The sequence below is a fragment of the Pantherophis guttatus genome, chromosome 1, assembly GCF_059756535.1.
Source record: "Pantherophis guttatus breed Tessera chromosome 1, ASM5975653v1, whole genome shotgun sequence".
Classification (NCBI taxonomy): domain Eukaryota; kingdom Metazoa; phylum Chordata; class Lepidosauria; order Squamata; family Colubridae; genus Pantherophis; species Pantherophis guttatus.
This window is the reverse complement of record NC_142063.1, coordinates 254725827-254792282: the sequence shown is the minus strand read 5'-3', so window position 1 is coordinate 254792282 and position 66456 is coordinate 254725827. Positions and strand designations below refer to the sequence as shown.

At 39.5% G+C, this 66456-nt stretch overlaps 1 protein-coding gene across 1 annotated transcript; it reads right to left on the bottom strand.

Moving 5' to 3' along the window:
• Window positions 1-30814: 30814 nt before the first annotated feature.
• Window positions 30815-49438, bottom strand: C1H6orf58 (chromosome 1 C6orf58 homolog). Its single transcript, XM_034418763.3, has 6 exons — window positions 49078-49438; window positions 40394-40480; window positions 38808-38992; window positions 36054-36184; window positions 34976-35211; window positions 30815-30964 (listed from the first exon to the last, which is right to left on the bottom strand). The coding sequence occupies exons 1-6, from the start codon at window positions 49436-49438 to the stop codon at window positions 30858-30860; spliced, it is 1107 nt and encodes a 368-aa protein (XP_034274654.2). The 3' UTR covers window positions 30815-30857.
• Window positions 49439-66456: the final 17018 nt, after the last annotated feature.

Sequence of the window (66456 nt, the reverse complement as noted above, 5' to 3'; positions counted from 1 at the left end):
CCAAATGACTCCAAGATCATGTTTTAAAAATAGAAATAATGCTAGGCTACAGCAGTATTTTGTTTGACATTAAAAACAAATATAAGCTGATATGATAGGAAGCATCCTGGGGAGACCGGGGAACAATCACACCAATTTGCCTTCTGGGAAATGGATATTTAGGACATCCAAATGGCAGCCATTTTCTGAGCGTCCCTGAATCCATGAGGGCCCTTGCTCAGAGAAATCACATTTTATTCTTTTTTTTACCATTCGTATTTTTCTCATGTTGTAAATGAACCATTATGTATTCTGCAATTTTCTGTAGAATTTTCCATAAAAACCTAAAAAAAAAATGAAACAATAACAGGTCATGTGTTCCTTTGCCTCTGAGAAAATACAAAGAGGAAAACATATCTGCATCTGATGTGACTGACAGCTGGCAAATAGGCCCTCAGCAGAAAATATATAATTGTCCCAATTACTCTTTATCCCGGTTGATCTTTACACTAGAGCCTCTTCTGTATGAGGCACTGTGGAGATGGCATTTTTCAGCAGTGCAATTCCTGCTGGCTGGGCAAAAGGGGGCAGGAGAAAGACTAAATCTGCTGGGTTTAATATGGGAAGGTGAAACACACATTGAAGTGTCACATTTCTGTGAGAAGTGGAAGGTGATAGAAAGATCATGGGTTGGTTCCATGATATTTATAAACATAGTATTGGTTTATGATTGTGCGCATTAATAAGATTTTAAAAAAATAATTTTGCACTTTGTTCATCCAATCAAAAGGAAGGAAGGAAGGAAGGAAGGAAGGAAGGAAGGAAGGAAGGAAGGAAGGAAGGAAGGAGGAAGGAAGAGTGAAAGGAAAGGAGGGAGGGAGGAAGGAAGGAAGGGAGAAGGGAAGGAGGGAGGGAGGAAGAGTGAAAGAAAAGGAGGGAGGGAGGGAGGGAGGGAGGGAGGGAGGAAGGAAGGAAGGAAGGAAGGAAGGAAGGAAGGAAGGAAGGGATCTTGCTATTTACAAATTTTATTTGCTAGCAATGATTACCATTCAGTATTTTTGGTTTTTTCAATTTTTATTTCCTCTCAGACACAATTTCATTCAGAGAGGGTGCTGTTTTTTCAACCTATCCTCTATTCTGTCCCTGTTTCTATCCATGTAATTCGTAATCATTCAGCAATGAAGTTGAAATCCAGCTGACTTTTTCTCAGTAATGGATGAACACCACAATCACCCAAAGAGCTGAAAAAATAAAATAAACAGCAGAAACAATGGTACCTTGGGGAAATAGCAGTGGGGAGATTGGGGTGTGTCTCATGTGAATGATGGGAAAGGAGGATGTTAGGGATAAAATACTGCTGGCGATCCATCAGAAAGAACACAATTTCCTATTGCTGTTCGTTTGGTGTTAACATATTTGCAAAGTTCTGACATTTAGATTAACAAGTTAGATTTTAAGCACTTAATATCACTTAACAATAAATTTTCTGGTCTCAATTTGGTCATTAGTTGAGAACGACTCTGATGCTTATCTTTTTTATTTTTTATCTTTTCAAAATTATTATTATTTTAGATCTTATATGGATCTAAATTAGATCTTTTTTTCTTTATATCTCACCCTCCTTATGCTGGACTTGAATAATACAAGAACTTCCTCTCTCGTATATGAATATGAATATGTATATGTATCATGTCTGTGTCTGTGTATCTATAGCTATCATCTATCATCTATCTTTATGAATAATATATTTGTGTTTGTGTCTGTGTCTGTGTCTCTATCTATCTATCTATCTATCTATCTATCTACAATATGTGTGTGTGTGTGTCTATCATCTATCTATCATCTAGCTAGCTGCTACTACCATCTATCTATCTCTATCATATCTATCTATCTATCTATCTATCTATCTATCTATCTATCTATCTATCTATCTATCTATCTATTATCTATTATCTATCTCTATCATCTATTTATCCAGAGGTGGGCATCACATACCATAACAACCGGTTTGTCTGGAACCAAAAATGTGAATGTGCGAAAATGTGAGTGCCTTCTGCTCATGCGCAGCATCTAAAAACGGCGATTATATAGGACATGATAGCACCCGGGTGGGTGGGCCCAGTCGCTGGTTGGAACTACCAGTTTCCCCGAACCGGTCCGAATTGGCTGCAGCCCACCACTGTATCTATCTATCATCTGTCTGTCTATCTATCTATCTATCTATCTATCTATCTATCTATCTATCTATCATCTATCATCTCCCTTCCTTCTCCTTAATAGGTAGGCTTTTTATCGTCATCTATTTCTTGATGAATCTACTTTTCATCTCAAATGTGGTGAATATCTGCTAAAATCACCAAAATCTGATTGAGTAATTTTTTTGTCATTCAAGAAAACTGCATTATGAGCATTTTGTCTATTTAATGGGACACCTCTGCATTGTAATTATGTACTCAGTTCAGTTTAGTTCTCAGCATATGATCATAAATGCATCCATTTGAATTCAAATCTTTGGCAGAAGGAAATGAGAGAGGAAGATCAGCCTATTTTATGTTTAGCCTTGACTAACCACTGGCTTTGGCCTCCAATCATTTGTTTGTATGTTTGTCTATTATGGTTTCTATGCCACTCAATCCCCAAAGATCTCTAAGTTAATTATCTTCTGTTGATTTACTTTTCTCATCAAATAGTTCATCTCAGAATTGTGTCAAGTTTTTTCCGATGCATAATATCAATTTGCATTTCAAATGAAACTTGGCTGCACTTTGACCCAACTCATCTGCCCATAGGTAGTCCTGAATTCTGGCCTGGTCCAATCATGTCTTCAGATAGGGCACCACTTCTTCTTTAGCCTTTTTCTAGATCTACAAGTAGTTATTTTTCTAGAACTACTCATTTTGATGCTTAACAGTTAGGATGTGCTATAGCTGTACTAATGAACACAAAATGTGTCTGAGAAAAGACTGTGCTTTCATTTTTAATTTTAAAACCTTCTTGTTGACTTTGTGATGAATTGGGAGTGGTAATAAAAACCCCACAGTATTGTGAAAGAAGCAAAGTCAGCATATCAGAGCAATGACTTCCATTATCTTCCTCCATTCTATTGTTTATTGATAAGCAGGTATGATGTTGAGTTGACATTGGAAAATTTCAGGGAATATGTACATATGATGCATTAACCATTACACCAAACTGGCTCTCTCACACACACTTTTATTACTATTCATACACACACAAACACACACAAAGAGTAGACTACTATATATACCTTGGCCAATGGAACTCAATGGAAGGTAATACAATAAAGGAAATTGAACAGCATGTTAAATGTGGTTGACAGGCATTCAGCAAGCTAAGTGTAATTTTCAAGAACATTACCCCCATGCCTGAACAGAAAAGTTTTTGATCAGTGTGCTACCTGCTCTAACTATGCCAGCGAAACATGGACAACCTGATCTCACAATCAATACAAAAGCCATGAGTGGTGCAAAGAGCCATGGAAAGATAGATGGTCAGCATTACCAGACAAGATAGAAAGACAAAAAAATATAAAAACCCTGCACATGGATTAGAGAATAAACAAAACATATACAATATTCATTAAGAGAATAAAAGAATGGAAATGGAAATGGGCTGGTCACATAGTAAGAAGAACTGATGGCAGCTGGACTAAGGCAGTCATAGAATGAATCCTATTTGATACATGCACACACACACACACACTATGGCTTCATATATATAGAATATTTTAGGTGTGTGTGTGTGTATAGATGATAGATAGATGATAGAGATAGATCCGTGATGGCGAACCTATGGCACCCATGCCACAGGTGACACGAGAAGTCATATCTGTGGGCATGCGAGCGTTTCCCTAGCTCAGCTCCAATGCGCATGTGCACACTGGCCAGCTGATTTTTGGGCCTTCCAGTCCCACTGGAAGTCAGGAAATGAGCCATTTCCGGCCTCCGGAGGGCCTGCGGGGGGGTGGGGAAGGCCGTTTTCGCCCTCCCCAGGCTCCAAGAAAGCCTCTGGAGCCTGGGGAGGGCAAAAAAATGGGCCTACCGGGCCTACCAGGCCATCACATGCCAAAAGCAGGGGGAGTGTAGGGGGGTCATGCACGCATGCATGGGGGGTGGGGCGCTTTTGCCAAGCAATGGCAAAAAGGCTAGCCATCAGTGAGATAGAAGATAGATAGATAGATAGATAGATAGATAGATAGATAGATAGATAGATAGATAGATGACAGATTATATATATAATCATTCTATATATACATCATACTGTCTCAACCTTAGGAAACAGACAGTGGCAAATCACTCCTGAAATCTTGCCAAGAAAACAGTAGAGACCTTTCCATACATACATACACATAGATATCTAAGATATCTTATTCATTGCTATTAAATCTCTACTTACTAAAATATAAAATAATTTTTTCCATTGTCCTCCAATAAAACACAATAACATAGAAATTTATATCTTCCCAGGTAAACTGCAATGCACTGATGAGTCCCAAGTATTGGAAATGATTGCTCGCTAAAGTTATGGTTCAAATGAAATGCAAGCTGTTGCATATATTGGAAAAAACAAAAGCAGATCAGAAAATATTCTCTGCAGCACAGGTTACAAAAAGTGCACTGATTTAGTGTGCAGAAACTAAACATCCACTAGGATAAAGCAGGAATGTGTATTTAGTGGAGAGAAATGAATCTATAATTGATAGAAATAGACATTTTCATTAAAGGCAATGAAGCTCTGCTTCCATTAAAATAAAGTGAATCAGACATTTGATTATCTTCACTACTTAATAAATGCCATTTCTCTTTATAAATACAATGAAGATGGTTATGAGAATGCAAAATATAGCTGTTATTTATCAGCTGTTCCCCCCCCCAAAAAAGCACCCCACCATTTAATACAATATGTAAAACAAATTCCTGATTATCAGAGAAAACATCCCCAAGGAATTAGTTATTTGGCAGACTATTTTCTCATCATTTGTAGGAAAAATCGATGTGCAAATTTCGGAGGGAAAAAAAAACTAATGCAGAAACTAAACAATTATCAGAGAAACTATTAACTTTCTGTGTACTGAATGCTTGTGAATGATGAGTACTAATTTTATAGTCAGCCATCAATTCATTATCATCCATAAGGAAAAAGTAAGAAAGATTATGCAATCCCGAAAACTGAGTTTGTATTGATGAGGCCAATTAGCTCTTTTCACATTAATAGAAATTAAATAACTTCTGAATTTATGGAGTTACAACCCTAAGGAAGCCATCTTAGATATGAATATGCAGCTATGATAATAACATGGAATGCTTCTTCAATCATGTTCTAACTAGCTATTTTGAGAGTCTCTCTTCATTAGCTTGTTGGAAAGTTTGCTCCACCCACATTCTTTTATTTTATTTTTCTTCCTGGCAAGCAGGATGCTATTGAGAACCTAGGAGGAAAATTTCTTTTAAAATCCATGTCCAAATATTTGGTAATAGGAATAATGTTGTAGTGAAATAATTTTAAACTTGGAACAAGCAACCCCACCTTCATACAGTATGAACTGAAATGCTCTCTTTGATTAGCAAGGTGGGAAAATAGATGAATTGAAGCAAAGCCCCCACCTATTGATTTCTGAGCACCCCATTCTGAGCAAGGACAACGCTCCAGCCTCTCATGAATCAGAAAGAATCTGGAGGCACCTTTTCCAACTAACACATTTTATTACAAGGCATGATGTCGGAGAAGAGCAGACAGAGCTGGCAGATGGAGTTAAGTGTGTCATCAACTTAGAGTCATTATGTTCCCACAAACAGTCCAAAATTAACTCCTGAATTCCTCCTCCTGAATTCCATTGATCCTTATCTGTCACCAATTTAGTGCTGAACTTTAGTTGACTAGATTCTTGTGTATAGGCTTGAATAAATTTTCTAAGCTGCAATCTAATGGATGGTGATGATTCTTTGCAACTGACACAGTAGTGGGTTGCCCCCGGTTCGGACCGGTTCGCAAGAACCGGTAGTAAAACCGGCAGGAGGCCCCACCCACTGCCCTGGATATCATCATCGGTGATCTGCACATGCACAGAAGCTTCCGCGCATGCGCAGTAGTAAGGCGCACGCATGAGCGAAGCAAGAGATCACAGGCGATCCCGTTGCAAACCAGTAGTAAAGGTAAGTAGAACCCACCCCTGATCTGACATATGCATTTTTATGAGCTACTTACTTCATCCAATGTAGGATAAGGCTGGGGGTGGAGAGGAGGGGAAGACAAGTTAGATATATTGATGTAAAGTATCTGTGAATCAGATTACAAGTACTTTATCAGTTAACAACCATCATCTATTAAAAATCCATTGTTTTTGTTGAGATCTTCAGAGATGCCCTGGAACCCTTTGATGAACATGAGCTCAGCAATCTCACTCACTTGTGTGGTTAAAGTTTCTCTTAAGTTGTCTGCTCTATCATCATCACTCTGAAGCAACACATACTTACATAGCAATGGCATCTCTCTGCACAGTGATCCATCACAGTTATCCCACAATAATATAAAAAAACTATGAGCACCTTGGTGGTATTCAGCTGGTTCTATCCGGTTTGGGCAAACTGGTAGCTGTGACTGTGGGAGGCTCCGCCCACCTGCTGGATGTCATCACATCCCATTTTTGAGGCTCTGCACATGCGCGGAAGGCTCTGTGCATGTATGGAGGTGGCGCGTGCAAGCAAAGCCAGCACATGCACGTGTTTCACATTTGTGAACCGGTAGCAAAGGTAAGTGAATACCACTCCTGGAGCACCTCCTTGAAGGACAGCCAGCATGGTGGCTAGCCAGACAATGAGTTCACTGCTGCTGTCACTGGGGTTGGGGAAGGTGTGTGATTGCTGGAGTGGGGAATGTTTTGATCTTGCTGCTACTCCCTGTGGCAAAGATTCCTCCTGCTTCAGGCAGTAGTTCTTCAGGGCTCGTCTTGGCCATGAACTAAATAGTCTTACAGGAGACACAGGATTTAACCTCGAGACGGTTGCACCAGTGGTGGGTTTCAAAATATTTTACTAGCAGTTCTGTGGGTGTGGCTTGGTGGGCGGTGCATGACTTGGTGGGCATAGCTTGGTGGGCATGGCAGGGGAAGATACTGTAAAATCTCCATTCCGTCCCCAATCCAGGGGAAGGTTACTGCAAAATCCCCATTTCTTCCTGATCAGCTGGGACTTGGGAGGCAGAGAATAGATGGGGGCCAGTCAGAATTTTTACTACCGGTTCTCCGAACTACTCAAAATTTCCGCTACCAGTTCTCCAGAACTGGTCAGAACTTGCTGAAACCCACCTCTGGGTTGCACATGTTATTTCAGTTTTGATGCTCATAGTTAGCATGTCTCTTCTCCTTCCCCCGCATCATTTCTTGTTTTACATGTATTTGTACATTTCTGATATGTTGTATTAAACAAAGAGACAAAAGAAAAGATTGCTGACTTAGTTTGGGGAGGAAAAAAGGATCTCTAAGCACATATAGTTTTAGAGTTTAAACTCATTAAAATCAGAATACTATTATGACTACCAAAAGAAAATTGGAGTTGTTTCTCTTATCCTGAGTGCTTTCTACAGCATATGAAAGAAAATGGTATTGAAAAGGATGATACGTATTATAAACAAAATTATAAAACACACAGACTTTACATGCCTGCCTGGTTCCCTGATAATCTTTTTTTTAAAAAAGAAATAGAAGAAAGGTGACAGCAATGACAGCCCCAGATGTTCCAGTCCAGATTATTATTATTATTATTATTATTATTATTATTATTATTATTATTATTATTTATTGAATTTATATACCGCCCTTCTCCCCGAAGAGACTCAGATGCTGATGTTGGTCTGGTTTTCTCTCTTTTTCCAATATTTGCTACTTCCAAGGCTAAATTTAGGAAGGATAAAGATATCCTTGCAAAACCCTGCATTTCAGCCCTGACTATTCCTGAACATGAGCTTTATATAAGTAAATCACGGCTAGCAGTTTGCTATAGAAAACAGGAAGTTCAGTACAGTAGAGTTGACACAGAGAAGTAGTGGTATTCAAAGATTTCAGACAAATTTTTACTGCTAACTGGATGCAAACATCCGAACCATCTAGTTTGCAACATCACTCTCTCTTTTTTTTTTTTAAAGAAAGAAATGTATTTATTATTAACTGGCATGATACAGAATGAAGAATGAAATAAGAATGAAATCTGATTAGTTCACCTCTTAAATCACATCTATGTCTCCTATGTCTCCTGTCTGTTTTTGATGGAACCCTATTTCTTGACACAGAGAGAATTATCTGAGTTGCAGTTCACTCACCTGTAAAATGAGATGATGATGATCTGTAACCAGCCTTCCTCTGGAGTTTGAGAAGATTCATTAGTCAATGTCAGTCGTATGAAATTCAGAGGAGATAACATGCTATAAAAATGTAAAGGATTTCAAATGATACCGAATATATTTGGTAGACTGAATGCTTCCAGTTATCATGAAAACAAGGAGACATGTACCTAGGTGCTGAGGTACAGGTAACTGAGCAATATTGCTCCCTAGAAGATTTAATAATAATTATTGTAATACCCCATCCCCCCCAATATAATGGCTAATGATACATTTAATCACATATGTCAAGCAAAGAGCACAATTTTAAGAAATCTCATCCATGTTAACCTGAGATTTTTGGAACTGTCTTCCTCACTCTTGAGGAAATCAGCTGGTTGGAAAAATGCTATGAGATTATGGATTAATGCCTCTCAAAGGAAGTCATGATAGCATATTGCTATACAGTAGATTGTAATTAAAAAAATGTTCCTTGGTTTTTATGGTGGCTATGAAGTATTAAGTGAAATATACAGAATTAGTAACTTTGCCAGATGTAAGACTGGCTGATCTCAGAATTAGCTTGTGTACACATCTGTAACTCAACTAGGGATTGGCTTGTAAGAAAGACTTGAGTTCTGTTGGCCAGTAAACTCATTATCCATCCAAAATGCATTAAATAGATCCCATTGTAAACTGAAAAATCTTGGTACCAGCTTTGATATCCTAGATTCAGGTTGCATATTGTTGACTTTTCAATCCATTATCTTATTCCAGAATTCTTAGAATAATAATATTTTATATTTTACACATTTCTTTATTTACTATATATTATTTTATACTTTAAATATCCCCCAGAATAATGTTTCACCTGTTAGCAGAGTCATCAAAAAGTGTAAGCAACTTCCAATTTGATGTTGCAGCAAGATCACACATGAGGAGCGGGACTCCGCAAACTCGCTCCGAATCCTCCTCGTTGGAGGGCCCCCAAAGGGGCTAAAGTAACCCTGTAGGGGTGACAAAGAAAGGAGAGTGGTGGCTCTCCAGCTGGACCCAGGGATTCCCTCTCATCCAACGATGAAAAGGAGAGGCAGCCATTATGGCTGCCATGAAGCTGGGGCAGCTGAAGAAACAAAGAATGTGCTGGAGCTGTGTAGATGAACAGTGATTGGAACTGGGTGAGGTGATTCTCTTTTTACCTAGAACCTAACCCCAAAGTAAATAAATCCTGGAAAAGAGACTCTTTGAAATGCTTGTTTAAGCGGCAAATAATTACAGAGAAAAAAATTATAGGCCTGAAAGAAAAGGAATTAAAGAGAGAGTGCAAAACCTTTAAAATATAGAAAGACTGGCATTTCAAACTTTATTGGCAATATTTTGGTAAGGCATTTTAAAATGCTGGAATTATTTCTCTGAATATTGACTATTTGCAAAAACTGAAACAAATATCTACTAGATTTTGTGTAATGTTGAAATTTAAGATGAAGGCTCCATCTACTGGTTTTTAATGGAATATATACTAAACTCTTACAACCTTGGAAAGTACTGATAAGACAAAAGAAAAAAAGGTGGAAATAAATAATAGCTGGAGGACTGCTGTACTATCTACTGTTCTATATCTGTCTACTTCATGGTTATTGGAGGTTTAACTGTGAGATTATGGAAGACATCTAAAGAAAGCTACTTTTAAATGCCAGGATCTATGACTGAATTTATAGAGTGGATTTAAGGAGACATTTGGAAATCTTCCTGGATTACCTAAATGGAACTAATTGACTAACTGTGGGACACAAAGAAATGTAACTATTTCATTCCCCTGAGGAGCAACGCTAGGATTGAACAAATGGTTTCTATGCTGGCTTTCTGAGGTCATAGACAATTGAGACTTTGGGATGGTGACAGACTACTGACAAGCTATTGAGCAATATTTGGACCTATCAAAATAAGACAAGATGTTGCATCAGGAGAGATAAGTGGCTTTCAAAAAGAAATGGTGTTGATGCTTCAAAGTACTTATGATAGGTTGATAAATAACATATAAATAACAGGGAGATAAAAATGCATGACATTGTGGGGAAATCAGAAAATGTTCAACAAGGGACAATGAATAAAGATCATAAAACACAGGAAATAGAGGAGATAATAGAAAGACCATAGGAAAAGACAGAATAGACAAATCAATGAATAAAACAAGAAGAGAAGAAGGAAAAGACAATAAAGACTTATGAATCAAATAAGGGACAATATATATTAAGAGATCAAAAAATGGGATTGGATAAAAAGATAGGGGCTTGGGCAGAACCTCCAGAGGTACAGCAGCAAGAGATAGTAGAGATGGAAGAAATATTTGGGCTAAATAGGAAAGATTTATTACCCAAAGACCCAAGGAAGGAGTTTGGGAGGCAAGTCAAAAAACGAATAAGAATTGAAATACTAAAGTGGGCAAGAGATGATAGTTAGAAAGGGAATGCTGTTTAATATAAGATTGGCTTTATTGAGAGGTAGAATAGAGGCAGAAACAAGATCAAGGGGGAATATTATTATACATATTTTTATATAATGTGCTAAAAGTAATAGCTAGATGTAAAGATTAGATGTTGAAAGATGGTATCACTATGTACATTTAAATAATATTGTAAATAAATAATAATCTATTATTAGAATGGTGCACAAAAACACTGAACAACTAAACCATGAAGGAACATACACTAATATAAATATGTATAATAATACCACAATTATATAAGTATGATTAATGTAACAAACATTATTAATATTACTATTATTATTTGTATTTAAATGAATGATGTCCAGATCCCTTACTGTTCATATAATGATATTGATGTATATCCAAAAATAATTTTAAAAAAGTGTAAGGCCTGAATACACTATACAGATTATGTATATGATGTCATAAACTGCTATTTAGGTGAGACGGGTGGTGTACAAATTTAATAAATAAATAAAAATGTAAAAATATAGATTAATACACCATTTTCATTCAGTCCTGTAATCTTAGTACTACCTATATCGCGTGCATGAGAACTATCAACCTATAGCTGAGCTGAACTAAGCTTCTCTAAACCGTTTATGTTGTTTGCAACACTACATGTTTGTGCAATCTATTGCCCTCCATCCTATCAATTTCCTTTACCGCTTTTTACTTCATAGTTTATTTCTCCAGTAGTCACCTTTAGACTGATAGTCACTTAAGGATGATGTATGGTGTATAAATGATCATTGCTTGACATTTCCTCACAACTGAGGATCTGTAGTAAACTATGCCAGCAGATATCACCAGAAACAGATGTTGAGATGATATGAAAAGATGAAAGCGCTCTCTGTATTCTTTAATATAGAATATTATCTGGCACGTGCAGGATCACCAACTGATGCTGCATTCATAAAATCAGAAGGTCAGATGTGTGGTATGTGATTCGGCCCCTCATGTAATCTACTGCAAGAATCAGGGTAACAGTTCTACAAAGTTTATGATGGTTAAAGAAAAACATTCCTTCAGTGCTGCAACTTCCCAAGCAGTTTACAAAGCATTTGAGCTGAAACAAAATCACACAATAAAGAATAAAAATGTAAAATGTAGAACTGTCAGCTATCCATGAACATACACACCCTATTCAATTGGATTTTTTAAAAAATAAAATAAATAAATACTGTAAATACAATCCCACCCGGCTGGATTATCAAAAGATTTGTGATGTGAGTTATGTGAATTCCAAAGGCAAAATCTCTACAACAGAAAAGACTTGTGTTTTACCTGCCATATATCTACTCTGAGGAATCTGAAATATTATTCCAAATCATTTTAGACTGCTGATAATGAAGGATAAGACCACACACAGAGAGAGAGAAAATTTCAAGTATAGCCAAACTGATGGCATCTGCCCAATTTGGAAAGGGATGGGTGGCGGGGGAAGGGAGAGAATCGGTGCTTCAGATTAATAGGAAATAGAAGTGAGTCTCCTTACTGATCCACCTAGTCATTGTGTGCCGAGGTGGGTTTCAGCAGGTTCTAACCAGTTCTGGAGAACCGGTAGCAGAAATTTTGAGTAGTTCGGAGAACCGGTAGGGGAAATTTTGAGTAGTTCGGAGAACCGGTAAATATCACCTCTGACTGGCCCCGCTCCCATCTATTCTCTGCCTCCCGAGTCCCAGCTGATCGTGAGGAAATGGGGATTTTGCAGTATCCTTCCCCTGGAGTGGGGAGGTAATGGAGATTTTACAGTATCCTTCCCCTGCCACGCCACCAAGCCATGCCCGCCAAGCCATGCCACGCCCACCAAGCCACGCCCACAGAACCAGTAGTAAAAACTTTTGAAACCCACCACTGATTGTGTGACACAGAATGCTAGACTAGATAGTCCTCTGACCCAGGAGGACCTTCTTAATCATGACTGACCTTTCATTGTACTGCACCTGAGGACAGCCTGCTATCATGGAGACCCAGAACAAATGTTGGCCACTGCCTGTTCTAGTGTTTGGACCTACCATGAGGAACTTTTCCCAGGCCAGGGATGGTAGAGGCTCGAAATGCTGGGATGTCCAAGAGCAGAATCCCATGCACCACTCAGCCTGCTCTTCTCAAAAGTGGTGTAAAGTACTATCCTATTGCGACTGGCATAATTAAAATTCAACCATTTATCTATTTTTATTTATTTATTTATTATTTAAATTTATATACCACCCTTCTCCCAAAGGACTCGGGGCGGTGTACAGCCAAAAATAAAAACATACAAATATAAAATTTAAAACAATTTAAAAGTATATTAAACAAATTTGGCCAATATAGATTAAAAAAACCCTTTTTAAAAAAAATGAACTAAAAACAATTAAAAGAGCTATGCCAGCCCAGCTTGCTGGAATAGAAAAGTTTTGAGGGCACAGCAGAAGGTGCGTAGATCCGGGATCCTTCGTATCTCCGGGGGCAGTTTGTTCCAAAGGGCAGGTGCCCCCACAGAGAAGGCTCTCCCCCTGGGGGCCGCCAGTCGACATTGTTTGACCGACGGCACCCTGAGGAGCCCCTCTCTGTGGGAATGTACTGGCCGGTGGGAGGCTACCAGTGGCAGAAGGCGGTCTTATAGATACTCAGGTCCTAAGCCATGGAGCGCTCTAAAGATGGTAACCAATACCTTGAAGCGCACCCAGAAGACCACCGGGAGCCAGTGCAGCTCGCGCAGGAGAGGTGTTACATGGGAGCGCAGGAGAGGTGTTACATGAACCATCCTTCATCTGGAGAGAAGGACTCTATTTGTAAGTCCTTCAGAGAAAAAGATTGTGAGAGTGACTTGGTTGGGTGGAAATTCTGAAAGTGGCACAGCACTGTGCTTTCTTTCCTGAAGTTGCCTTATAAATGTTTCATTCCCTGTTCCCTTTTTGTTATTACATTCTCCATAATATTTATAAGCAATTTCATCCAGCAATGGCCAGAAACAAACTGGAATCTAGTTAACAATTTAGTACTGCTATTATGAAGACCCAATATTTTCAAGTGTTGGTAGGAGGGGTAAGAGTAAAAGAAAATAAATACCTCTCTTAGATTGGATCTTTTTATGACAAGTCTTTGCCTGCAGTGAATTTTTACCCAGAGTTATGGACCCTTGAAATGAAAAGTTTAAAATGGAATATCTTAGTTGTGCTAATTTTCAAATGCACTGCATAAAGCAGGAAAGGGGGACATCTTGTGGTTCATTTTACACTGACATGAAGATACTATTCTTGTGGGCACTGAAAGAAAAATGGACTTGCTTTCTTTTTCCTATTTGTTTATCTGCACATCTGGCAGCTCCTTGAGTTCATGACAGACAATTTAGTAAATAATTCCCAATGGCACATTTTATCAGGTTGTGCTATTCCCACAATTGGATTGTAGAACAAACAGATGAATATACTCATGTATAATGCATATGAAGATTGACAGGAAGTGTGTTTTTGTTCTAATGTATCTCTAAGAAAGTCTGTTTTTCACCTGTGCTGCAGATCGATAAAAGCATACATGGATAAAAATGTTCTTGTGGAATGAAAGCATGTATATAAGCATGTATATTAGGAATTTCCTTATCAAATATGTGACAGTGTCCAGTTCTTTTACAGATTTTACATAACATGATGAATAAGGGATAAATCCTGATTTGATTGTATAAGCAGAGTACCTAGAATTCTAAACTTATTTGTGAAATCATACAAAGCATTGGGGGAGAAAATACAAAAAGTGCCCCGATATAGAAGAAATATATTAAACTATACAAATAAGCAATGTACTGATAGAGAAAAAAAATGGTGTGATCCAATAATTTATTATAGATTAGAAATAATTTCTTGTGGAATACATACACAAAAACACACTATACATTGACCTATACTCACAGAGACAAACTATACACACACCTATACACACAGAGACAAACTCAAATATGAAGGCCTTCTACCTAATTACCATCCCTGTTCACTTCATGTAGTTCATAAACTTCATGAATATAGTTTTCATCAGTGGTGAAATCCAAATTTTTTTACTACCGGTTCTGTGGGCTTGGTGGGCGTGGCTTGGTGGACGTGGAAGGGGAAGGATACTGCAAAATCTCCATTCCCACCCCACTCCAGAGGAAGGATACTACAAAATCTCCATTCCCACCCCACTCCAGAGGAAGGATACTGCAAAATCCCCATTCCCACCCCACTATGGGGGCAGCCAGAAATGGTATTTGCCGGTTCTCTGAACTACTCAAAATTCCCGCTACCGGTTCTCCAGAACCTATCAGAACCTGCTGGATTTCACCTCTGGTTTTCATAGACATGGAGATATTCTGCTTTCAGAAGTTTGGTTGTATAATGGATTCTCTGAATCCTATCTGAAGATACGGATTACATTTTATGCTGAATGTGGTTGTAATAATTTCAAATGGTTACTGCATAATATGACTACATGTCATGAGACTTCTTCATTCCTAGTCATGAGAACAAAAAATATGCTATACTTAATGTCATATACATTTTAAAAAATAGATCCAATCTACCTTACTATCTGTTCACAACAACATGAAGTCACAGCTGGCAGTTCGGTAGCTGCTGTTGGCTATCATACACATAAAGTTCTTCCCAAGAAACCAGGATTTGTAATGTTTCAGCATTTTTATATGTGTGGATCCAAGCTGTGTGTCTTTTTACAATTGACAGATGGAAATTTTATCTCCTGCCTTTATTATTTTTGTAAGTAACTCAAAGTGGGGAGCATCTTCCAGTTTCTAGTCTGGAGACTTAACCATTAGATCAAACTGGCTCTTTAATACCTCCTTTATACCAGTTGTGTGCACTGAAGCCTTAACCCCCAATGCACAAATAACCTTTTGTTCTAATATGGCCATGGTGTGATTTGTGATGTTATAGTTGCTTTCGCTGAGTTTATCACCATAGACTCTTGCTGAGATTTTTGGGCATGAGCAATAGATGCTTGACACCAAAAAAAAAAAATTATGTATATTTTATTGTGCCTTCTGGGTTCTTCCAGAAAAAAATGCTAATTAACATACTATTATTGTTTATGACTACACATGAAGCTTCCTTTTATTTTCATTGGCCCTTTCGCTGATTTTTAGTTTCTTATAATTCCATTTCCACACTGACCAATAGGCTTGAAAATGAAAATGCATTCCCTATGCGGGAATTCGTGTAGCATGGGATGTCAGTTGAAAGCTTCGTGTCACAAAAACTACAGAGTCTATTAGTGCTCATGACGGTAGTTACATAATGCCTGTGCAAAATATGACTCTGGTGTGCAATATCGCCGGGCTTGTTGACAGCTTAAGCAAGAGGGCTACTGTAACATAAAATGAGTAACAATAAAAAACAAAATTATGTTTGCCAGCATGGAACAAATCAGCCTTGGCTTGTAGTCATGAAAATAATAGTTCCTTCATTATAGAGTGTCACAGCCTCTCACTCTGTTACATTTTAAAGCAATGCCAGCATGATCTTCAAATGCATCTTCAATTGCATTTGAAGATCATGCTGGCATTCAATTCATAATAAAGTGATGTTAGGAGCAAAATCTCCATGGTGAAAGTAGAAATCTTTCTAAATAATGTTTATATTGTGTATAATGTGTATATATATTTTCTTCCTAGCACGTGCAAGGTTCCCCCTCCCTTTTTTTTTTGACCAATTATTGATCCATTGGTCATGACTGGAATTGACCAATCAGGTTACTGCCCAAACCTGACATCGTAGGCTGAGATCGAATGAATGGCTCAAAGTCACTCAGACAGCTTTTACGTCTAAGACAAAACTAGAATTCAGTCTCCCAGTTTCTAAACTGACGCCTTAGCCACTAGACCAAAGTGGCCCTTATAATGTTTACATTTATCATAAGAAATGTTAGTAAATAATAGTGAAAATGTTTAATGGTTAATTGCCTTTTGGTCAGATGCTGCCTTGGTGCATTAACCTTATGGACCACATTGGAGTATCTGTAAACTCTACCTCTCAAAGGTATGACTGACTACCATGTTTCCTCGAAAATAAGACCCTGTCTTATAATTTTTTTGAACCCCAAAATAAGCAATTGGCCTTATTTTTGGGGAGGTCTTATTATTTTGGGGCGCATGGAGCAAGATGGTGTTCCTTTTGCCGTCTTACCTGATTTCCAGCTCTGTGTTTAAATATTTTCGGGGAGGGCTTATTTTCGAAGAGAGGCTTATTTTAGCACATGCGCTCAAAAGCCCGATTGGGCTTATTATCAGGGGATGTCTTATTTTGGGGGAAACAGGTGATTTAGAGATAGAGTATTCCTACAGTCACATTGTACCTTGTCACAGTGAAGATATGGTGGCAAAAAACATTTTGCATTTATGCAAACAGAATGATACTCTACCACAGGGGTGTCAAACTTGATTTCATTGAGGGCTGCATGAGGATTGTGTTTGACCTCGAAGGGCCGGGGTGGACATGGCCAGGGTGGGGATGGTCAGCTCAATATCACTCATGTCGGGGGTGCCTGTGATGGCCCGAGCGCTCTGCCAGAGAAAATGGAGCTTGGGAGGGCCTTCCACAGCTTTCATGAACTCCGTTTTCACTGGCAGACACACCACGGGCCGGTCCTTTGCTGTTTCTAGGGCAGCCCCATGGGCCAGATCTAAGCACCCTGCTGGCCGAATCCTTGCTCTACAAGTTCTATCCCTACCTCTGATGATCTGCTGACTTAGTAGAACTTCTGCTGGATTTTGTAGCTTCCCATTTGGTGACCCATCAGCTAGGATTGCCATCTTGGACCCTTCTCCAGGCCCTATTTACCAACAGCTTTCTCCATTTATATTTAGAGCATCCAATAGAATTGGAAGATGCAATTATTTCCATTTTAAGCAGAATCTCTGACCTGTTCTAAAATGTTCTCATCTGTTCTGGTGGATCAAACAGTATGTTGCACTAATCACAGTTATGGCTAGAAGAGCAACACTGATATTAAGGCATTTCTATATTTGTAAATTCATATTTTCAACTTAACAAGTTCGCATATACATACATTCAGTGTCTTAAATACCCCTGGTTTACCATGATAAAAACCCAAATAAGCTTTTCTGAGCTAGATGAGTTAATAATCTGATATGATATAAGGCAGCTTGCTGTATACTGTAGTTTATCAGCCTTACTCAACCTGGTACCTTGTAGACGTGTTGGAAGCTGATTAATGTATGCAGAATAAATTGCTAATTAGTGCTACAATCACTTTAGAATTTATCCAGAATTTCACAGGGCATCACGGGAGTACTCTAACATGTCTTTGAAAGACAGCAGTTAAAGGTTTATGATCTATATCTTGTTGCATGGGTAATGACAATGAACATAATCAAAGTAGTGCTATGTCCAGTACTGATTATAACCCCTATTACCTTGGCCATACTCTTCATTGGAATAGTTTGTAACTATATAGCAGCAAAACTTTATGTCTGAAAAAAATTGGTGACTCCATGAAAATGTTTGTTCGTTTCTGTGTTTTTATTATATTTATTTTCTGCCCATCTCTATTGAAATGACTCGTACATCATTAAAACATTAAAACCTAACAGAGACATATTTCTAAAACAATAATGCTGGAAATGTTCCTTCTCTCTCTTTTGTTCTCTTGTTCCCTCCCTCCCTCCCTCCCTCCCTCCCTCTCTCTCTCTCTCTCTCTCTCTCTCTCTCTCTCTCTCTCTCTCTCTCTCTCACACACACACACACACACACACACACACACTAGAAGCCAGGCCCATTTTAGATGTGTTGCCTGCTCTTGATTTTCGTTTGATTTGGGGGAGAGGAATCGATATTTCCACATCCAAATGTCTAGTATTGCTGCTTAAAAATTAGTGTCACATTTTATGAAGAAAAGGAGATTGTATACAAGTTATTTACCATTGTCAGGCAGTCATTTGTGCATAAAATGAACTGTGACGTTCCAGCACCTAATGGGGTTTTAGTTTTAGTTTAGCAGCAGTGCAAGTAATATTCATACAAAGAGCAATTAATTTACTTCAGCTTCGAGAAACATTATTTCATCACTGAACTACTGGCAATAAGAAACATTACTGACGGCTATGAGGTGGGGTTTGGGATCACAAGTTGGATGTCATTAGCTGCATTAATTCAATGAGATTAAGGAGCTATATAATATTCTCAGATTTTCCCTTTTTTACATTGGGAATATTAATATATTATATTACATATTGCCCCACTGATTGATATGCTAGGAGGACATTTGATTTCAATTCAATTGCACTGAAAATCTTTTTTTAAAAAAAAAAAACATGACTTGTTATAAAATATTGAAGCACTTTAGATGTTATTTTATTGGCAGTATGTCTGTGGGAATATTTTTGTGAACAAAACTACAAAAGAGTGATCTGATTGATTCTGTTAACAACAGCACATGTACACATTTTTCAGAGCTGGGAAATTTCCCAGTTGATACTATTATTAAAACAAGGCTTTATTTGCAAGTTGTTTGAGAACAATGGAAAATAAGGAAATGTTACTGTAGTAAGGAAAACTGTTTTGCAAAGGAAAAAAAAATCTGGAGTAGAACTTGGAACCTCCTTTTGTAGAGCAGAAAAAACTGAATTTGGTAGCTCAGCCGGCCTTCCCAGGCCTTCCTGCTTGCCTTTCTGCATTACCTTCAACATTAGCAAGCCATGCCGTTTCTTGTCCAGATGTTGTATTTTAGAGATTCCAAGTGATTCCAAGGCTAATCACTTATAATCATTTACTCTTGGTATTCTGCATGGTTTCATTTGTTTTCTGCATTTTAGGAAATTACTTAACTGGAAGCAAGTGATATAGTTTAAATATTTGAACAAATTATTGACCAGAGCATTGACCAAATTAAGCTCACACTTGGCTTGACTAAAGGTGCAGAACCTCCAAAACAACAAATATTCAATCACAGTATCTTTCAAGGAGGCATATTATCATTTATAGCTCATAACCTGTGTTAATCGCAGGAATTAGCAGCACTTTGCCCATTTTATATGGTCTGGGGAGAGAGTGGGCCTTCCTAGCATTAGAATATAATGCTTTCTTGGAAAAATATGTTTTTTCTTGGAGTATGTTTTCTTGGAAAAAATAGACCAGGAAAAGGAGCAAATCTGAAAGAGATTCATAAGACAGACAGACAGACAGATATGCATGCATGCATACATACATACATATCTATATATGTTTTCTGAGGTTTTTGCGGGTATTTGTATGTAGGTCTTTGGTTATTCAGGTTTTCTCCCGCGTAAAATTGGAAGTCCCTCCTAGAAGCACAAGGCCGAAGACACCAGCCTGAAGATAACGAATGAGACTTCATCGAAACGTCGCCAAGGTACTTCCAATTTTACGCAGGAGAAAACCCGAATAACCAAAGACCTACATACCTATACACACACACACACACACACACATGAAGAAAAAAATCAAGAGTGAAACCAAGAAAATAAACAAATAAATAACTCTAAAGGACAACTTTGGCAAATAAAGCACTGTCTTTTATAATAAGGAATGTGTGGTCACTATAGATATGAGACACTCAAGGAATCCCAGGACTGGAAAAAGGCGAAGGGAAGCCATTTTTATACTGTACCCCCAAAAAACTACATGGACATGTCACCAAAGCCCCAGGAATCAAGCTCAGCTTGGAGACTTGTCTTTATAATCAGCTTTTTAGAGGATGTTATTCATATTTTCATTCCTTTAATTAGGTTTTATGAATATTTGAATTGCATCTTCAATTAATTTAGGGTTACCCTTGTTTGCTGCTTTGACTCCCGTGGGTTTTCCTGAAAACTCTTTTTCACCAAAATCTCCTGGTTAAACATAAATGAATGTGCTTCTAAACAAAGTAGAACAGGGATCCTCAACCTCTGTGCCACGGAGCAGTACCAATCTTTGCCATGTTAGGAACAGGATTGCACAGCTGTAAGTGAGCAGCAGATGAGCGAGCGAAGCTTCATCTGTATTTGCAGCTGCTTGCCAGTATTAGCATTATTGCCTCAGCTCCACTTCAAACCATCAGGCATTAGATTCTCATAGGAGTGCGAACCCTACTCTAAACTGCACAGGCGAGAGATCTACATTGTGTGCTCCTATCCCTCCCCCGCACCTCAGTCCATGGAAAAATTGTCTTCCACAAAACTGATCCCTGGTGTCAAAAAGGTTGGTGACCTTTAGAGTAGAAGATTGGTTTTAATGAAGGTGCCAAAAGGGGAACTCAAAGAGATAGGAGTGACATATGAAGATTCAGATACAATATGAATGGCTCACAGTTCTGATCTTTGCCTCTTAGCTAGACACAGGCAAGTTCACTTATGCTTTTGTGACATAAGCGATGCAATCGAGCATACAACATCTCTGAAATTAAATGGAGACAAGTTGCACAAATATGAGTTTGCCCCATCTACACAAAGCATCTACTATAAAAGGATGGGATAGATCAGTGGTAGCGAACCTTTTACTCACTGAGTGCAGAAGAGGTCCATGCTTTGTGCGCATGCGTGCCATCCATGCTAATGTGCGGCTCCTCCCCGTGCACTGCGTGCACAACTGCATCATCTGTGCATGCGCACAGCTTTTGCACGTGCACCCCACCATGTGCTGTGCATGCAGTTGCACCATCTGTGCATCTGCATGGTTTTCACGTACGCAATGCACATGCGCTAATGCCATCTGCGCATTCGCATGCTGCGCACCAGTAGTCTCGTGAGCATGCCCAAACACGTGCACATGTGCAGGAGAGCTCCGAAAACCAGCTGGATCTCCTGAATTGCATGCATGCGCATCTGAGGCCTGAACACCAGCTGGGGCGTGCATGCATGCACAGCTGCAGGTGAGTTGGATGACAGCTCGCATGCCCGGAAAAATGGTTCTGCGTGCCACTTCCGGTACACGTGCCATAGGTTCGCTATCATGGGGATAAATTATATGAGGAAGGCCTGCTTCTCTTGGCATTTGTATAGGTCAACTCTTCGTTACTATAAAAGATCTTTGCATAGCAGCAACAACACAGAAAGAGCTGGTTAGATCACTACATGCAACTGTATGGCCTATATTCTATGGCTTCTGTTCTGTTCTGCCCCAGCTATGGACCCCAAAGAATGCAGCACACACAAAGTCCCTTCAAACCTTAGTTTACTAAATAAACCAGTCTTTTACTACAATGACTGTTAATTAATTGCGTTAACAGCCTCCAAGAATTCAAAGAATAATAACTGAAAACTTACTATGGTTGGCAGAATGCCCAGAAGCAATTTGCAGAAAGCTGATAAAATAAGCAAGACAAGACACGAAGGTATGTGAAGTTGTTCCCTGCAAATTGCTTCAGTTGACGTTCCACCTTAAATAGGCTAAGGGAGTGACCAATTAGCCCCAAGCCTTACTCTTGAGGAGACCTCTTCCTAAGGAGCCACTCCTGCCTTTTGGCAGCTCTGTCTGCCCGTGCATCAAGAAGAGGCTCCTTCTCTTCATCCTCTTCATTTAAGGGAGCTTCTGGAGGTTCTGAAGGCCCTGGCTGAATCCCCGTCTCTGGCACCACATCTTCTCCAGCCTCCTCATTGTCCGACTTGAGTGCCAGCTGCACAGGCTGCTGGCACAGCACCACACCAACCTCCTTGCTGTCTGAATCAGCTACTAGCTGCACTGGCCACGTACAGGCCACAACATGTTCTTCCAACCAGCCAATTCACCTGCCTCTCTTCCTTTTGACTTCAGTTCAGCACTTTGAAACTTTTCTCAGCCAGTCTTAAATTACAGTATATATTGTTTGGTCCCTTTGAATGGACTAGTTTTTCATTTGATTCACTGGCTGAACTATCTCAGTTCAGTAATGCAGGATTCCAGGTTGAAATGGCCCTCCCCACAGCGATGTCTGTGGGGAGGGTAAAAGAAATCAAGATGGTAGCCAATCTTACATCAAATGAGACTCAACATGTAGGAAATCTGAAAATGTTCTGCGGAATCCACAATTATTTCCTGGATAAAAGTCCCTTCTTTTTGATTTAGCATACAGGGATGTTGAACTGCTGCTAATATAAACCTCCTGATCTTAAGCATGCCAGATACATTTCCATGGCTTTTTAGAAAATATTTGCTGAGTTGCTTATTTATATATCAGTAAGTGGTCAAGTTTTTATTTCCTTCGTGACAGGGATAAAAATGTGAGGGAGAAGTAATTCACTGTTCAAAACCTGGATTCAGCTGTGAATTAATACAACCTATTTCACTCTAGAATGTCTGGCTGCTACTGCAAAGATATATTGCAGGATTATTATTTTTTTACACTTACAGAACTATCAACTGCCCAGTGTGTGTCTTTGTGTGGCATTTTATTACTGAACTGCATTTTGATCAAACATTGTCAAATACATGGGATCAACAGTAGTACATTAGGTATCCACCAATTATTGCTTTCTGGGAATGGTGCTCTCCAATTTTGAATCAAATTTTGCTTCGGAGAATACTCTTAAATTCAAAAACTGGCTTGCCAGTAGAGGGAGGACACAAAAATAAGCTGACATCCTAATGACTATCTACACTAAGAATCCTGAAATTGACAAGCCATGTGATCTTATGCTTTACAACTATGTTGCATAGTGATGGAGTTGCCAGTCCAAATTACCTCTGTTATGCCCGGAATACTCATAAGTAGGATTCAGTGAATATAATTTTGCCCCATAGACAAAGTGCCATAAATAAATTTCAGAAATCTGTGGAATTTATCTCACTGATTTTAATGAGATTTCTGCTCTCTACCATTCAGGTTTCTAAAGTATGTGCGGGGAGTGTGTGTTTATGCGTGTGTGTGTGTGTGTGTGTGTGTGTGTGTGTGTGTGTGTGTGTAGGGCAAATATTCACTTTAGTGCAGTGGTGAAATCTAAAAATTGTTGCTACCGGTTCTGTGAGTGTGGCTTGGTGGGCGTGGCTTGGTGGTCATGTGACCAGGTGGGCATGGCCAGCTTGACATCACGTATATCACTCACTGTTAGAGCCAGGAGCTGCACATTCTGAAGTACATTCTGTCCTTCTGAAGCCCCCAATGCTTTGAGTTTCCCTCCACCATCTGGCTTGACTGCCCAAGCGAATCTTGGAGCTTCTCTTGTCCCACTCTCCATCCCAGAGGGCTGCGCATCCCCCCCCCACCAATCCTCCATACAAACCACCCACCACATTTCTGCAAAGGCAGAGCCCCCCTTGCAGGACGATCCAAAGAGAGGGGGGGAATGCTGCAGAAAAGGCTGCCTTCTACCTGTGCTCCCATGTCGGCTGTGCGGGGCTTGGGGCTCCGAAGCAGTCTACTGGATTTCCACCCAGCCACCTGCCTGCTCTCTTTGACTGCCGGTGCCACTCCAGAAACTTGGCCCGTGGAGTCCGGTGCTCCAGGGGAAGGAGGCTCAGTCACACCACCACTTCCCGGTGACAAAGAAGCAGAGCAAAAGGGGCGGAAGCCCCCCATGCAGGGAAAGGGTCAGGCCCGGCCGCACCACCACAGAGCCCGCAGCACTTTCCCTTCAGCCTGGGCGGCAGCACTTACCAGGCCAAGCCAATGCGGGTAGCCCTTCATCTTGGCGCTCCCTTGTGTGCTGCCGCCATTCTCATCACCGTCCCTCCCCACCTGGCTGCAGACATCCACCTTCCTGAAGCAACCTCCCGAAGCAACCCATCACAATTCACTTTCATTTCACAGCGGGAGAAGGAAGAAAGTGAATGGCGGCGATGCGGCAGTGCTCCGGGGTGGCAGGTGGGACCCGAGGCAGAAGGGAAGGCAAGCGGACAGCAGTCAGCCAAAGGCCCCACAGAAGCCAAGCACTCCAGGCCCAAAAGGTGAGCAAGCCTCGCCATGTCCCTCCGAGGAGCCAAGCGCAGAGGGTCTCCCTCTCCCTCTTGCCACCAGTGTCAGTCTTACCTTCTAGATCCTCCGCTAATGTATTCAGCATCCACCACGGAGCCAGCGCATTGGTAAGGCTGACGGCGGGTGGCCCTTGGTGGAGATGCAGCCCCTGCTACGGGGCTGAGAGGGACAGTGGTGCCGCAGTGGCGGGGCTGCTGCACATGTCCCGGGGCAGCACAGCAGCGGCGTCTCCACCAAGGGCTGCCCACCCACCCACTGGCTGGGCCGGGCTGGATGCCAACCTCAAAAGGCAATCGGGTGTGGGGAAGGGAGTAGGTCCTTACAGCTCTGCCATGCTTGCCTGCCTTCCACGTGGCCTTTCCTTGTATGCCTCGCAAGCTGGCCACTGGGGCACCGGGAAGGCAGCGTGAAAGGTAGGCAAGCATGGCAGGACTACGGGCTCATTCGGGGGCGTGGCCAGCCAGCGATTGCTACCAGTTTGGTGAACCAGTCCCATTATCTGCTACCAGTTCACCCAAATCGGTCTGAATGGTAGCCTTTCACCCCTGCTTTAGTGGATGCATTAAAGTTCAAGTGATTTCTAAGGAGGACAGCATTCTTTTTCTAGATAATATCTTCTACTTAAACTGCTATTCCCTTTGAAAATCAAGGATTTGAAGTGAGACTTATCCTTGTTTTTAATGCATGTAATAAGAATGCTGAATACAGTATTCACTAAAACTATATTACAATGATAACAAAAGTCAAATCTACATAATGATTTGTAATTAAAAGGATTCTTTAGTCTGGCTTTGAAAATTGATCACACAGTGCAGGAAAAATAGAGGCAGGAGAGATTTTAGAAAATTTGTAGAGAATTTCAACAAGTGAAATAAAGCATTTTATTTCCTTATTTTCCTTGAAGTGAAGGAGAAATGTTGAGTATGGAAGAAAGCTTTATAATGAGAATCGCTGAATAAACAACATGCTAGTTCGCTTTTTAATAAATAAAACCAGAAGGTCTATTCTCAGTTCTGTTTACTTCCTTGATAGGAAGGGAGGGAAAAAGCCACCTGTGTCCTTCATTGATTTGTTTTGGTATTTTATCTTCATTTAGGGGTTGTTGTTTTTTCATGGAAATTGTGAAATATAATCTAACACACAAAGGGTCAAAAACTTTTTTTCAAAACTTTTCTTGAGTACATTGAGTTTAATATTTTAACAGCTGGCAGCTGCAGTAATTACTTGTAGATTATATATGGAAATCTGTTGAAATATAATTACTCTGATCTATGAACCAGGTAATTAAGGCATAAACTCCCACTTTTTCTTAGACCTCATTAACTTATTTCCTTTGAAAATTACTAGATAATGATAGTACATTATAAGTCTATCCATAAAGTGAAGCTAAATAATTGGAAGCTTTGTCCTGGGACATTAAAGGACAAGATACTACTTCAGAGTTGAATGTTTTGATGCACTTTCAAGTTATAATGTATGAGTCATCAAATCAAGTATATCTTATTGAGGAACTCAAGTCTCTGGAGTGGTCAAATAATTATAGCAAATAGATTTGATTGAGGTTTTGAGAGGTGATTTGTTTGTATTTTCCTTGTTAATTGGTGGTCCCTTAGAATAATGCAGATCACGCAATAAAAATACATATAGTGTACTCTGTTAAAATAATTATGGTGTAGTTATCAGGTTATCATCTCATGAAATGACAGGATCTGGATGACTTTTTGGGCTTGTAGGTAAAGCACTGCTAGTCAGGTCAAGTAATTGGGAGATTATAGGGAGACTCTGGTGTCAACTGAGAAGATAGCAGTAGCAAACCACACCCATATTATTTTCAAGAAAACTCCAGTGAAATCACCAAACAGCAAACTCACCCTGAAGGAGTTTATAAGATGATGGAAATACTGTAGTCTATTAGTCTTGTGCCATCTTGGTCCATAATATCTAGTACCACTTCAAAGTTTCCCAAAGGTTTTAGCAATGCCAAATAGGTTCCTTTATGGCACTGTAAAATTCAGGAGACCTTTTTTATATGTCCTGATTCTGTCAACTGTTTATAGTCAGTGACTCTATATTGAATAATACACACACACACACACACACACACACACACACACACACACACACACACAGGGGTTTGGACCAGAAGACTCCAAGGTCCCTTCCAAATCTGTTTCTCTTCTCTTCTCTTCTCTTCTCTTCTCTTCTCTTCTCTTCTCTTCTCTTCTCTTCTCTTCTCTTATTTATTATTCGTATTTCTATGCCGTCCAACTCTCCGAGGACTTTGGGGGGCTTACAACAAAGACAATATGAACAATATACAATAAGAGACATTTAAAAACCCATAAACACCACTCATCTCTTCTCTATTTTATTCTATTCTGGGGTGGGCTTCAAAAATTTTATCAAGGGGTTCTCTACCCGGTTGCTGGGTGGGTGTGGCCATGGTGGGTATGGCCTAATCAGCCTCCTGCACCATGGCGGGGGTGGGTATTTTTGCCCTCCCCAGGCTCCAGAGGCTTTCCTCGAGCCTCTGGGAGGATAAAAACAACTTCCCCATGCTCTGGAGGCAAGATACTGGTCCGTTTTCAGCCTTCCCGAACTTCCAGTAGGCCTGTTTTTCACCCTCCCCGAGCCTCCATGTGTGCCCTGCACTTCCAAAATGGTCTCGCTGCTGTTAATCATATATAAGAACAAAATTCCACTTTCCCCCCAATCTGTTTATCCAGTAAACCAAGAAGTAAAAACCTCTGATTTTAGTTGTACACTCTTCATTTGAGAACTATCTGGATTAAAATATGTAAAAGATCCCAGTGCTTCTTAGCTTTCTTGCATATTTACCAATGATAGTAAAAGTTACTTTCAGACTGATTTCGTTTCCAACGTATGTTTCACATACCCTTATGTATCTTTGACAGTTTATCAGTTATTAAGTGCAAACAGTACAACATCTTGTAAAACTTCTTTCATGTTTTAATTTAATGGGAATTTCTTTTTACTCCATAAATTCTCCTATTGATCAAGCATTATATTGCATCCAATAAATCAGTGGTGGGTTCCCCCCGGTTCGCACCGGTTCTATAGAACTGGTAGTAAAACCAGTGGGAGGCTCCGCCCACCGACTCCGACGTCATCCAAATGCTTCTGCGCATGCATTTGTGCGCGAGCAAAGCGAGCACACGTGCATGGCCCCATTGCGAACCAGTAGTAAAAGTAAGTAGAACCCACTCCTGCAATAGATCTAATAAAAGTTGTTATACAGTACATCTTAGTAATAGTGTGCTCATCAACATGCTTCAAGATCAGTTTTCTCATTCATAAAAGCGAAAATTATTCTTACCCAATTTAAATCTGTCAAGAGAACCTAAGCAAACTATTCACAAATATCACTATCCCTTTCAAGTTCTTCTCTGGTTTTTACTTTAGACTCTTTTTTAAAAATATATCAATAAATCAGCATAGGTCAGCTAAGTTGGTGTCCCATAGGTCACTGCAGGAATGCAGCCATCACAGCCTTGAATAAACAATAAAACTTGACAAGCTTAGTCCAGGTAAGGAGTTTTAAAAATGTTAATACAGAGCAGGAATTTCTTGTCAGAGGTTTTACGTCTTTTTAAATACACATTCCAATTAGTAGAATTGATGTTATTAATTTGGAACAGGGTTGCAATGTTGCTTCTATGCTTATGTATTTTGATCCTGCATTTTCAGCATTTAAGAGTTAACTTACACTATTAGACCGTAAAGATTTCAAAATATCTTGTAACTGTGTTGCTTGTATGTAATGGAGCACCCACAACTTCTGAAGGCAAGCTATGCCATTGGTTGATTGGTCTCACCCTTAGGAAATTTCTTCTTAGTCCTTCTTAGTTCTCTCTTTGGTTAGTTTCCATCCATTGTTTTTTGTCATGCCTTTTGGTGCTTTGGAAAATAGATTGACACCCCCCCTCATTTTTGCAGGAGCTCCTCACATTTTCTAACCGTTGGAACAATTAATCAGTGGAACAACTTGCCTCCAGAAGTTGTAAATTCTTCAACACTGGAAGTTTTTAAGAAGAGATTGGATAACCATTTGTCTGAAGTGGTGTAGGGTTTCCTGCTTAAGCAGGGGGTTGGACTAGAAGACCTCCAAGGGCTCTTCCAACTCTATTATTCTATTCCATTCTAAATATTGGAAGAGTGCTATTTTATTATGCTATTTTATTGTGAGTTGGACTAAGGAGAAACTTCCTAAGGGTGAGACGAATCAAGTTGGCCACACCCACCCAGTCACATGACCACCCAACCTTGCCTACCCAGCTGGTCATTAGGGCAGAGAACAGTTGTTAAATTATTTGAATCCCACCACTGTAATAGCCATGTGTTCTCTGAAAATGGTCCACTCTCTATCTCCCACCAAATATCCCAATGTCCACCCAACCACCATATTTATATCTCAATTACAAGTCAGATAGGATATGTATCTAGCTCTTGTCTGGAAATTGTCAAGATATAGATCAGAAGAAACAGTCTTAGACTCAGTATGGCAAGTTAAGAGTTTTTGAGTGCTGAAGCCTCTTGATTCCTGGAAAATTTCACCTTCAGTTCTGGATGGGGATGTTTTTCACTGGACAAAAATCATTATTAATCTGAGTTCTGGATTGACAGATTATTCTCACAGAGTAAGTGGCAACTGTGGCTAGGAATATCTTCACACATCTTCATCAGGGGTGGGCTTCAGATCCTTTAGCAACAGGTTTCCTGTCCTGTTGCTGGGTGGGCATGGCTATGGTGGACGTGGCCTAGTCAGCCGCCTGCACAATGGTGGGGGGGGGGGCATTTTTCACCCTCACCAGGCTCCAGAGGCTTTCCTTGAGCCTCTGGGAGGGTGAAAACAGCCTCCCCAGGTTCCAAAGGCCCTCCGGAGGCTGCAGGCCTGTTTCTGGCCTTTCCAAACTTCTGGTAGGCCCGGTTTTTTCCCTCCCAGACCCTCCACACGTCCCCTGGAATGATGAACGGGCCATGTGGAGACTCCTGGGAGGGGCAGGGTGGGGTGGGTGTGGCCAGCCAGAGGTGGCATTTGGGGGTTCACCGAACCCTGATGATCCTTGGCTAGAGGATTGCCTGAACCCTGCTGAACCCCAGCAACCCACCCCTGATCTTCATTTTGTGCATCATTTATTATCTTTGTTGAGGCAAGAGACCCTACTGACTATTACTCACACTTAGATCATCTCTCATGTACTACTATAATGTACTATATAAAGCTTTGGATGGTCCATAATGCAATGACTCAGGTAGTAATGGGTGCCATTCAGTTTAGGTAATGCTACGGTTTTGATAGCTATACTGCTTACTACTTTGTCTCCTGGAAGAATTGAAGGTGCTTATTGGGACAAAGGTAATTTGAGGATCACCTACTCTCAGAGGAATATCAACTGCAGGGACAATGGAATATGGTCACTTCCCCACCCCACCCCCCCTTCTCTGTCTGATTTTGGCTTCAACCCTTCTGAGTATGATGATGGTAAGATATGGATTTCCCAGCATGCCGATAGGGTCTGGAGAGTCTGAAATATTTTTTGATCCCTTTTGCAAGGTAGATCTTGTACAAGATGGATATAGTACCTGAAATATTTTGATATATATTGCTTATATATTATGTTTTTCATTATATTAGGCTTGTATGCAAACTAATAAATAAATACATAAGATACCATAATGTAGTTAGACTTATTTGTTTACTTTTTAAAATGTATTCCTGACAACGGTAAAGTTTTCCAAACAATATTGAACCAAACAGAAGGCAGTAAATTATAGGAGATATGCATCTTGGCCCTTCACTGCAAAGAAAGCCTGCCTTGGGTGAAAACATGAGTGAAAGCTCTACAGCTGCATCAAAAGCAAGGGAACCCCACTTTCACCCCACAACTACTAAGAGTAAAACAGTTGATATAAGTGTAGCTTTCTTTGGCCTTTCTTCAAAGATCTTGACTGAGAATTCCAGAGTCCGAAGACGCTTTAGGCCAGTCAGGGTTTTAATGCAAGGAGAACTCAATATGATGTCCCTTCAACATCATCAAATGCTTCACTAAAGTAAAGCCAAGCTACTTCATCCAGACTTAATCAAGGGAATCCACAAAGTGATACAGCATTGGGTAAATCATGAAACTATTTATTTATGTTGGGTAAAGCTGAGCTATTTCACAGAAAGGGTAGAAAAGATCTTTTCAATAAGACTTCGACCAAAACGTCTTCCTTTTTCAGTGGACATGGCTTTTTTCCATAAAAGCAGTAGAATATTCCCTGCACAAACAAACACACATAAAAATTATGTATTTATTTTCTTTTCATTTCAGCGGAATCTTAAAACATCAAACTATTTAAAAATCAAGTGACACTTAATAAAACATTTATGAACAAGAATTGAAGCAACAGTATTAGCTGTTAAAACCAATACTAATTATTCTGTGAGAAATATTTGTGGAAAACAATGCCGATTTAATTAGAGATATAACATACAGACCCAGACTAACATGTGTACAAAAAACCATGTACTTATGGCTTCAATTTGAAGACAATTTGTTTTTTATTTAATTTTACATCACATTCCTATCAAGCCCAGATGATGATGCATTTATTATGTTTCAAATTGTGAACTTGCAGAAAGAGGAAATAACACTACCCAATTTACTTTTTCTTCTCAGAACTATCTGATATCAATAACTAATAGTAGTGCTCTTCAGAGTTGATCTTTAAAAGGTGCTTTGGAGCACAAGGAAGTCTGCAATACCTTACAACAGCTGAAAAACACAGGTGTAACAACCGTTACTTATTACCGGTTACTTGTTACCCATTACTTGTCCCAGCTTCTGCCAACCTAGCAGTTTGAAAGCACATAAAAAATGCAAGTAGAAAAACAGGGACCACCTTTGGTGGGAAGGTAACAGCATTCCGTGCGCCTTTGGCATTTAATCATGCCAACCATATGACCACGGAGACGTCTTCGGACAGCGCTGGCTCTTCAGCTTTGAAACGGAGATGAGCACTTCCCCCTAGAGTTGAGAACAACTAGCACATATGTGCGAGGAGAACCTTTACCTTTACCAACTGGGGAAATGGTAATGCTTTCCCAAATGTAATTTCAGTTTTCAAATTTGTACCGTTTCAGCAGAATAACCTCAGATTTTAAAAATACAACTTAAATATCCAGAGAGAGGATGGATTCAAGTTCTGTGGGGTAGAATAGTTTACCAATCCTACTGTAAAAGCTTTTGCATCATCAATTTGCCCCAATTAATTGATGTGGGTGCAAAAAAAGAAGAAAAACTAACATATCCAACTTCATTGAGAGGGAGCTAACAAAACTAACAGAAGTGTTCTCTCCTCTCCTAATCTATTTTTCAATGTACCGTAAATTATTCAGCAGGATAAAATTAATACTTAGAGCAACCGGGAGTGTGAGAGGTATTTATTCCAGAGTTTTCATCTCTGTCATGTAGAGGGTTGCTATCTTCTGACCGAAGTTTTGCAAGGAAGCTGTCTATACTTTACATCCTCCAATTTAAACAAGAAACACCTTTAACAGGAAACAATTTCAACAATTTAAACTCTTTTAAGATTAACTTCAGCAATGATACAGACAGAAGTTCTAAATGATATTCAGGTGAATTTTATCTTCTATGGAACAATGGAATTATACAGTGGTGGGTTGCTCCCGATTTGCCCCGGTTCGGGCAAACTGGTAGTGGCAGTGGCAGGAGGCTCCGCCCATCCACCCAGACATCATCAAAAATGCTCTGCGCATGCATAGAAGTGCCGCGCACTACCGATAGCCAACCGGTAGCACCAGGATTTGAATCCCACTATTGGAATTATAGCAGGGCAATTAGGATTGCTACTTTTAACCTCAGTTTATCCTAATTCCCCCCCCCTATTATTACATATGGGCATCTTGGGGTGGGGAGCTGATAAAGTAATTTGTACTTTGCCTTTTGTGTATTTTGTTTATTTGCACAAAATCTTACAGCTTAAATACAAAAGGTTGAGTTTCTGCTGCATCAAAATGCAGATTACTTTGAAATTATTGTGGATAACTACAGATACATGTCAAGCTCTGCCCCTTATTTAAAGTATTTGTGTGAAATATGTATAAAGGATGGCGCTTCCATAATGATATAATGCGCTTTTCTTCAGTTTTCCATCATCATGACTAGATGCAATGGATGCATGAATAACCTTGAGTTAAAGGAAGAAAGAAGGCTGCCTAAGAAACCATCAGACAAGAGAGGCAGGAACCCAGGAGTGAAATCCAGCAGGTTCTGACAGGTTCTAGAGAACCGGTAGCAGCAATTTTAAGTAGATCGGAGAACCGGCAAATACCACCTCTGGCTGGCCCCAGGAGTGGGGAGGGAATGGAGATTTTGCAGTATCCTTCCCCTGTCACACCCACCAAGCCATGCCTACTAAATCACACAATGCCCACCGCCACACCAAGCCACACCATGCCCACCAAGCCACACCCACAGAACCGGTAGTAAAGAAATTTGGATTTCACCACTGACTTGCACAGATGATTTAGGGAAGAAGAAGTGTATACTAGGAAGATATCCATATAGTTCTAAAAACAATCAACAGATATACCTTGAAAAAATCCCTCCAGGTAGACATGACTTTTGGCAGCTGGGTATTACATTTGGATTTCACCACTGCAGGAACCTGCAATTGCTTGACAGTCAACGAAAGACTCCATTGAGTCTCCATTGAAGGACCCGTCAGAATGGAAGTTTGTATTTTCAGATTTGCACGATTCTGTTAATGTAGTAGCCTTACAATAAAGTATAATTAGCTCATCTAGTTGTGTTTCCTATATAATTCACCAGGAAGGCCAACATCAGTCTTGAAATCTGAAAGTACAAACTTGAGAGCATTGGCAACTATTGCTCTGGAAAATAATAGATGCTTGACGCGCACTCTATCTCATTAGTTATTTCCACCATAATAAAAATGGAAGCCAGAGGAAACCTTGATCATGTTCTTTGAGATACCAGGTGGGCATCTCTATAATAATCAAGCCACTGAGTTTCCCTTTTCACTCTCTAATGCTGTGGATTTGTATTGATATTTCAGTTACAGCATGCAGATTGGGTTTACCAGGCTTGAATTTTTCTACACAGCATGCATGCAACATTTGCCTCTCCTTGTCTCCTGGTCATTGGGCTAAAATGAGGATTAACATACAATAACACTCTATTGTAATCTAAAATCTAAAATGATGCTTGCAGTTCTTTTTTTTTTTTTTTTTTGCTTTAATTTATATGCCGCCCTTCTCTGGAGACTCAGGGGGCTTACAATGCGTTAAGCAATAGCCTTCATACTTTTCTATATTTATACAAAGTCAGCTTATTGCCCCCACAATCTGGGTCCTCATTTCACCTACCTTTGAAAGGATGGAAGGCTGAGTCAACCTTGAGCCTGGTGAGATTTGAACTTGCAGTAATTGCAAGCAGCAGATGTTAATAACAGTGCTTAGTCCACTGTACTAGACCACGTGTCTGGATCAATGGTGGGTTTCAAAATTTTTTTACTACCGGTTCTGTGGGCGTGACTTGGTGGGCATGGCATGGCTTGGTGAGTGTGGTTTGGTAGGCGTGGCAGGGGAAGGATACTGTAAAATCTCCATTCCCACCCCACTCCAGGGGAAAGTTACTGCAAAATCCCCATTTCCTCCTGATCAGCTGGGACTTGGGAGGCAGAGAATAGATGGGGGTGGGGCCAGTCAGAATTTTTACTACCGGTTCTCTGAACTACTCAAAATTTCTGCTACCGGTTCTCCAGAACTGGTCAGAACCTGCTAAAATCCACCTCTGGTTTGGATGCAAAACTATGATATAAAGCATCCTCACAATTTTCAGTAGGAATTTATGTGCAGAAAGAATGATACTGCGACAGGCACCTCTTCCCCCCCCCCCATTCCTAGATACTCCTAGGTCAAAGTTTATGTACAAAATATGTTCTGAAAACTGCAGTAGGGGGTGGGAACATTAGTTATTCCAGTGACTTCTTTAGCTCAGGGGGAATGGCACAGCCTGAATGATAATCTTACAATCTTCCATTGGTTGGCTGGAGGGAGAATTCATTGGTTCATGGTGTTCCCCAACTGCTTTTGGGGTTCCAAGGTTAGCCAGAATAGAGACAATTAGAGAATTGGTTTCAAAATGATTTAGCAGGATTTGGAAGTGGAAACATTGCCACATGGAAGTGGCTTCTGTATACCTGTAATTAAATATGGATCATGTATTGGTCTTAGACTCCTACCTGTATTCTTATTTGTGGTATGAAGACTCTCAAGAAGAAAAAGCACTTTATTCTGCAGAAATGTGAAGTCACCAATGAAGGGTTTGTCTCCTTCCAAAAGTATTCGAGGTGGTAATCCCATCTGGAAATTATTTGTAACATTAAAGTTTGTAGGAAGATGCGTGGCTGCAAGGAAATCAACTGTGGAAGACCAGGCCTCGCCAAAACTGCTTTCAGGTCCGCTGAGGTATGAGAGACTGAAATGTAAATAGGAAAAGAAAGTCATGAATATTTGAATAATATTTATAATGTTATCAAATCTGAGAGAGGTTTCTGAGATATTTTTAATTGTAATTGACTTGCATCTCCTGAGCCAAACTATATGCTTTGGGATAACACAATGATGATACTAACCAATCAAAAATAAATTCTTCCTACAGTATTGTGAACAATCAGATGGTATAATTACTCATAGTTGAGTCTAACTACAAATATGCCCAGTGGGCTACCAAGATCGTCCCACGGATATAAATAATTGTTGATAGTATGTTATCTACTATTAGCCTCACTAGATAGACAGAGAAATCAATTCCACAGGAAAACTAACACTTTTATTCAGAATGGCTATAATAGCAGAATCTTACAAATCCTACTCGTTACATCTAACAATAATTTCTACTTGCCACCAACCACAGGAAAAACCTAAAACAAACCATGATGTCGTCTGATTTTTTTGGTTAAGGATCATAGAAGAAATTATGGGCAGAACATAAGATAATCCTACCAAAATTCAGAGGCAGTTATGCCTTTTCAGTGATTTCAGAGCTTCTCATAATTCTTTTGATAAATGTCTAACCTTAAGGGGTCCTTGGTGCTCTCTGAGCTTGAGTGTTTTCTTGCAAATGTTTTATTACCCAAACTAGGTAACATCATCAGTACCAGGTTACATTATCCAGTTTACATTTCTTTGGAAATGATCCAGAGATCATTTCCAAAGAAAAGAATCAAGAAAAAAGAAAAGAATCAAGCTCAGAGAGCACCAAGCACCCCTCATTTCAACCCTGAGCTACAAATATTACCCTTTATTGGTACTACTTACCTTTTTTTACACTTCTGAAATGCAGAACTAATAGAGAGAGTATGAGCACTCCACATATAACCCAAGGCTTCATCTTCTGAGAAAAGAAGACTTGTAGCTGTTTCAGAGTTTGATGCAGTAGATAGGAGATACTAAAAATAAATGTATAGAAAGATAAGTAGATGTAGATATAGATATAGGTACCGGAGAATAAATAAAACTACTCAGTTATTCATAAAAATTATACAACCATACCCATAAATAGATAGATAATAGATAATCCAGGTCTCGGTTTACCTCAAACTTTCTTGAAAATGAAGACATAATGTGGGTGGATGTAAGTTGTCCTTTCAGTCTAGCCTATTGCTTTAAAATTCTCTGAATGTCTGTCATATAATTTTTAACCAGGGCTGATCCTATGAAACACCACCACCTCTGTCAAGGAAGTCACTACCAAAATATGGATCCAATCACAGATAACTGCACTGTCTGGTTTTGTGACTCAGGAGGGTGGGCGAGCTGACAGTACAGAGAACCCTGTCCATTTCCTCAGGAGTCAACAGCACAAATTCATCCTAGATCACATGACCAGATTCTGCCCCAAGCACCATCCTCCAGCAACAGTTGAAACTCTAGGCATTCCCAAGGATTTATTAATTAATTTTAAATTATTTAATATCTTTTTAAATTGTTTTAAATTTTGTATGCTATGTTTTACCTTGGCTGTTCACCACCCTGAGTCCTGCTGGAGAAGGGCGGTATAAAAATCAAATCAAATCAATAAATAAATAACAGACTAATCGGTCATCATGGTTCCATTTCAGAGGATACACAACACAGTTATCAACTGTGTACCCAACATAGTTTTGTCCCTTGGACAAGTTGCCACAGTTATTGCAAATAAAAAATAATATCCACACCATGCCCCTTCAACAAACTTTCCATTTGCTCAAACAGGAGCCTCGGTGGTGCAGCAGACTAAAGTGCTGTTAAGTGTTAGCACTTAGCTGCCAGCTGTCTGCAATTAGTGCAAGTTCGAATCTCATCAGGCTCAAGGTTGACTCAGCCTTCCATCCTTTCGAGGTAGGTAAATTGAGGACCCGGATTGTGGGGGCAATAAGCCAAATTTGTATAGAACAACATTGCTTGGGGGGGGGCGAAAGCCCTAATAAGCAGGTATATACAAAAAAGTATACAGGCTATTGCTATAATGCATTCTAAGCTGCCCTGAGTCTATGGAGAAGGGCGGCATATAAATTGGACTAATAAATAAATAAATAAATAATAAATATGTTGACTGCAGCAAGAGTTTTTTTATGGAAAGATAACATCAATTCCCACAATGAAGAATGGATGGAAAAAGTGATGGAGCTAGCATAGATTTTGAAATTAACTGTTTTAATTAATGAAAACAATAGCAATGGCAACAGCACTTAGACTTGTATACCACTCCATAGTGCTTTATAGCCCGCTCTGAGCAGTTTACAAATGTCAGCATTTTTTTTTCCTCTTCAGGGCCCTCTGGAGTTCGAGTTAACTAATCTCTCAGCAACCTTCCCTAAAAAAAGGAAGGTTTGAAACTAGTCAACAATTGTTCAGTTCTATTGTATGCAGGAATAGCTTCTTTAAAAAAGGTCAATGCCTTCAAGGAAACATTAATCACTTTATGGACTTAACCACACATCATCTTTTGGGAAGTTTTAACCAATCAGGAAAGACACAAATCTAAAACACAAGATGGTTGAACCCACAGCTCCAAGGACTTGTCCATTTCATTAGGATTAGCAGACTCAAATTCCTCCCAGATAACTATATAAGATTATGTCTCAAACAACTTCAAAAGACTTTGATTTAGGCTAGGCCATTCCTTTGTCTTGACCTCCTCTGGCCTTTTGAGTGCAAACCAGTGGTGGGTTGCCCCTGGTTCAGACCGGTTCGCAAGAACTGGTAGTAAAACTGGCGGGAGGCCCCGCCCACCACCCCGGATGTCGTCATCGGCGATCTGCACATGTGCAGTTCCTGTTGCGAACTGGTAGTAAAGGTAAGTAGAACCCACCCCGATGTAAAGCCTGACACATTACTGTACTCAAAGTTTAGTTCATATATAGCAGGGCTGTCAAACTCATGATCCACAGGCTGGATACATCACATGCTGGCCACACCAACCCCCATTTTAGCAAAGGGAGAAAAAGTCATGATACGTCACATGATCACAACGTGATGACGCAAGTTTGACACCCCTGATATATAGCCTTCTATCTACACCACCAACTATGAAGAAAAAGTATAGTTTTCCCCTAAAATTAGAAGGTTCCCCCCCCCCCAATAATGTGTACAGCACTTGCACCACGGCTGAAATCCAGCAGGTTCTGACAGGTTCTGGAGAAGCGGTAGTGGAAATTTTGAGCAGTTCGGAGAACCGGTAGCGGAAATTTTGAGTAGTTCAGAGAAGCAGCAAATACCACCTCTGGCTGGTCCCAGAGTGCAGTGGGAATGGGGATTTTGTAATATCCTTCCCCCAGGAGTGGGGAGGGAATGGAGATTTTGCAGTATCCTTCCCCTGTCACACCCACCAAGCCACGCCTACTAAATCACACAATGCCCACCAAGCCATACCAAGCCCACCAAGCCACACCACACCCACCAAGCCACACCCACAGAACCAGTAGTAAAGAAATTTGGATTTCACCACTGGCTTGCACAGATGATTTAGGGAAGAAGAAGTGTATACTAGGAAGATATTCATATAGTTCTGAAAACAATCAACAGATATACCTTGAAAAAATCCCTCCAGGCAGACATGACTTTTGGCAGCTGGGTATTACATTCAGCAATGCTGAGGCAGAAATGTGCTCTTTGCTCATGTGGTGGAATTAATTCTATCTCATTTGGTAGCTCTTCAAAGAAGTCACTATCCAGTGCCCCAAGAAAGGGAATAGCTGCCAAGTAGTAATTCATACCTAGGGCAATTAAAAAAGAAGTGAGCATAGGTTAAAAATATTAATCAAAGCAAAAATAAGCTTAATGGAAAAAATACAAGTAGTCTTCATTTAGCTACTACAATTGGAACCAGCAACTTGGTCATTAAGTGAAGTAGTTGTTAAGTGAAACAGTGGCTGTGCTGATGTTCTTCCTTCAGCTGTTCTTTGCTTTACAGATCTGCAAAGTCCTCATAAATGTGAGAATTACTTTTTCATTAGAATCATAGCTATGAACGGTTGCTAAATGAGGCAGTCTCTAAACAAGGCCTACCAAATCCCAATTTGTTCAAATATATGGCTAGAGGAATGCTCCCCCAGCATTGTGGTATGGCCTGATTTACACAGACAGAATTTTTCTGGGCAACAAAGAAATCAAATAAAAAATATATATGTAACTGATATGAGAATAATGGGACAACATAGTATCTGATTAACTTTAGTTGGTAGAATATTGAGAGTTTATTAAATTTTAATTGGAATCTCATATGGCTTTTTCAGAAATCTTTAGTTATGAAATGTATTTGTGCACAACTCTAATGTCATTGAAGATTAGCTACTAACTGGAATTCATATCATAAGTCAGTGTTAATTATTAAACATGACTGCAATTTCTTTTTTGTATCAGTCTTGCTTGGAGATAATTACTTGATTACAAGAAGTACCTTCTGGGCTATTCCCATGGAACTATTAGATAAGACATATTTTAAAATCAGTCATGTTAGATATTTTTGGCAATATTTTATTTATTCTGAAATTTGTTTCTTTTTTCCTGACTTTGCCACTTTAGTCTATATATCACCCTTTGTCTATTATTATTTGAGAAAATGTTCCATAGAAGAAGTCGAACATATAACAGTTATTAGTGAAAGTACTTCTACAATGATATTCTGTGTGTGACTATTTAGGAGGTCACACAAACCTGCAGAAGAATATGAGAATTGATGCAGTGATGCTGCAAAAATGAAGTATGGAAATGGGAGATTTCTTTTTGAATAGAAGTTTTCCATAAAAGCAGTTAGCATATGTGTTGTTGAGAGTCACATGGAAGCTTGTGGTTAGAAGGATTGTTATTGATCAATTCTGTAAGGCAGGGATGTCCAAATTTGGCAACTTTAAGTCTAGTGGACTTTAACTTCCAGAATTCCTCAGCCAGGCAGAGTTGAAGTCCACAAGTCTTACACTTGCTAAGTTTGGAGAGCCCTGCTGTAAGGTTTGGTAGTGCTCATGGTGGAAATTTTAGCACTTGGCAAATCTTATCGCTTTTATAAGACATTGATACAATTGAAGAATTCGTATTTTGATGCAGTTGGGTTTACATGCTAGGAGTTTTCTCTGTTAAGTATAAAACTAAGTAAATCCCAAACAAGAATATATACTTACAAGCCCACCAGCTGAATTCAGATATGCATAGATTGTCTCCACCCTTATGGCCACACCCTGTAGCATTTAAAGGATCTGCTAATCTGCCTGGAAGAAAATGAAACACCAATATTGCACAGCCTTTTTGGAAGAGAAAAATAAGCATTGTAGTTTTTATTTATTTATTTGTTCATCAAATTTATACTGTTTTTATTTATTTATGACCATTTTTATTTATTTATTTGTTCATCTGATTTATATTTCCACCCTTTTCCTCAAAAATGTGATTTTGGAGTTTTTACATACTAATAAGGGAGTGAAGCCAAGGTACGAAGGCTTCACTCAGGTCCACCATTACGGTGGGAAAATAGTTGAATGTCATTGGTTAAGCCATCTGACAGCTCCCTATAAAAGGGTGAGCTGTCAAACAGGCAAGTTGCTGGATCGTATTGATCTACTGAATAAACAACTGTTACTTGAAAATCAGTGTCCTGCCTCTTCTATCTATCTTCTATTTAACAGGAGTTATATAAGAAACTATATAAAACACAATTATTATTTTAAAAAAATTAAAAATAGCAATTAAAGATTAAGAGAGGACAACAGATGATACCATCTCAGTACCTCCCCAGACCTACAATGGATAGTGGCACCACGGTTTATTTCTCTGTGGTGGCTCCCTTCCTATGGAACATCATCCCAGTGGAGATAGGATTGGCCGCCATTTTGACATTCTTCTGCAAGGCCTTGAAGACATGGTTTGCCAATGGCCTGGGGAACCCAGAGCAGGATGAAACTCATTAAGTGACTCATTTGATTATTGTCACGGGGGGGGGGAGGATTATATTGATTTTTTATTGTTTCTAGATGCTTCTTTATAGAATAGAATAACAGAATATAGAATATACAGGAAACCCTATACCACTTCAGACAAATGGTTATCCAACCTCTTCTTTAAAACTTTCAGTGTTGGAGCATTCACAACTTCTGGAGGCAAGTTTTTCCACTGATACATTGTTCTAACTGTCAGGAAATTTCTCCTTAGTTCTAAGTTGCTTCTCTCTTTGATTAGTTTCCACCCATTGCTTCTTGTCCTGCCCTCAGGTGCTTTGGAGAATAGTTTGATTCCCTCTTCTTTGTGAGATATTGGAACACTGCTATCATGTCACCCCTAGACCTTCTTTTCATAAGACTATCCTTGTAAGCAGCTTGGAGTCATTGAGAGTGAGTTGGATGGCCATATAAATTTTCATAAATAAATAAATCATATGGAAATCAGGACATAATATGATTATGACAAAAGAAAGACTTAGAACTTCCCTAATTTTCAGAGCACATTGCTACTGCTCTGGCAAGAATAGGGGCCATGACCATCATCATGGCCATGAACCATCTCAGATCCCACTCCTAGAGAAGGAAGGCTGAAGTCCCTCAATAGTATAAATCTGGGACACTCCACTGCCAACCCAGAAATGGAGTCAAAGAGTTCAGCTAGTGAGATTTAATACTTAGAGTACAACTGAACAAACAGGATCTCACTTCTGGTAACCTGTAGATATTTCCAGATGACGATTAACACATTTCCATTCCTACCCTAGTGTCTCAGCTAATACAGCACCCAAAACACAGCTAGGCATATATCTGAAAGGGTCACCTCCCCTTCCAGACCCAGCCAGCTTTCAATAATACATGCAAGGTTGGTCCTCTGGTTGATGATTAAATTGCAAATGAAGGAGGCCTAACTACAGACCAACTTGGCATTTAGAAGCAGCAACTGAAAGTCAGGGCTTCCGAAGCCCCATTGACAGGAGCTGAGACCAAGGAGCTGGAATGTGAAACCAGTATACAGTAATTGCTAGTGAAAAAAACACAGTTTTGCTAAAACTGAAAACCTGGCTCCCAATTAATCTGGTTATAGGTCCAAATGAAGAGCTACTTTTACTTTGCTCTTTTCAGTCTCTTAAATAAACTGCAGTCAACATTTGAATGACATACATGAAAAAAAGAACTGTTATTGAAGTAAGATGTGATGTTTATAATACATTTGACTTTAGCATATCAGAAAATGCCAATTCCTTTAGCCAACAATGAGACTATTAAAAATATTAAATAAAGAGTGCCTGATAAGATTTTTAAAATACATATAGTTAATCACTTATCCAGGATTGCTATCATTTGGAAATACTCCAAGATCAAAACAGGACCTCCCATTCCTAACCCACACAGATGGTTCTTTTTTTTATTATTATTATTAAAAAATTTTGTAGAGAATACAAACATTTTCACCCTCCCCACTCTTCCCCCTCCCCTTTCCCACCCCCCCTTTCCCTCCTTCCCCCCCTCCCCCCTCCCTAGACTTCCCAGAACAAGCACAGGGTATAGCATTCACAAATCAAAAGCTAGAATATGCTAACGAATTGTTACATTTCATATTCTCCCTAGGATCTAGATCCTTAACTCCTTATAATTCAAAAAACAAATATAAACTACTTAAAGTTACTTCATTCATATGCTATATGAATCTTCTTATTCGGATACTTCTTCTGTATGTAATTGATCCATCTTCTCCATTCCGATATATATATTTCATTTGAATGGTCTTTAAGATATGATGAAATTTTCGCCATTTCTGCCAAATGCGCAACTTTTAATGTCCATTCCTCAATGGTGGGTGGATCTTCCTTCTTCCAGTACTGTGCCACCAGTAACCTGGCAGCCGTTATTAAGTTCAAAACCAACTTAGTCTCTATTACAGTACAATCCATGACTATTCCCAACAAAAAGAACTGTGGTGTAAATTTAATTTTTTTCTTTAAAATGTTTTGAATAATCCACCATATTTTTATCCAAAAAGCCTTAATTTTTTTACATGTCCACCATATATGAAAATATGTAGCATCTTTACACTCACATCGCCAACACTTAGGTTGTAAGTTTGGATACATACAGGCTAATTTTTTGGGGTCTAAATGCCATCTATAAAACATTTTATAAAAATTCTCCCTTAGAGAATTGTGTAAATCTTACATTTCTGACCCATATCTTTTCCCATGTTTCCATTATTATTGGTTCACCTACATTTTGTGCCCATTTTATCATGCAGTCCTTGACTAACTCTGTTTCTGAATCTATTTCCACTAGTGCATTATACAACCTTTTTATATGCATTTGACCTTTATCTCTTGTTTGCTTTATCAAGTTCTCATCCTGCTGCAAAATACCAATTTTTTGATCTTCTCTCCATCTGGCCTGCAGCTGTCCATACTGAAACCATGTCCTAATAATTCCTCCTTCTCTTAATTTCTCCATTGGTTTTAATTGTAATCTGACTCCTTCCTTATAAAGAAGTTCCTTATATGTAATCTTATCTTGCTTTTGCTCTAGGTTTATATTCTCTATCGCGTGTCTGGGTATTGTCCATATTGGTAATTTATCATTTAATTTATATTTATACTTTTTCCAGACCCACAATAGAGAATTTCTTAATATATGACTTTTAAAAGCCTTATCTACTTTCGTGTCATAGACTAAATAAGCATGCCAGCCGTAGACCAAACCATATCCTTCAATATTCAATATCTTTTCCTCCGTTAAATTTACTCAGTCTGTAATTGCTGAGAGGGCAGCGGCTTCATAGTACAATCTTAAATTGGGCATTTTAAGACTACCTCTTCCTCGGATGTCTTGCATTATCTTTTGTTTAACTCGAGGTTTCTTCCCTGCCCACACAAACTTGTTTATGCCCTTCTGCCATTCCTTCAAATTTTCATCTTTTTTAAGTATAGGTATCATTTGAAAAAGAAATAAAAATTTTGGTAAAATATTCATTTTTACAGCGGCTATCCTTCCCAGCAAAGACAATTGTAGTTTTTTCCAATTTTCCATCTCCTTTTGTATTTTGTGCCATAGTGGTTCATAATTGTGCTGATATAATTTCATATTTGCAGTCATAATATAAACCGCTAAGTATTTAACCTTCTTAACTACTTCAAATCCTGTTAACCTTTCTATCTCTTCTTTCTGGCTTCTGACCGTATTTTTAGCTATTATTTTCGTTTTGGCTGCATTTATTTTAAAACCAGATACTTGTCCATATAAGCAGGTTATGTCCATCAAGGCTGTAATCGATTGTACCGGTTGGGTTAAGGTAACAACCAGGTTACCGCAAATGCTCGTAACTTATACTCATGCTGTCTAATTTTAATTCCTTTTATTGCGTCCATCTCACGTATTTTACTTAGTAAAACTTCCAGCGTCAACACAAACAATAATGGAGACAAGGGACAGCCTTGCCTTGTTCCTTTTTCTATATTAAAAGGATCTGTTAAGCCACCATTAACTATTATTTGCGCTGTTTGTTTTTGATATATTGCCTTAACAGATTGTACAAATTGTTCTCCAAATTGCATCCTTTCTATTAATTTTAATAAAAATTGCCAATTCAGTCTGTCAAAGGCTTTTTCAGCATCCAAAAACACTAGCACTGCGGGGACCTGGTTGTTCCCTCCCAGATACTCTAATAAGTTAACAATTTGCCTTACATTACTCTTCATTTGTCTGCCATTTATAAAACCAGTTTGATCATGGTGAATCATTTGCTGCATAACTGTCATTAATCTATTTGCTAAAATTTTAGCAAAAATCTTATAGTCTGTGTTCAGTAATGAAATTGGCCTATAATTTTTAGGATCTGTATCGTCATGCCCTTCTTTTGGGATCAACGAGATAAATGCTGTCTTCCAAGTTGGTGGCACCTCTCCTCCCTGTTGTATATTGTTAAATAATTCTTTCAATGGTTCCACCATTTCCTCCTGTAAAATTTTATAATAAATAGCTGTCAGACCGTCCGTCCCAGGGGCTTTACCCACTTTCAACTGCTTAATTGCTAACACAATTTCCTCGGAAGTTATCATTTGGTTTAAGATATCCCTCAGCTCATTTGAGATTGTATAAATATTCTCTTTCTGCAAATATCTATGTATATCTATATCTTTAATTTTATCACCAGTATACAGCCTCGAATAAAACTCTAAGAAAGATTTTTTAATCAATTGTTGCTCATAAACCTCCTTACCCTTATATCTTATTTTCTCTATTGTCCTTGATTTTTGCTTTTTCCCTAACAGGTATGCTAACCACCTGCCTGGTTTATTGGCATTATAAAAAGTATTATGTTTTGCATATCGTAAATTAGTTGCCACTTGATCTGCTATTAACATGTTAAATTGACCTTTCAATAACTTGATTGCCTCTTTAATTTTCTTATCTGTTGGATTGACTATTAAAGCCTGTTCCTGTTTACTAATCTCATCTTCTAATTCTTTTCTTTTTGCCCCATTTCTTTCTATGCTTATTATTCAAATATATCAAAATTCCTCGCATATATGCTTTACTTGCATCCCATACCATTTCCATAGATGTACTCTTTTGCATATTCATAACAAAAAATTCTTTCATAAATTTTTTATACTCTTTTACATTTTCTTCATACCTAAACAAGTTATCATTTAACCTCCAGGACCTCCTAGACCCTTTCCCACACTCCAATTCCAACCAAACTGGACTATGGTCTGTCAATATTCTTGAGCAAATCTTCGTGTTCTTCACCCTAGATAAAAGATCATTAGTAATTAGTATAAAATCAGTCCTTGAGAAGGATTGATGTCTGTCTGAGAAAAAGTAAAATCTTTTTCTTCCGGATTTCTTTCACGCCAAATATCCCTCAGCTCCCAATCATCCATCATCTCCCAAAACGCTTTGGGCAGTTTTGCTCTTGTTAAAACATTTTGTTTAGGTCCCTTCTTATCTTTTTTAATATCCAAGACCCCATTCCAATCCCCCAACAGGATACAAGTTTTATATGCCCATTGTGTCAACTTCGAGTGTAGTAAATTGTAGAAATTTTCTTGTTGTTGATTCGGGGCATAGATTCCAATTACAAGTATTTTTTCTCCTTTAATTAAAAGTTCTATCGCTAAGAATTTTCCTTGGTCATCTGCTTCAATTAATTTAGCAACTAAGTCTCTTTTCAGATATATAACTATACCATTTTTCTTTTCCATGTAGTGTGTACCAAGTCTTGCATTTATCAGGTATTTTTGATCTTGTACTCTTATATGAGTCTCTTGTAGACAAATCACATCATTTTTAAATTGTTTGAGATAATGAAATATTTTTCTTCTTTTCTGTGGAGAATTCAGACCATTAACATTCCATGTCAAAAATCTAGTTCCCATCTCTGGACCCCTGAAGCAACTGGAGCAGATTCTGGTGGTCTTGTCTCAATTGACCTTTAGGTCTTGCTCCTCCCACTGCTTCTATTTTGGTAGATTCTTGAATTGTTTCTTGAGTTGCCATCTGGAATTGTTGCTGTCTTGATACTTCTTTGAGCCTAGCTGTCACCGATCTGGTCTGTCTTTGATCCTTGGGTTGCTCTAAATCAATTAATTCCAACTCTTGAACAGCCATCTGAATTTGTAATGGTTCTTCTCCTTGGCCTGTCAAACCTCCCCCCTGAACTACTGTCATGAGCTCTTCTTTTTCACCTTCCATCACATCCTTCTTTCTTTTGCCTTCTGGTGATTTGGATGATTTGGGTGTGCCAGCCTTTAATACATTAATATAAAAATCTCTTGCTTTCCATATTGTATTAAGCCGATACTTCTCTCCTGAGTAAGTCACTACTAATCCAGCTGGCACCTCCCATCTGTACTGTATCTGGTGTTTTTTCAGTTCATCCACCAGAAAAGCATACTCCCTTCTGGCTCTCAAGATCTTATGGGAGATTTCTTTCATTGTCATCACTTCCTGGACTTCAACCCGAAGTTTGTTTTGAAAAGTGGCCTGTAGAATTTCATTACGTACTCTCCTTGTAGTAAAATATATCACAATGTCTCTTGGTAAATGTTTCTGTCTAGCAACCCAAGAATTAACACGATACAGCTTGTCAATCTGCCAGCCCAGATCATTTTTTGAGTCCCCCACCAATGGTGCCAATACCTCAGACATCATTTCTCTCAAGTTCTCGTGTTCGTTCTCCTTCACCCCTCTAAATCTTAAAGCAAATTCCATATCTCTGTATTGTATCATAGCTACATCATCTTCAGCCCTCTGAATTCTATTCTGAGCTTCTGCTAATTTATTATCCAAAATTACCGTAGATTGTTTAACTTCTTCAACTTTATCATCCACCATTTCAATATTGCCTGCCAAACATTTAAATGTCTTTATAATATCATCCCTAATTTGCTGATTCCGAGTTGCAATCTCATCTGACACAACCTGTATTTTTTCATTGGTTTCATTAATTTTTTCATTAATCACAATAGCAAGTTTCTCTTGTGTAACTTGGAGAGCTTGTTGTAACATCTCCAACGTTAAAGTCTGGGAATCTGCTGGAGGGGCAGAAGCTTGCAATCTAGGAATGTGAGCTGGGGAGCTGCCAGCACTTCCCGTTCCTTTAATAGGAACAGTCTTTACAGATTTTGAGGCCATTTTCAGTTTAAATTAATCGTTATATTTTGTTCAGAAGCCAAAAAGAAAAGTTCATCAAAGTCCAAGAATTTTCCCAATCGTAAATTAACATTTAAAATCCTCCTTCTCTCAGCACAGCAATTCTTTCCAGGCAAGAGGCTGCCAGGGAAACGAAACTTTCTGTAACTTTCCCTTTGTCCGCCCCTCCCTTTCAGGTTTCAATTGCCATTTTGATGCAAATTGCTAACTTGTTACTTCTGGAGGAGGCAATAAAGCTTTGGAGTTAAGTGTAAATACTTGCAGTCTGACTTCTCCTGGCTTATTCTACCTGCAGCAATTAAAGTTGTTAAAAATCCCTCATTTGTTGTCAGCAGAGATGGACGCGGCTTCTAGCCAGCTAATTAGTGGAGTCTTCCCAGGTTCGGAGCAGATTGGCAGGCTTCTAGGGAGCCCTCACCCTTCGCGCCCCAGGATTTCTCCTAAGGCACTTGGGGGGTTCTACCTCTGCCTGCCGGCTCTTCTCCCTCCCCTTTGCCCGGGGAGAGGGTTTTCAAGCCCCAGACAGCTGTTTTTCGGCTGTTCTGGGGCTTTTATGAGACCGGGGAACGGACGCCCAAGGAGGGACGTCAGTGAAGTCCTGCGGAGCCACCCGGAAGACCCATACAGATGGTTCTGAAAGTCAATGGTTAATCATGTCTATGAATCATTTACTGGGGCCAAAGAGCATTGGAGAACTTAAAGCAAGTGATGATAGAAGCTACTGTTTTCTTTACAGAATTCCGGTTCTTCTTATAATTTTATTTTAATTAAATATGAAAGAAGGCTAGTAGCCATAAAGTAAGAATATGACTGCCCTGTGCTTAAGAAACAAGGAAGAAAACATTAATCTTTGTAACTGATATTGCCTTATTTATTCATGCAGTATTCCTATTTAAAATGTCTATTAAGTGTCTCTGTTGTTTGATTAGACTATTGGAAACAAACAGTGTTTGTTTCAATGTTCATACAACAGGTGGCAATTTCTCAGACATTGATCAATCCAGTTTATCATTTAGCTAATGAATTGTATTACTTCATGGTCTGAAATCATCTGTATTTTCCCTTCAAGCTCACAAACAATTTAAGATGAAAGTTCGTTTGAAACAGAAAACTGTCATCTTTGTCATGGGCTAGAATCAACCTAACTTCGCTCTTAGGAATTCTAATATTAGAGTAAAAGAAATTGTTCCTACCTGAACTGTATTGCCAGCCATGCTGTAATGGCAATCCCCATAAGATATTGTTGAAATTGTCAGGTCCAAGTTCACTGAAATATTTAGCTGAAGATTTGAGCAAGATCTTATACATTCCCAATCTCTCTAAGTAGTTCCAGACATTGATGACAATTTTGTGATTTTGGATGAAATAATCTTCAAAGTTTTCAGGCACTAAATGCCAGAGTGGAGGGAAAATGTCTTCAGAATCTTTGGGTTGTGTTTGTAGATGAGCTGGACTGGCGACCTTCATGGCAAGAAGGAAAAGAGTGAGACAGCAGATGTGTTTTCTCAGGAAAGTATCTCCCATGCTGGACAGCATTATCATGCTTCTAGACATCCCAACACGAAGAACCTACTTTTAAAAGCTACAGACCACACCTACTCCCTAGGAAAATCACTATGATTCTCTTTTACTCCACCCTATGGTACATTGTGTTTCTCAAATTTCATTAAGTCATCAGCTTCGTGAGATGCATAGAATGGCTAGACTAACGGAGGATTTAAATTGGGATGGTATGGAATGTATCTTCGCTGTTACTATATTTGTTGTAATCTTTTAAAAAACCTGCTGTTAGCTAGTCCTTGCTTAATGACCAGTCACTTAGTGTACAGTTAAAGTCCTGTTTTTTAGTGGGCAAAAAAACTTTGGATATAATATAGAATTAGAGAAATGGCAGAACATATGGGAAAGAAACTATAAATTAGCAATGGCAATTTCTTATAAAGAAAACTTATATAAAATATAAGTATTTATATATGGCACTTACCACCTGCTAGGTTAGCTAAAATATTTAAAAATATTAAATTTTTAATATTTAAGGACCCAGTTGTGGGGGCAATAAGCTGACTTTGTATAAATATACAAAAGGATGAAGGCTATTGCTGAGCACATTGTAAGCCGTCCTGAGTCTCCGGAGAAGGGCAGCATATAAATCAATTTTTTTAAAAAAAAAAATCTAGCATATATTGGAAATGTAACCAAAAAACGGGCACATATTACCATATGTGGTGGACCTGTGTTAAAGCAAAACATTTTTTGGGCAAAAACACATAAGTGGTTAGAAAAGATGATAGGAAAACATGTAGATTTTAAACCTAAACTTTTTCTATCAGGTATAGCACCAGAAAAAATTTGATAAGCAAGATATATATTTAATATTGCATGTATTACCAGCAATGAGGATTATATTTGCACAATATTAGAAAAATGAAGAAGTAGCACGAGATGAAAAGATAATTATGAAGATACTGGATTGTGCAGAAATGGACAGACTTACATTGAAGATTAAATAGAAAGAAGATACAGAATATTATCAAACATGGAACTTATTCTACCAGTGGTTGGAAAAAAGGAGTGGAGAATAAGAATGTAATCTGTACTGCTAAGCAAATAAAATAACTCAGACAACCCAATGTTTATTAAGCACTAACAAAGTGTAAACAATAGAAAATTAATAAAACTTAAAAAAAAAAGTCCCATCCCCATCAAAGTTACTTACAATCTGGTTCTGGTGTTCTGAAAGCTGCATACTCCCTTGCAGTCACCAGATTTTGTGCACCAGTGCATCTTTACGAGCAGTTCTACAGTGATATGTGATATACAACATTTTTTGTTGGTTTCTGGCCTTTTGAGCCAGTATCTGAAAAAAAATAAAACAGTTATGCAAACGTAGGTTGGATCGACAAATAATTATTATGGTTTGCTGAATAGTTCAGATTGGATTTGACATTTTTATTCAGTTATTGAGGCCTTCTGAGACAGGGAGATGTGGATGATTGATGGTGTTAAAAGTATTATGGCAGGATGTAAGCCGCTCTGAGTAAAGCTGCAATAGACTGATGGTGAATTTGTCAATGCCAGGGATGCTCAAGTGGTCCTCCAGTTGTTTTAGGATTGCACCCAATCCTATAGCCTATTACTGTTGGTACTAACTTTGCTTTCACATACATTCTATTTGCAGATCTTTGTATTGTGTTAACTTTTCTAGTTCTTTCTCTTCTCTTCTGCTGTATTATTATTTACTTACTTTATTCATTAAACATGAAACTCAGTCAACTGAACATTCAAAAATACATCACAAATACCATTGACTGGTGCTAATGGTTGATATGGGTTACTGCCAGCGTCCTAGGTATCAACCAAGTACCTTCTTAAAATGTACGATGTTCCAAGTAGTGCAATTTTTTGCAGTTCTGCTGGTGTTATTGCAGGAAGCTGCAATTTGTTGATGTATCTTATAAAATTCTTGGACATGGTATCATGTGCCCCAATGACAATGGGTATCACTGTTACATGTTTCATCCATAGCTGTGTAGTTTTGATGGCCAGGTCGTGATATTTCATGATTTTTTTCAGTTCTTTTTCTTCAACTCTGGCATCTCCTGGTACCGCAATGTCAATAAATTGTATGTTTCGGTTTTCGACAACTGTGATATCTGGTGTATTGTGTTCCAAGTGACGATCCTGTATTCGTCTGTATTCGAAAGTTCCACAAGATCTTCACCTTCTCATTTTCTATAACTTTTTCCACTTTATGTTCCCATGACTTTTTGGATGCAGGAAAGTCGTATTCTTTACATAATGACCAGTGGATTAATTTAGCAACTCGGTAATGTCTAGCCTTATAATCAGTTTGTGCGATTTTGCTGTATTCACATATTAAATTGTTGTTGTTGTTGTTGTTATTTATTTATTTATTTATTTATTCATTAGATTTGTTTGTCACCCATCTCACTTTGAGATGATTAGATATCTCTGAGGAATTCTGTGATCAGGATTCATTCTCTCTATCCAAGGATTAAATAATAACAACTAATAACTTCACATGATAATTACAGATAAGGAGTTGGTGATATTAACTCCATAGTTACCTCTGGGCTATTCAAAATAATGAATTTGTACATTTAGAACAGTATGTTCTATGTTGTATGTTTTTTTTTAATCACAGCCTCCTATATGGGCAGAGTGCAACTTAACATGTTGTGACATACCACCATGAACTGCAGTCCTCAAAGATGCATCTCACTGAAATCCAAAGGAAAACAAAGAGTCAAGTCCAAATTTTCCTGCAGGAATCAAATCCATCATAAATGCATTAAGAAGGGATTCAGCCCTATGGAAAATTTCACAAGCGGGTCTCATAATCCAAGGAAGGATGTAGATAGTTTGCTTTTATTTATTTTGAAAATGGATGTATCCCAGCCATGGAAATTGGCTAGAGGGAGTTTACTTTCTAAGAAGTAGATTTTAATGCCATTCTTAGCCTACTGATTGGGTTCTATTTTAATTTTTGCTGCAGCTGCATTGGTTTACTCAAGGTGATTTAACCAAGGCAGATTCTTTCTATGCAGCATAACAGCAATTCTGCCACTTGATGGTGCTACAGGTCCAACTTTTCCTATCAGGAACCGATAAAGCAGTTATAATGGAGTTTAATATTAAAATGTTACTCATTTTCAAATCTTGTTGGGGATTTTTATTTAAAAGAACAAAACATTATAGCTGTCTCCTCCAAAGAAGGATGAAGGGCTGCGTTGGAATTTCCACACTGTTGAGTAACTATAAAAACACATTTGCTTTGCTAAAATTTTCTTATTAATTAAACTAAATGTAGCAATTAAATATTTAAGCTATTTTTCCCCTAGGATGTGAATGCTTATAATCTATTTAGTGTTGCAAAATGAAAGACAGAGAAATTGTAAAAGAGTGACAAAATCATGATTTATCAAAAGTTGAATCCACCCATGTATGAAGACTAATGATAGATTCCTTATAGTATGTTCTGCCTCAGGTGAGACTTGAGTGCAGACTGAGCTTAATATATGTGGTGGGAAATAATATATATTTTCTGTATTTAGAATGTGATCATCATATTTCGCATGATTATGTAATAGTAGCAAGCAGTCAGGAAAGATGAGTTTTCTCATCTTTTCTCCTTTGTAATCCTGCAAATTAGAATAATCTTTGTATAATGGAGAAGAGAGTTTTGTTTAATGGAGTATCAGGGGTGCTATTCAGCAGCTTCTGACAGGTTCTGGAGAACCGGTAGCGGAAATTTTGAGTAGTTCAGAGAACCGGCAAGTGCCACCTATGGCTGGCCCCAGAGTGGGGTGGGAATGGAGATTTTGCAGTATCCTTTTTTTTTTTTTTTGCTTTAATTTATATGCCGCCCTTCTTCGGAGACTCAGGGCGGCTTACAATGCGTTAAGCAATAGCCTTCATACTTTTGTATATTTATACGAAGTCAGCTTACTGCTCCCCCAATCTGGGTCCTCATTTCACCTACCTTAGAAAGGTGGAAGGCTGAGTCAACCTTGAGCCTGGTGAGATTTGAACTTGCAGTAATTGCAAGCAGCAGATGTTAATAAAAGTGTTTTAGTCCACTGTACTACAGGCTCTTCCTGTGGAGTGGGGTGGGAATGGAGATTTTGCAATATCCTTTCCCTGCCACACCCACCAAACCACGCCACAGAACTGGTAGTGAAAAAATTTGAATTCCACCACTGGAGTAGGTGCTACACTGGGGAGAAGCAGTAGAAATGGTCCTTGACGTACAGCTGGTTGCTTAGTGATCATTTGAAGTTATGACCCAGATTTGAGAAAGGAGATTTATGACCCAGATTTGAAGTATCAATGGTTCAGTACTTGCCCGCTACCCCCATGGTCATCTTACTAAACTTTAGTTGCTCAACAACACAAAACCATGTTTTATGATAATTTTCTTAAAAAACAGCACCTTCTTCTGTTTTTTTGGCAAAATGCCCAGACTGTTTGCAGATTCCCTTTTACTCTACCCTATGGTCCAGTATGTTTCCCAAATTTCATTAAAAGGCATCAGTTTTGTGATATACATAGAATGGCTAGACTAATGAAGGATTTAAATTGGGATAATGTAGAATGTATCTGCTGTCAACTATTACTGTATTTGCTACAATTCAGAACTGTTATTAGTTATTTGATATAGGTAGTCCTTGCTTAATGACCAGTCGCTCAGTCACCAGTCAAAGTTCCAGTGGATTTCCCAAAACTACTTATAATCTGGTTCTGGAGTTCTGATGGATGCATACTCTCCACCTGCAGTCACATGATCAGACTTTGAGCACTGCCAACCAGCTTATCTTTACAAGCAGTTAGAGTCACGAGAGTGTGATGTATCACATTTTGTACTGGTTTCTTTTTGGTCAGTTTCTGGAAGAAGGAAAAAAAAGTCCATAGAAATGCACAAATTTGTTTAATGTCTGTTACATTTGCTTAACAGAAACTGCAAAAAGTCATAAAGCCTTATGATAGAAAGTCGTATGACAAAAATTCCAGGCTCTCTTATGGTCATAAATTGAGGGCTTCCTGTAGTCCTACACAGCAGAAGTAAATAGTTGGATTTAGATTTAAATGTTCATTGTGACATACCATATTTTTTGGAGTATAAGACACACTTTCCCCCCCCCCCCTAAAAGGGTGAAAATTTGGGTGCATCTTCTATTCCAAATGTAGCCCCGCCCATCCACTGGCCCCCACCCTTTGGCTGTTTTCGGCCTTTGCGCATCACGTTTTCGGCCTCTGCCTGTCGCATCTTCAGCCTCCGCACACTATTTTAGACCTGTTCCAGGCTGCGGGGATCGCCACAACACATCACCATCTCCATGTGTTGCATTTTTGGCCTCCGAATGCTCTGTTTTAGACACGTTCCAGGCTGCAGGGATTGCCATAGCACATCTTCACTGATTGCCACCTCCGTGCATTGTGTTTTCATCCTCCACACATTGTGTTTTTGACATCCACACACCCCGTTTTTGGCCTCCGTGCATCACATTTTTGGGTGGTTCCAGGCTGTGGGGATCGCCACACTGCCGCCAATCACTGCCTCTATGCATTGCATTTTCAGCCACCATGCATCGTGTTTTTGGCGTCCACGTGTCATGTTTTCGGGCAGTTCCAGGTGGGGGGGATCGGCGGTGGTGGTGGCAATCCCCACCGCCTGGAACCACCCAAAAATACCACACACAGAGGCCAAACCCTGCAGCCTGGAACATGTCTAAAGTGGAGCATTTGGAGGCCAAAAACGCAAGGTAGAGGCAAAAACGCAAGGCATAGAGGCCAAAAACACGGGGCACAGAGGCGGTGATGGTCTGTGGCAATCCCTACAGCCTGGAACAGCTGATTGGGGGTATTCCGGGAGGCTGATCCACCCACCAATCAGCTGCTCGTGCTGAATCAGGCTGCGATAATGTGCTGAAGCTAACCAGGCTGTTTGCTATTTGCTGCAAGGATGCTAGCCAGATGAATACCAATGGATGTTGGTAGGCAGAGGCAGATTTTTTTTCTTGTTTTCCTCCCCAAAAACTAATGTGTATCTTATACTCCAAAAAATATGGTAATTACTTGATAAACAGCCTTGTGATTCTCCTGAGCTGTTAAAAGATTGATCGCTGCTTTCAGATAGAGAATCAATATTTCTGTTCCATTTCTCTGCCTCAGATAAGAGTTTACTGTAAAAAAAAAGTGTCTGTGGGACAAACATCCTGCTCATCAGGGGAAGAAGTTGCTGGTAACTATGCTAAGGCATCGATTTTGTGAATAATCTGTTCGAATTATCTGTACTTCAGCTGAATCATGAATATTAACAATCTCCTGTGATGCTGCAAAAAGATTTCTTCAAGCTAAATGGAATATCATAAAAATCTCATATATGATCAGTGATTAAAGTCAATGTTGTGTAAAAGATATAATTTTGCTGAACTACAGTTCACTTCATCAGATGCCCAGGGTAACTGGGCTGTGTAGGTTTTAAACTGGGATGAGGCAGAGGAAGGGTGGGCAAATGAAGTTGGTAAAGCAAATGCAGGTTGGATTGACAGATTATTATTCTGATTTGTCGCACAGTCAGCCAGATGTTCAGACTGGATTTCGTATTTTTATCCACCTGCTGACTCCTTCCCAAGGACCTGGGAAGCATGTTTATTGTATTTGTATTTATTTATTTAGTTTATACAGCGCTTATAAAATGTACAAATTGGAAGAGATAGCAAGTGGAATCAAAATTGGAGGCTGAAATTTAAAATGTAATTTTAAATTGTAGTTTATCCAATTCCATTTTAATTGTTTTTATCAGATTTTAGTAACAATTTGTGTCTGGAACTCTGCACTTTGATATGGCCCAAGGGCTAATCAATAAAGTAAACTACTACTAAGAGTATCATGGACTGCAAGGAGAACCAATCCATTAGTCTTGGACTACATAATGGATGACTGCAGTGATTATCAGCATACTTGCATACTTTGGGCAGATAATCAAAGTGAATGAAGGACTAGAAAAAAATATTATGCTTTGAGTGTATCTTTTCTCTTAGATTTGCATTTGTATCTATTTTGATCTGTTTCTAAATTATGTTACTGACACGTAGATAGATTTTTGTTCTACATGTATCTGAATAATTTATGTCTTGCCCAATTGCAAAAATGCAAGACAGCCAGTTAGAGTATCATAAATATAAAATATATTAAAAACAATCAATTTAAAATGTCAGCGATCACACAAACAGTTACAGGTTTCTCATTTTTGCTAGAATAAAGAGAATTGTTTATTGCATACTGTATATATGGTTACCAAACTCAACAAAGTGATTTGGGATAGCACACAAAAATCTATACATTGCAATGCTTCAGATTTAGTTCCACAAAAGGTGTTGCACAGTGCATGGGATCACACACACACACACACACATACACACCACCATATGCAAATCTAAAAATACCTGGCTCTTGTTTTTATGAAATCTGATAACTGTCCTTCACAACTGCCATCAGTCCCAGGAACAGCCTCACTGACTGCTTCAAGGAGTTACAGAGTGATGCACGTTTAGGGAATCAACTCTGGGAAGCACTGAATGGTTTGTTGTGTAATTTGTCTAATGAATTTTAAAAACTGCATAATACAGCAATGAATCAACTGGTGGGAATCAGATTTTAGGACTGAACAAAAATTTTGCATGTATGTAGATGTGAAACAGCTGAACGAGGCTGTGAAAAGGGGGCGATACTTCCAACCTATGATAGATTATAGTTTTCCAAGTTTAACAAAATAACAGAGTTGGAAGAGACCTTGGAGGTCTTCTAGTAGTCCAACCCCCTGCTCAAGCAGGTGACCCTATACTATTCCAGACAAGTGGCTGACTAGTCTGTTCTTAAAAGTCTCATGTGATGGAGTACTCACAACTTCTGGAGGCAAGTTGTTCCACTGGTTAATTGTTCTCACTGTCAGGAAATTTCTCCTTATTTCTAGGTTGCTTCTCTTCTTGATTAGTTTCCATCCATTAATTTCCTGACCTGCCTTCTGGTGCTTTGCAAAATAGGTTGACTCTCCTCTTCTTTGTGGCAGCCCCTCAGATACTGAAACACTGCTATCATCATCAACCCTAGCTCTTCTTTTCACTAGACTAGACATACTCAGTTCCTGCAACTGTTCCTCATATGTTTTAGCTTCCAGCCCCATAATCATCTTTGTATCTGTTGTTTGAATATTCCCATTTTCCATAGTTTTCAGCAGATCCTGTTAAACCCAGATTGCGGCAAATTAACTTCATTTAAAACTTCATCAAAATGTTGTTCTTGGGGATTCTGGGTGGTCTTCAAAATTTCTAATGGGAAATGTTTCCACTTTTACAACAGCTACATAGAATTTCAGCATTTGTGGAAGACATTTTATTTATTATTTTATTTTTTATTATTAATTCAATTTGTATGCCGTCCCTCTCCAAAGACTCAGGGTGGTTCACAATGCATTTAAAATCATTATAAAAAACATTTAAGAATTAAAAACATTAAAACTCATTCACACCATTCATGGCCGGATCTGGCCGGATCGCAAGAGCGAGATCAACGGCCCCAGGCCTGCCGGAAAAGCCAGGTCTTCACCGCTTTTCGGAAGGCCAATAGGGTGGGGATGGTCCGGACCTCAGGAGGTAACTGGTTCCAGAGAGCTGGGGCAGCCACAGAGAAGGCCCTCCCCCGTGGGCCCGCCAGCCGGCATTGTTTAGCTGACGGGACCCGGAGGAGACCAACTCTGTGGGATCTTACCGGTCGTTGGGAGTTATGCGGTAGAAGGCGGTCTCAAAGATACCCCAAGATACATCTTGGTCTATGGACTTGCTTATGAGAAATTCAAGCATAAACTATGTCAACCCTCAACAGTCATGAAGACCCAAAGAGGAGAAAAGTAAATGCTCCTAAAATAAAAGAACACACATCTGGGATATCACAGGAAAAAAGCAAGGAGTCCAGATCTATTTAAGGAACAAATCCAAAAGCAGGGAAAGAAATCAATCATGTGGGATGACAATATTTATATTACATTATTTGTAAGTGCCCTCTTCATCTACTTTATTGCTGTGTCAAAATTACAGGTAAGCAATGTAGCATACAAGGAATTTCTGAAATCATGTATGGTTATATATAGGTGAGTTACAATGGCAATTGAGGTCAGGATTGGCGCAGTGAGGTGTGCTGGCACAGTGATTAGAATGCAGTATTGCAGGCTAATTCTGCCGACTGCCAGCAGTTCGATTCTCACCAGCTCAAGGTTGACTCAGCCTTCCATCCTTCCAAAGTGGGTAAAATGAGGACCCAGATTGTTGAGGGCAATATGCTGACTCCATAAGCCGCTTAAACAGGACTGTAAAGCACTATGAAGTAATATATAAGTCTAAGTGCTATTGCTATTGCCTTAGCTAAATGATGCAAAATTGTAAAGTGCGACATCATGTGACTGTATGGCTTAGCAGCAGCACTCCAACAGTCCCAATTGCTGTCCTGGGATATTCAATGCTCATTCAATGAGTTAGGGAAGGCACTGTGGGTACAGGTGCAGGGAAGGAGTGTGTGTGTTGGGGAGGGGGGGGCAGTATTCATGCATCTGAGTGAACACAGTCCCAGGGAAGGAAGGTGCAGGTATGCGCATGTGAGCACAGCAAGGCTCAGGAAAAGAGGACAGTGTGTGCCTGTGAGTGCAGAGTGTCCCAGGCAAGGAAAGCACAGATGGTGCCTTCCTTGGCACCATCTGTGCCAAAGAGGTATGCCAAGAAAGTATGCAGAAACGCAGACATTGAGGACTCACCAGAGCAACTTGAGATCTCTCCTGGCAGCTTCCCCTTTGCCTTTGCTTGTGTGAAGCTGGCAGGGAATGTCAAAACCATGTGAGTGCAAGATGCTGCAACTGTCATGAGAGCTGGTTGTCAAGTCCCCGAATTGCAATTTTGTGTCCCAGAAAGGCATAGCAATGACCAGAACTTTGAAGACTGATTGTAAGTACCCTCTGTCCAGTACTGTCATAACTCTGAATGACTTGATGAATGAGTGGTCACTAAGTGGTCACTAAGTGGTCACTAAGTGACTACCTGTAGTTATAATAGAGGTGTAACCCGTGTTGGCGAACCTATGGTACGCGTGCCGGAGGTGGCACGCAGAGCCATTTTTCTGGGCACGCGAGCCGTCGCCAAGCTCACCTGAAACTGTGCATGCGCGTGTGCCCCAGCTGGTGTTCAGGCCTCTAGTGCGCATGCGCGCAACTCAGGGGACCCAGCTGGTCTTCAGAGCTCTCCTGCACATGTGCGCATTTGCACATGCATGCGAGATTATATGCACATGCGCAGACAGCGTTTGCACATGTGCATTGCATGCATGAAAGCTGTGCGCATACGCAGATGGTGCAGTTGGGTGCACAGCACATGGGGAGCTGCACGTTACTGCAGATGGCACACGAGCACATGTAGGGCGCAAAGCGCGTTCCTGTTTGGAACTCAGTAAGTAAAAGGTTCGCCACCACTGAGTGTAACCATTATTTGGCTTACTTGACTGACATATCAGTGTTTCATGGAGAACATACTTCATCCCCCTATATTTCTGAGAATGAACAGGAAGACCTTATTTATCATGCTCTGATAATCTGCCTGGACATCACTGACCATGTGCCAGCTACAGTCTTTGTTCATTCTTTTAGAATCGCTGTTACGGTTTTGATCACGGCTGCTGGCACGGAACTTACTTCATCCCATTCTTTTGTCCTCCTGCAACAGTAATGGCCTGCAATGCAGCACAATTCCAGGGAGGAAGGAGGGGTAATTTTGAGCTTACAGATCTTGCAATGTTATTACATTGTATATATATATATATATAATATCTTGCCAACACCTTCTATTTTTAACCCAGCTTTCCCCCCACCCCCACCTTTGCTACCTCATTCTAACTTTTGCATGTCATTGCACAGCCCATAAAACCACCTAGAGGGGGAAAAAATCCTTGTTTAGATAGCTCCAGTAAGCAATTGATGAATTCTGATTCCTAGCTTCTTTTCCTGGCATTCTTTCACTACTGTATTTTGTCCATTATGAGATGTTAAAGAAATTAAAAATTTATGACAACTTTATTGTTTCTCCTTTCACTGCTGTTTGAGACAGAATACCTAGGAAGATTTCAGTCTTCAGGCTTTTATAACGGCTCAGTAAAAGAGCCCATGATTCAATAATTTATTGAAATTTTCAGTAAAATTGCAATCAGACAATCCATCACCTTCTCCACATAAACTGTTCAGTTAATCTAGATCTCTTACCAGCTGAGAATTTGTAAGTAGATGAATGATTGGAACAACTTTCTCATATTCATTCTCTCCCAGTTATTCTCTATCTAGCACACTAATGAGATTGTGTTCTACTACAGGTTGTTTTTGTATAGTCACTTCTCAAGTGGGATGTTTGTTGGAACATCTGACTAGATTAAGATGTTTAGTTTGTAAAGTTATTTTTGCTATAGTGGACCAACACTGTTAGCCCTCTGTATCTTATACAGGTACTTTTTTGGATATGACTTTTCAGTAGCTTTAGTAACTTTGTTAAGATAAACTCTGATGCCATTTCAAGGATTCTTAAGTCCTGGTTCTTCTCCTAAAATGGATGCATATTTCTTTTATATGTTGACCAGAAACACCATCTTTTTTCTGTAGGCAATTCGTTTTATAGTGCCTTGTAATAATGTGAGCCGCTCAGAGTCCATTTGGAGTCAGGGAGTGCCTAAATTAAACAAACATACAAACAAATATTACAAATCATATTGTTAAAACTGCTTTTCAGCAGTTTACTTTAAACAGTCAAGGAAGATAGGGACATCTGTATTTTAAAATGATATTTTCTCTTTCAGAATATTGTTGGATATAAGGAAATTATACCGACGTAATTCCTTTCTTGTCATACGCTTTTTTTTTCTTTTCTTTTCTTTTCTTTTTGTATTTGTAATTATTCTTTTCCCCACTTGGGGAAAAAAGTGCTCATCTGCACCATTTGCTCTTTGAAGTAATGCAGTTCAAACCTGTGCAACCGTACTGCACGCTGCTTCTCAATATCTCGTAAGGTTTATGGTGAGCACCAATGAGAGTGATGTTGTTCAAGAAAGCATTCAGTCATGCCAATCTCCATCTGTACAATCCCGAAGCATTCTTATTACATAGCTATTGTTTGTGGAGCCTGACTGGAATTCAAATGCTTTCTGAATACCGAGATTGTGGTTTCTATCTGTCTTGCAGCAGATTTTTTTCTTGATTTTGCAGATTTCTCTAGAAAATTGAGGGGTGTATGGCAAAGGAGGGCAGGTTTTAGTTAGTTTAGTTTAATTTAGTTTATTTATTTTCAAAAGCTCTCTTTAATGGATTCAATCATCTAGGCACCACAAACGAAAAAAAAAAGAAGGAAAGTCAAATAATACAAATGGTCAGAAAGTGGAAAATGATAATAAAGGGTCACTCCCTTTTTAAATTTCCTGCCCAGCCTTTCCTGACTTATAACTCACACCTGATTACTTAAAAGGAGTTTAACCTTTAATAGATACCTCCTTACCATTTATCATCATTGTCGACAATGCTATATGGCAGGGGTATCAAACTCAATTTCATTGAGGGCCACATCAGGGTTGTGTTTGACCCCAGGGGGATGGGTGGGCATGGCCAGGGTAGGGGTGGCCAGCTCAACATCACTTGTGTTGGAGGCGCCTGTGGTAGATCGAGCGCTCTGCCAGTAAAAATGGAGCTCAGGAGGCCGTTGCAGAGCTCAGGGGGGCTGTGCGGAGTCCCAAGCTCCATTTTCACTGGCAGAGGCACCGCAAGACGGTCCTTTGCTATTTCCAGGGTGGCCCCACGGGCTAAATGAAAGTACCCTTGAGTTTGACACCCCTGCTATATGGTTTATTGAATGACCTAAGTACAAAATATAGGGCAAAACTTTGGAAGTCCATCAGGTTGTACCACTTCTTTCAGTTTCATGGTGGCAGATGCCTACCGTTGGAATGCAAAGCCTGAAGAAAGGGAATCTCAACCTTCAAAATTGGTAGGAGTACAATTCTCAGAATTCCCCACCCAGCATGGATAATTCATCTGGAAAGCGTTAGGTTGGAAATGGCTGCCTTACAGAATTAAACAAGCAAGTTTTCATCCTTCAAGTGTTTTGATTTATTTGACAGAGATGCTCAACTAACGGAATTAATGCACGCAGGAGACTAAACTACCCATCCCAGAGATAAATCGACAGAGACAGATCAAGTTGCAGGGGGAATCTATTAAAAGACAGACGGAAACAGAATAACAGAACACCGCTGGTTATCAAATCACTTAGACGTATTATTAATTAGTTGCAGCCAACACTGGATGATGATGCATTTTCTCAGGCACTGAGTGGTAGATTTTTCCTTGCATCTAGACAACTCAATCTGAAGCGGACGCTCACAAGCAGCAACAACGCAGCATGCAAACATTGGCAGATTCTGCAATAAATCCAGTTGTCTACAGGTAGTCCTCAATTTATGGCAATTGAGCCCAAAATTTATGTAGTTAAGTGAGAAATTTGGTTGTTAAGAACATGGTTGTTAAGTGAATATGGCTCCCGGTTGACTTTGCTTGTCCCAGTTGACTTTGCTTTGCAAAAGGGGATCACATGACCCTGGGACACTGCAACTGTCATAAATATGAACCAGTTGTCAAGCATCCCAATGTAAATCACGTGACCACGGGGATGCTGCAACAGTCATAAGTGTGGAAAATGGTCATAAGTCACTTTTTTCAATGCCATTGAACTTCAAACAGTTACTAAATGAACTGTTGTAAGTCGAGGACTACCTGTACTTTGCCCCTTCATCCACGCCAATGCATCATCATTAAACCCTCCATGTACAAGCTTTAGAGTTATCCACACATGTTTTTCCCCCAGTGTGACACATGCCATTGTCTTCCAGCAACCCCCCCCCTCTGGATTCTACAGAAGTCAAATGTTATGCATAAGAATCAATGAACACAATGTTGACATCATAACTGAAAACAAGGACAATGTAGTTTCAGAACATATCAACCTTCAATGACATTCCATGGCAAAGTTCAAACTGAATGTTTTTAAAAAAGACAAACTTGAACTGCCCCCATTGGCTGAGAAATTGTTGAATTTACATACATCACAACATTTCAGGCAATCACAGAGGATCACAACACAATGAGTTTTAAACACATGACAATGATTAATTGGTAAGGTACTGTTCTGTCCCCGTCTCACACACGCACACCAGCAGTCGACCAAGAGTTAAAATAAACCAGCAGACAAGAATTTCCTTTGATAACAGAATTGGCAGCAACCCAATGGCTGCTTGCCAAAAGTTTTTACTTACAAAGGGAGGTTTTTCTCCTCCGTCCGAAACATCAAAGTAAGTCCACAAAAGCCAAAGAATAGTCAAGTCCAGTCCAAAAATCAATCCAAGCAGAGCATATAACAAAGTTCCAGAAATGCAGAATGACTTGCTAGCTTTGTTTTGTTCGTCACAAGTCTTGACTGGCCATCACATCCCCTTTTATCCCCTGTGGGGTGTGGTCCAGTGACTCAGCTTAATCTCTGGCATGCCTCTTTCTCTGCTCCGCGCGCTTATCTCTGCGACACTGTCGGGGGTCCAGCCAAGACTCATCTCCATCGCTGTCCAACTGTGGCTGCTCCGAAGTGCCTGGCCCCTGGCCTATCTCTTGGCCTTCGGAGGACACCTGAGGCATTGCCAGAGAGGAGGGTCCTGGAGAGGGAGGCCTTGCCAACTCCTCTCCTTCACTTTTGGAGTCTTCTCCCTCTGATAAAACAGGCTTGGGGGTCGGAGTCACAAGGTACTTGTAGGGGGTGCATGGGGTGGGATGGCTCAGAGATTAAAGATGCTGAGCTTGTGGAAAGCTGACAGCCCAGGTTTGAGAGCCGAGCACTGTGTGACAGGGTGAGCTCCCGTTACTTGCCTCAGATACTGCCAATCTAACAGTTCAAAAGCGTGCAAATGCAAGTGGATAAAAACAGTGTATTCAGAAAGTATTCAGAACCTCCTCACTGTCAATTTTGTTATGCCGCAGCCTGACTCTACAGTTATTGAAATTCATTTTTTTCTTATTAATCTACACTCAGTGCCCCATAATGACAAAGAAAACCAGAATTTTAGTAATGTTTGTAAATTTATTAAATGCACTGTAGGTACCAATTTGATGGGAAGGTGACAATATTCCATGCACCTTGGCGTATAGTCATGACCACATGACCACATAAGCTTCTTCAGACAATGCTGGCTCCGGTATTCACTTACCAGTATTCACTTACCTTCGTTACCAGTTCGCATGTGCAGAGCACCAAAAACGGGACGTGATGATGTCCGGGTGGGTAGGCAGAGCCTCCCTCAGCTGCCGCTACTGGTTCGTCTGAACCAGATAGAACCAGCTGAATACCACCACTGGCTGCCTCCCTTGCTCAAGAAATTAAGATCAGCACCGCCCCCTAGAGCTGGACATGACTGGACAGGGGAAACCTTTACCTTTCTTTACTTTAAGATATTTGTAATCTAAAAAGCCAGTTTGGTGGAGTGGTGAAGGCACCAAGCTAAAAACTAGGGGACGTTCTGCCTGGGGCACAAAGCCAGCTGGGTGACCTTGGGCCAGTCCCTCTGTCAAATCTAGGAAGATGACATCAGCAAACCACCTCTGAAACCTTGCCAAGAGTACTGCAAGGACTTGTTCAGGCAGTCGCCAGGAGTCAAAAATGGATTTGAAGACACCCCAAAATAAAAAACCCAAACAAAACCCTGCCCCACATACAAACTCTATATGCAAAACTATTGTCACCTTCCTTCCCTACACCTTACCCCAGTTTAAATTCTTCATCAGACTAACCACTCTATACATCTAATCAAGCAAGCTGCATTCATGAAAGCTTAGACAAGGGCTGTCAAACTCCCGGCCCGCGGGCTGGATATGTCATGGGCTGGCCATGCCCACACTCGGTTTAGCAAAGAGGGGAAAAGTCCTGATATGTCATGTGATGCCAACGTGACGACGTGAGTTTGACACTCCTGGCTTAGACCTTTTAATCAAATTTGTTAGCTGGAAAAGGTACTTCCAGACTCCTGATTTTTTGCTACCATGGATTCCCAAGGCTCTTCTCCTACAACATCTGTTTATATCACCCAGTGGTGAAATCCAATTTTTTTTACTACCGGTTCTGTGGGCGTGGCTTGGTGGGCGTGGCAGGGGAAGGATACTGCAAAATCTCCATTCCCATCCCACTCCAGGGGAAGGATACTGCAAAATCCCCATTCCCTCCCCACTCTGGGGCCAGGCAGAGGTGGTATTTGCCGGTTCTCCAAACTACTAAAAATTTCCACTACTGGTTCTCCAGAACCTGTCAGAACCTGCTGGATTTCACCCGATATCACCTGAAATAAAAGTTCATGCTGTAATGGAGTAATTGCCTCAACCGTGTTAAGAATTTTGGTTGGAATAACACAAGGAGTTTTTAACATATTAAATAGTTTATTTTATTTTTATTTTTATTTTATTTTTGGATTTATATACCACCCTACTCCCGGAGGACTCAGGGTGGTGAACAGCCAAAAGATAAAACACACATAATGCAAAATTTAAAAAACCATATAAAAACACATTAAATAATTTGGCCCATACAGATTAAAACACCCCTATTGTTTTAAAACAAATTTAAAATTAACAATTAAGAGGAAGTTAAGCCAGGCCAGCCTGTTGAAATAAAATTGATAAGGTACTTCTAATCTATAATATAAAAGTAGTAAATGGGGGAAGGACCAAAACTGGGCAGATCAACATTACAGGATATCTTTATCTATGGAAGCTTATGGGGTGACTTTGGCGCTGTCACTTGCAGCCCAAGACCAGAGGGCTGGTGTTTGGGGAAAACATTTGAAAAAAGGATGTTACATGTGCTGTTTTGAGTTTCCAGAAGAAAGGTAGGATAGAAATCTAATGAAGCACGTTTAACAAAATTCATGGAATTGAATCTTCTATAGGC

What these genes read in the sequence shown, in the direction of transcription:
- C1H6orf58 (XM_034418763.3), bottom strand. Translation starts at nt 49,438, where the DNA reads ATGTCTAGAAGCATGATAATGCTGTCCAGCATGGGAGATACTTTCCTG. An exon ending in TGAATTCAGCTGGTGGGCTT is followed by an intron (nt 38,993 to 40,393) that starts GTAAGTATATAT and finishes TAATTGCCCTAG; the next exon opens with GTATGAATTACTACTTGGCA. An exon ending in TTTCAGAAGTGTAAAAAAAG is followed by an intron (nt 35,212 to 36,053) that starts GTAAGTAGTACC and finishes TTTACATTTCAG; the next exon opens with TCTCTCATACCTCAGCGGAC.